Source organism: Ichthyophthirius multifiliis (assembly GCF_000220395.1).
Source record: "Ichthyophthirius multifiliis unplaced genomic scaffold scaff_1120509251364, whole genome shotgun sequence".
Lineage (NCBI taxonomy): Eukaryota > Ciliophora > Oligohymenophorea > Hymenostomatida > Ichthyophthirius > Ichthyophthirius multifiliis.
Window position 1 is genome coordinate 9,953 of NW_004085945.1, and position 61,589 is coordinate 71,541.

Consider the following 61,589-nt stretch of genomic DNA (forward strand, 5'->3'; position numbering starts at 1 on the left):
CTTCTTCTTCTTCTTCTTCTTCGTCTTCTTCGTCTTCTTCTTCGTCTGCCTTTTCTTCTTCGAAAAAATCGTCTTTGGCTTTATTTTTGTGTTCTTCGTCTTCTTCAGTATCATATTCTTTGATTTTATTTTCTAATTCATCATTTTTTTTTGTTTGTTTTTTTTGTTTGTTTTTTTGTTTCTTTTTAAAATCTTAAGGGAACTTCTGCTATAAATAATGTCTTAATGGATCTTCGGGATTTATTTATTGAGATATTTAAGTAAATAAGGTACGTGTTTATTGATTAGATTTCATTTCTTTTAAAATTTGTATTAACTTAGTAAATTATTTAGTATTTTTGTCTATTTTTCCTTAAAAATGATACTATAAGCATATTTATTCTCTCAATTCAATATATTTATTTAATTTTTCGGTTATTAATTATGCTTATTCATCGTCTTAATTTTCTAAGTCACTTAAAATACTACTATTTTCTTCGATTTCTTAAAAATCCTCACTTTTTTAGTCTTCTTCTTGATCACTAACATTATGTTAATTTTCTTTTTTTATTAAATTTATAGATCGTTTTTATTATTACAAAAAATTTTTTTGGTTGTTTTTTTAAGTTTTTTGTTCTTCATTTTCTTTTTCTTCTTTTTCATCAAAATTTGACCAATCTTCATCGTTTTTAGAACTATTTTAGTTTTTTTTTTTTTCTGTAATTTTTACGCTTTTTTCATCTTCGTCTAAACTAGACCATTCGTTTTCTGAGTTTTATTCGTTGTTTTTTTGTGTAATTTATTCGATTTTTTAATCAGGTTTTTCTTTGTTTTCTTAAATTTATTATGATTCGGTTTATTCATCTTTTTCTTGAATTTTTTCTTTGTCTTCTTCATGTGTTTTTTAAATGTTCTTAATTTGCATTTTTTATACTTAATTTTTAAATTCTTTTTTATCTGAATTGATCAAATTTCCCTTTAAAAATCCATCGTCTAATTCTAGGAGTATTATTTTGCCAAAATCTTCTATTTTTTCGAGATTTTATTTACTTAATATATCATATTATACTAAAAAATCATTATAATAATCCTAATTTAGTATTATTTATGAAACAAATTCCTATAGATCTTCAAAAACAGCATTTGAGAGTTTTTTGTTTTTTTTGGAGTTGTTTTTTTCGTAAATTTGACTATTAAAATATTCCAAATTCCATCTTTCAATTTTCATTTTATTTTTTTAGAAATTAATTTTTCTTCCTAAAATATTTAACATAATTCTTTATTTTTCTATTTTTTAAGGAAAAATTAATTTCATAAGTTCAATCATATTTTCAATATTTATTTCTTTTTCGTTTTATGTTTCTTCTAAAAAATACACTAAAAGTGTTTAAGTGTAAATTTCTTAAGTTTCCTTTTATAAAATACAGCCTATGTATATATTCTAAACTAAAAATTTCAATTCTAAAATTGATTTTTTACCAAGAATTACCTTTTTTAATATTTGTTCGATTTTTTCTATATTTATATATTGTTCTTATTATAATAAAAGATTAGGAAAAACATTAAAAAATACGGCTAATAATTCAAAATTATCTTAATCTATAATTTTTTGAATTAAAAATGGTAAAAGATCATATAGTGATTAGTTTTAGAAAGTCTTATTATCCCATAAGTATTTAGGTACATAAAAATATTTAGTAAAGATGTCCCAATTTTAAAATTGATTTAGTTCTTTTTTTATTAAAGAATTATATTTAAAATTTATACTTTTAAATTTATTAGAAAATCCAAAAAACACTTGCTTTTTATCTAGAAAATATATACGAAAATCTTTATGAGAAATTCTATATTATTTTCGGATAAAGAAAGCTCAAAAAAATATAAAAAATCATCTTTTTCATTCAAAAAAAAGGTTAAGTTTTAGTAAATTAATTCATTTAAAAATTTTGTGTTTATTTTTTGTTTTTTTCTAAAAATAATTTTTTAACTATACTTTTTTTCAATAAAATATCTTCATTTATTTCTATTTTGCCTATTTTTTCATCTTCAAGTATATTTTAATAGTTTAAAATTAAATCATTTCCATTTTCCAATTTTTAAAGGACTATTTGGAATAAAATTTTCCATTTATTTTAAACATTTTATTTCATTTCTTCTAATATGAGTATAATATGGTATTATTTTTATATTTCTATATAAGAAATTTCATCTTATTCTCCATTTAAATAAAATAAAGACTCAATTAAAGCTTAAAAAATTTCCTTTTTTTAACCTGAATTTGCATATACTAAAACTATGAGATTTTTGAGAATTTACAGTACATTTTATTCTGATATATTTTCGAAAAAAATGGGTATTTATACAATGATGAGATTTTGGAGATTTTTGTGTATTTTTTCAAAGTTTTTTCCTATTAAAATTAAGTATTAGAGTATATTTTAAGTATAAATTAATATAATAAAGTGCTAATTTTATCCATTTATTCGATTTTTAGTTAACTCTGTAAATATTTGAGTTCTGGTTTAAAATTTGGGCTTGAAAAAATAAATGTTAAAGTCAAAAAATATAATTTTTCGTTTAAAATTTCTATATTTTTTTCATTTTATGGTTTATTTTAGACTATTTAAGTAAATAAAATCAATGTTTTTTCAAAAAAATGATTTTTAATACATAAATTTAAAAAAAACTATTCGAAATGATTTTTATCTTTTTAATCAAAAGAATGGCTTTTCGAAAAAAAAAAACCTATTTTTTCGAAAATAAAAACTAGTTAACATATTGAAAAATCTCCTATATTCTAAAGCAAATTGTAAAAAAAGGAAATTTAGTAATTTATTAATTCTTAGTCGTTTTACTGAAATTTTTTAGTATTTTTTCGATTATTATATGTAGAAATTCATTAAAATAATGCAGTTTTTTATTATATTTAGTCTATAAAAGTTACTCGTTTTTAATCTAATAAGTAAATTCTTATATAACATAGCCTCCGAAAGCTAAAACTTACTCTAGAATTGAAATATTTCCTTTTTCTTTATCAACATAGGCTAAATAATTAAGTAAATTCCAAAAAAAGGATGTTTTTTAGACTTTTTCTGATATATAATTATTTTAAGGAATATAAGAAAAAAGCTGTTTTTTGGAAGAAAATAAAAAGAAGAAATTTGAAGATAAATTTTCTTTTGAAAAACTTATTTTTTTTTCGATATTTAAAATTAGGTTTTCTTCACTAAATTATTCATAGAAAAATTTCAAGTCATTTTTGATTAAAAAAAATTTTTAAAATTCATTCAAAAAACGAAAAAAAACCTCAAAAAGTTCTTTTTTTAATTAAGGAAAATTCCGCATTTTTTTATTTAATTTTTCGCTTAAATTTAATATGTTTTCCCACATTTTTTAGTGCTTAATATTCTCCCAATATACTACTCTTTGATATAAAAAAGAATATTTTTGGTCCGTTTATATTATTTAAGGGTATTTTTTGTATAAAGAAAATATTAGTTAATATTCTTTGGATAATTTTTGTAAAAAAAAAGCCAATTATTTTTCTAAAACTTATATAGCATATGCCGCATTTTCTTTTTTGACAAATTAAATATCGAAATTGATTAATTATAAATGCCAGAAATTACAAAAATTATATTTAATATACAATTTAGTAACTATTTATCTGAAATTTTCATTCTAAGAAAGGACTTTATCAGTACAACAGCTAATGTAGTTTTGAAAATAATTATCTATTTATACACCTGAATATAAAAATCCAGAAATCACATTATCAAATTACAAAACCTTATTTTCATGTTTCCAACTATAATAATTTTCAATTTAATCCACATTAGAAGAATGAAAAGATATATTTAAAAAAAAACACAATACTGATAATATAGATGAGTTATTATTTTAAGGAGGAATACCTTAAATTTATATATTGGGAATATATTCTTAAATTTCTTCATTATTAATTTTTTAAGAATTATTTAGAGAAAAAAAATTATTTTAGTAATTGTATTACGTAGAAGGATTTTATTCTATTAAAATAAATATTTTTTCAACTATTAATTAAGTAATGTTCTATGGCGAATAAAAAAAATTACTAAGAAAATCCTCGTAAATTTCATCAGAAAAATCTTGTATAAAATAGAAATAGGATTTAATAACAAAATAAAAAGTTTCACAATTTACAATTTAATTACTTTGTTAAAACAAAATATATATATATATATATATATATATATATATATATATATAAATATTAATATATTTTATACTTTTTTTTTATATATATATATATTTACTTATAAATTGGCAAATTTTTATGATCTTCAATAAATTCTTTTATTTAAGATGAACATGATTATATCAAAATTGTTACCATATCGTTTTTTAGATATTCATGGAATATTTCATCACTATAAGATATATACATTTCTATTAAATTGGGACTAAAATTCCATACTTTATTTTAGGAATATGATAAAAATATTTTTTTATGAATTAATATTTTTTTCTCTATTAAATTAATTATATCTTATCTTGTTATTTCTTTTTCGTTTTCAATGTAATTTTTTAAAATGAATTTTAATGATTCAATACTGAGAGCACTTATTTCAATTAAATCTTTTATATTTTGTGTTTTTTCTATGATTTTTTCTGTTAATTAATGTTTTTTTCTTTTTTCTCATCAAAAATATTATATATATCTTCTAGTTTATCATAAAGGAACGTCTCCAATTCAAAAAAAAGAGGACTTTCTATATATTTTTTAAGGTTTATCTCATTTATAAATAACTTTGAATAATCCATATTTGCTAAAAATTCAATAATTAAAAAAAGACTTTCTTTATCGTTTTAATATTTACAAATAAAGTCATATATACCTTAGAAAAGCTCTTTTATTCCTTATTTTTTACATTTTAAAAAAAGAAGACTTTTTTATTTATTTTTATATTTTCTTTTTTCATCATCATATTCTTTTTAAAACAATTATTATTAAATAATAAATTTCTTAAATAATTATATATATATATATTATATATATATATATATAAATATATTATTTATATATATATATATTCATATTTATTTATTTATTTATTTTTTTATATCTATATAATTTTTTTACTTTATGTTAATAATGATAAAAGATTAAGTATATAAAAATATGGTGAATTTAAGAAATCTTAATTATATAAAAATTTAATATATTTAACTAAAACAAAAATAATATATTCTTAATTTTCATATTAAGAGAATTCTTTTTTTTATTGAATTCTAAAAGATTATCTTTAATGTATTATTGAATATAAAACATTGAATTTTCTTTCCAAAATATATCATTTTAAATAACTTTTTGATTAAATTCTTATCTTTTTATTTCTCTAATTTATTTTTCTTCTTTTTCCGGAAAACTGGCATGTAAGCATTAATTAAATAAATTTATTAAATCTTCTTTTAAACTAGAAATATTTTAATCAAAAAAGGAAAAAAAACTAAAATCTAATTTCTTTATTAAAATTTATATTCATCTATATGCATTGCTTTATAAATTTGGTATAATATTTCCGGGCTTTCGGCCAAAAGGAATATTTTTATGAATTTTATATGCACTTCATTTAAATAATCTTTCATTCTATCCTCACCCCACCTATATTTTCCTGTTAATAATAACCAGCAATAATTATTTAATAGTTTTGTGATTTTTTCTTCTGTTTTTTAAGAAGGCTTTTCAATAGTTCTCTATTCTTGGAGTTCTTATATCAAATCTTTTAATAATTTTTCAAATAATTCAAATAAAGATAAATATTTTATTCTATTTAAGGGATCGTAATTTAAATCGTGGAATGATTTTTCTTAAGTCTCTTATAAAAAATAGTTAAAAGCATCTTCTGAATTTTTTATTTGTATTATTTTTTGTAGGTTTTCATGATAAGATTATTCACTATTCTTTATTTATTTATATTGTTTATATTTATATTTTTTTTAGCTTTTTTTACTGTTATAAAAATGTTCTTTTTAAAAATAAACTTCTCAAGATATTTGTCTTTAAGTAATTACATATAAGATATGTATTTTTTTTATATTATTAATTTTTTATTTTTTTTTTAATTATAGATGTTATTTTTTTTTTATAAATTTATATCATATACATTACAAAAATAATAAATCTTTAAAAATATAATATATTTTATTAATTTTATATTATACAAAATTTATTTAATATTTATTATTTTTAATTTTTAATATAAAATTATTTTTTTTAAAATTATATGATTTCAATTAATTATATATACATATACATATGTATATGTAAATATAAATATATTTATATATATATATATAAATATATATATTATGTTTGTAATTATATACTTTTTTAATATTTATAAGTTTTTTATAAATATTATATATATTTATTTAAAAAATTACATTAAATAAATTAAATATATCTTATATTTTTTTTCATGTTTTATTAAATTAATACTTAAAGCATATTAATAAATAATATTAATATATAAATTGTATTTCATAATATCTAATTTTAAATATATAATATTATTATTTATTTATTTTAATCTCAATTTATTATACATCAATTAAATATTAATAAAATAAACTATTTTTTATAATAAATTAATAATAATAATAATAGTTTATAAAAAAATAAAAAAGATTTTTTAAATTTATATTAACAACTAAATTTAAAAAATGCATTATCATTATTAAAAATAAATATAAAAAGTAAAAATAGTTTATAATGTTTTAATTAAAATACTTTTAATTTATTTATTATTAATTTATATTTATTTAAAACAAAAAATTATATTAAAAATAAAAATTTATAAAATAATAATAACAACAAGATAATTAATTTTTATGTTTTTTTTTTAAAATTAAATTTTATATAATTAAGATAAAAAATGATTATATTTAATATTTATAAATTAATATATATAACTCATATTACCAAAAAAGTGATATAAATTAAAAAATTACCACATAAAAAATAAAAAAAAATTAAAAAGTTTTTTAAAAATAAAATCTCATAAGAAATACAATAAAATTTATAAAAAAATATAAATGGGTATTAGAATATTAAATTAACTCCCTTGTACATTAATATATTCATGTTCTTCATTTATAATAGGTTCTCTAATAATAATTATAAGTATTCTAATATATTTATAATTCCTTGATAAATATTAATAATATGATTAAACACTCCAAAACTGGATATAAGACCCAATAAACGGTTTTTATTTAATTGAAAATTAATAATCTTGTAAATAAGAATAAGATTAATTATTTTAATATAAGTAAAAAAAAGGGGAAAATAATAATAATTATATATATATTAATAAAAATAAAAATAAATAATTAAAAATATAAATAAATATAAATATATTGTTATATTATTTATATAAAATAATATATATATATAAATATTATATATATATAAATATATATAATACATATATTATATTTAGTTTTTAAGGTATATTAAATGGGTGTAGATGCTATCAAAATAATTAAATAGACGAGAAAGAATGCTGTTCATTAAAAACTATATTAAATGATTGCTGTAATGGCCAATAAATTAATGGTATTTCTCCTTAAAAATTAAAAAAAAGCCCTTTACGATAATAAATATGTCTAAAAAGAATATCTAATGCCAACTTTAGATAAAATCATTAATGTGTTAATAATTAAAAATAATGTTTTTCAGAAGAATAAAATGAGGATTTTTTTTTTTGTGTTCCATAAAATGAAGAATGTCCTTTTAGAGATATTTTATTTTCAAAATAGAATCCTGATGAGACTAATTATAATATGTATATGAAAATTCCAGGTTCTGATTTTTCGATTTATGTATCTTTTTTGAAATAAGGAGTACTTCCATTAAGCGAATTTAGAGTTTCAGGTGGAAAAGGAGTATGTTTTAATAATGTAAAGCCTAATGTAGATTATTAAAAGAAATATTTGCTTGATCCGAGGGAAGAATGTAAAGAAATAGACAGTAGATTTAGAGAAACAGGTTTATTTTTTTCAGAAAAAGATTTTTTTGAGGCTAATGATTTATCTAAATAGTTATTATAGATATTTTAGTTTAGTTTTAATAAAGAAGAAAAATATAAATTATATTAAAGATCATATGTATATATAAAAAAATAATGTAGACATTAAATAGAAGAATTTTTTAAGTAAAAAAATTAAATGGATATATGTAAATTTTATAGTAAGATTTTAATGGGAAATTGTGTTTTTTTGGGAGGAATTTTGATTTTTTTTGAAACTTGGATTGGCTTTATTATAATTAAAAAGAAAAAAAAATATTAGAAAAATATCGAAAAAAAAAATGAAAATATTTGGTGGGGATTTATTATTTTTAAAGAATAGACTAAAAATAAAATTAAAGCTTTTTATATTGTAAAATTTCTCCTTATTTTTACCTCGAATATTATTGTTAGTATTTATGCAAAAAATAATTTCCAAATGTAAAATTTTGTCTAGTTTTAAATAAATAATAATTGTTTGGATTAAATTAGTCTTTTTTAATTCAAAAAATTTCAATAAATCTTAAACTCGAAAATACTCGCTGGGCTTTTGGCATTTGTATGGCTTTATTTACTTACAGAACCGAATTTTTGTTATCTATTTAGTAAAATTATTTGCCCGAAATTTAATAGATTATTAAATATAAAATAAGACTAATAATAAGAAGTTTAAATTCCTATTGTGGCTTTACCTTAACCATAAAATGAAAATAAATCATCAGTTTTTTTAGTTAATATGAATTTATTTAATTCTTTAAGAATAAATTAGTCTAATAATTTAGAAAGAATTTATAATTAAAATATAGATAATAATAAATCGGATGACTTTATTAAAAATGATGGTTCATATAATAATTAAAATTAAGGAATTTAATAAGAAAATTTTAGTGAAAAAAGCTAATTGAAAATCAGTGTTATTCCTTAATCTTTAAAATATGTTTTTTTTGAAAAATAATAAAATTTTACAAAAAAGGCTTAATCATGTCCAATTAAATGATTTTTTTATTTGTATATATAATTATATATTTGATTATTAAATTTTTTCTTTATAATTTAATATATTCTTTTTATAATATATATTATATTATATTATATTATATATTTTTTAATAGAATTTATGATTGTTTATATTTTATCTAAATTAAACAAATAATAATTAAATAATATTTTAATAAAATATATATAATTAATAATAACAATTACAAAAAAAGAAAAAAATTTTTAAGAAATTATTACATTTTTTTATTTGATTAAGTTATTTAAAGATTAAATATAAAAAAAGTTTAGAAAAATAAAAAGTAATAAATACAATGCTATTTTTTTTTATAACCTCTTAATTTATAATAAAAAAAATTCTTATCATTCTAATAACAAAAAATACTAACTTTGAAATGAAAATAATATTAATTAATGTGGAAATAAAATTAATATATAATTAAAATAAAATTATATAAATATCTTAAAATATATATAAATAAATAAATATATATAATAATATATATATATTTATATATATATAATATATAAATATATATATATTTTTTTTTTTTCAAGATTAATTTTATAGTATGCTCTTAATTTTTTATTTATTTATTTTTAAAAAGTTATTTCTTTTTCTTTTTTTTAGAAATTATATTTCATATTCTATTTCTTTTTTCTATATATTCCTTTTTTTTATTATTAATTTATATATAATTTATAATAAACAATACATATGAAATTCAGTTTATTAAACTTTCAATAATTATTAAGGTTATATATTTTCTATAAAATCAATAACTAATTTTAATTTTACGAGACTTAATCCAGCCTAATTAATTTTAGTTTCTTATTTTAGAAATAATTCTAAAAAACTTTTTTTAAAATAAAATTAATATAAACATATAAATAATATTTATATATATATATATATATATATATATATGTTTTACTTTATATTAGAATACATTCTTTAAGGAGATGCTTTTAATAAAACATAAATATATAATATTTTTTGAATATCATTTTAATTATTCTATGTTATTTTTATTAAACTTTCAATCATATTAATATAATCGATTATACAATTTAATTTTTCCAAAGGACTATAAGCATAATCAATTTAGTTTAAAGCTTTACATTGATAAAAAAAAATTATATAATATATATATATAAATATACAATTTTTATTAACTACATTTAGCTGCTAAATCTAAAACTTCATCAACTCTATTAGTTTTATCAATATCTAAATGATCATAATTAATCCATTCTAGAGTTTTTATTCTACAAAAAAAGGCTAAATCTTAATAAGTTTTTTCTTTAGGATATATTCTTTTATTTTTTATATAAAAAAAAAAAAATTTAAGTAAATTAAACTTTTAGTATATTTTTCTAAGTAATATTTTTTCAAAAGTATCTTTTATTTATTTTAAATTATTATTAATATAATTAGTTAATCTTTTTTATTTTAAAGTCTAAATAATAATATCAAAAACTTCATCAAAAAATTTAAAAAACTTCTTATTAATTCCAAAGTTATCTTTTCCATAAAAAATACATTATTTTACTTCTGGTAAATTGCAAAATATTTCCACAAAACCATTTAAATTTTCACAATGGAAATTTTTATCAACACTTTCTTGTTTTTTCTATTAACTTATATCTAATCCTCCTTAAGTTAAGGATAAAAAAAATTCAAGATTTTTCTGATTATGTACACAATCGTTTATAGATACTATTTGGATTTGTTTTTCTTCCTCATTTTCACACATTACTTGATTGTTTTAAAGCTTTTTTCTAGTTCCAGTTCGTGTAGTTGATGAAGTTATACAGTAACTCAATTATAGTGTGTTTATTGTTTCTTATAAAATTTTAATTATGATTTCTTTATTAATTCTTTCGGTTAATTCTTTCAGATCTTTACTTTTTATATTTATTACTTATCTAGCATTTAGTAGTTTCTATTTAAAATTATTACTTAGTGATTTAAATTTGGTAAATCTTAAGGAAAAATCGTCGCTTAGTTCTTATAAAAGAATCTCAAAATTATTTTAAATGTATTTTTCGGGAAGTTTTGACATAGTATTTTATAAATATTCAGCCTTTAAAGATATAGGAATAGAATCAAAATAATTTGTATGTTTTAAATTAAAAGTGTAATTCTCCTTTATATTTATAATATTGTATTTATATGTATATGTATATATATATATATATATATATATATATATATATATATATATATATATATATATATATATATATATATATTACGTTTCTTATTAATTTTAGTATTTCTTATATTTAAAGGTTTTTTTATCCAAGAAAATTTTAAATATCATTTATTTATTCTATATATATTAGTATTTATAATAAAGTATTTTTAGTTTTTAATATTATCTTTTAAATGTTTATATATATTTTTATTTTTTTCAATATGATAAAAAATTTACTTGTTCTTCTTCAGGAATATTTTCTTTAATAGCATATTATTATTAATATTAAGTTTAATAATTAGTCTCATATTCCGGACTTGTTTAAAATTAAAAGAAAGTAGTAAAAAATTAAGAATTTTTGACTTCTTCGTCTTTTTTTTCATCAAATAAATCTTTTCTTCTTTCAAATATTTTCTAGTCTTCATTACATATAAATACATTTTGGGCAAATTTAGTGATATTTTTAATATTTTAATTACAAAATTCTTTATTATTTTGAATTAAATTACATATAACTTAAATATTTTCAAGACTAATAAAAATACAAGAAATAGAAATATCCTAATTTTCGTTTTAGAATATATCCTGGGCAGAAATTCCTTACAAAATTTAATCTAAATAAATATTTAGAATATCTTAATTATCCTTTATTATCTAATTAAACCTTTAATTCTATTCATCTAAGTATATTTTTTCAAGTACTTATTTTATTAAATTTAAATTTTTTTCGTTTATTTCGCTAAGCATATTTTCTTGTTTGAAATTATCGGAAAAATTCAAAGCTGGAATAAATAAAAACTCGAATAAGAATTGACATATAATTTATTAGATTTTTTTTTTTGTTATTTCTTAAAATTTTTCTTTCAAGTTTAATTCGATTATTTTGCATATAATACGGATTTATATAGGAATATTTTTCTCGTTTTTTGTGATATTATCTATAATTAAATTAATTATATTTTTTAGCTTTTCCATATTTTATTAATATATGTTTTCTATTTATTAATCTTCACTTTGAAAAATAAATTTCTTCTCGTTTTGTTATTAGTCTTTTTCGACTTGTAGTTGCTTGCTTTTTGTTATTATTTTATCTAAGTTCCTACTTATTATATTTTCCAGTTTTTTGGGTTCCTTTAAATCAAATTTTCTTAAGTATTCTTCGTATATGAGATATTTTGGGAATATATAGGCGGTTTATTCTTCTATATTTTCTTGTTACAAATATGAAAATAAAGAATTTTCTTTTTTAAAGTTTCTTATTTCTAAAGCATTACTTGTTTTTGATCTTTGGTTTTTGTATTTGATACTTTTTTATTTTTTAAAATATTAATTTATACTTTTTATTTACTCATCTTAATTAATATTTATTTATCGAAATTTGTATATAGCTAATAAAGGATTATTAAATATTTCTTTTATATAATTTTAAAATTCATCTTTTTAAAAAAAAATCTCAAGAACTTTTTTTAATATTTTAGAATCTAAAAACTTTATATCATTAATATTTGAAGCTTGTTCTATATATGACTTTTTTTTATAATAATATATATATATAATGATTTTGAGATTATAATTTTTATTTTTTTTAATATTGTAGAAAAAAGCTTAATAATAAAAAGAATTAAAAGCAATTATTTAAAATTGATATATATATATATATAATAATAAATAAATATATATATATATATATATATATATATATATATACATAATTTAATATAAAAATCTTATACCTTTATAAAAACTGAAATGAATTTTAGAACCTTTTAATTTAATTTATTTTCATCTAAAAACTCATAAAAAAATGTATTTAAAATTGTTTTTAATAAATTTTCTATTTTTTAATCTTAATATGAATCTTTTCCTTCTTTCAATATTAAATTTGCACAAAATTCTTGGTTCTAAGATATATTAAATATTATGTTTCTTACAAAAGACTCACTGTCTTTTAACAATTAACTATTGCTTATATGAAAGTATTTTTTCGAAGATTTAATATTTGTAATTTATTGCTTTTTTTTTATTTTATTTAAAAAAAAAATCTTTATTATAATTTATATAGAATTTATTTTACTAATTAATCTTTTAAATCAATATATGTAATATAATTTTTGTAATAAATTTAATGAAGATTTTGAACTTCTTCTTAAAGTTTTGCTTATTAATTACTTTCTTTAATATAATAAAATGATTTATTTAATGAATTTCTTTTAATATTTTAGTTTTTTTTATTATAAAACCTGAAAATACCAAAGAATATTCTTCTTTTAAATATTATTATTGATCATTCCAATTTTATATTTTGATAGTATTTAATTCTTAAATATCCATTTTTTATATTATTAAGAATTTATTTTTTAATTATATTTTGTTTAAATATATATTATAATATATATATATCACACAAACAAAAAATAGTAATAATAAATATTATTTTTATATAAAATATAAAAATATCTCATTAATCTGAAATTTTAGTTTATAATCTTTTAATTTTATTTTTATCATCAATATTAATCAACTATTTATTAATAAGAGATTATTTTATTATTTATAATTATTCTTTTATCCTTTAGTTATTTGTTAAAATATTTTTCAGCATTTTAAAATAATTGAGAACAGAAGATTGTAAATCATTTGCACTTATAGGATTTTTACAAATACTATTTTTGAATGAAATACCTAATTATTTTTTTGATTACTAAAGCATTTTTCTATTATATATAACTTTCTTTTCTTTACAGACTATTGTGTAATTATTATGAGGAAAATAATTTGTAAATTCTTTTATTTTATCAAAACCTACAATAGAATAAAAGAATTAATAATTTAAATATAAGTCATTTTATTATTCATTATAGAAAATATTATTATAATTAATGTTATTATTTAATATATTATTTTTATCTTAATTTATAGGATATTAAATATTATTTATATTTTCTTCAATTTTCAATTATGTTTATGTTAATAAATTATTTACAAGTTTTTTATTTATTATATAATTATTATTATTTGTAATAGATTATAAATTTATAATTTTTTATTTAAATAAATTATTTGTTAAAATTGTTTTTAAAGGCTATTAAATATGATAACTTTAATAGTTTTGTTCTTAATTTAAAAATTATTTAAATTCTAATAAGTTATTATCTAAGTTTTTATCTATTTAATTTTTAGTATAGTTTAAATTATTAAATATACTTTATTTAGACTTTATATATAAAAAAAAATAAAATAAATAAACTAAATACTATAAAAAAAGTAGATGCAAAAAATAATATATTAAAAAAAAATAATATATTTATATATATATATATAAATATATATATATTTATATATTAATTTACTTTATTTATTTTATTATTTTCAAAAAATTTTTATTTATTATTAATATCTTTAAAAAATTCTATATTTTTTGTCTATATATTTTTTCTTGAAAATGAGGTTATTTTATTAATATTTTTTTTTTTTTAATTTATAATACATCTTGTCCTTCAATTGAAATAATCTATGAAATTCTAAAACTATTCGATTTTTGTCTATAACCTTTATTTTTTTTTAATTAATATTTATGTAAATATTCTAAACAGTTTATTTCGTTTAAATTTTGATTGTTTTTTTCTGATATTTATTTTTTATATTTTAAGTCTTTTAATTCTAACTAGAAATGTTATTTTTTAGCCAGACTGCTTTATATTTTTATACAATCTTCGATTTTTATTTATTAATCACTTTATTTTATACATTATTCTTAAGAATTAGAAGATTATAAAGAACTACTTGAAGAAGATGAAGTTGTTTTGTGTCTATGTTATTACTCATCTTATGATTCTTCATATTCTAGCATGTATTATTGGTCTTCTTCCTCTTCTTCTTAGTATTCTTCTGAAAGTAAGATTTCTTCGTCTTCTTCCTCTTCTATGAGTATTTCCTTTTATGAAGAAATTATTAGTTTGGGAGTTTCTAGGAAGAAATTTTTATCAGTTTTGTAATTTTATTTATTTTTTATTTCGAATTTTTCCTCTATTATATTTATATTGTATTATCCCGAAATATTTTTGCCATTTTATTTCAATTGGATATAAAATTCCCTTATTTTTATTAGTTTTTTCCTTATTTTATCCTTTTATGACAAACAGTTTATTTATTTATTTTTTCTCTAAAATAAAGTCCTTCATTCCTTTCATTGGGAAAAGAACGTATGTTTTTATGAATAACATTTCCTTTGTACATATTTAAATTTATATATGGACAATTTATTATAGAATGTCGGAATTTTTTGCAAACTGCGCATCTAATATTTATTTCTTCTTTATAAAATAATACTTCATGTCGAATTTAACAAAATTTTTCCTGATAATATAATAATAAATATTATATATATATATATATATATATATATATATATATATATATATATATTTTACATAGTCTTTTGGATATTATTTTAATATTTGTAAGAAATATTATTATGTATAATATATTAAATGTGAAACTGTTAAACTTTTAGCGTTAGTATTTCTTGATTAATCAGTAAAAAAATTTTGTTCTCCAAATAATTCTCCTTTCTAATATTTTTTTTTTTTTAAAATAAAAATTATATAAATTTAAATAAAAAAAAAACATTAATAATATCAAATGTATATTTATTATTATTCCCTTCATTTATTTTTATATGTTTTTCTAAAAATAATTCCACTTATCCTTTATTTACATAAAATATTTTATGATCTTTCTCACCTTTACTAAAAATGACTTCTCCTGGTCCATAAAGTGCTTCTTTTACTTAAGAAGCAAGTTCATTAAGGAATTCATTTGAGAAATTAAACTTAAAAATTTTAGAATTAAGAATTATTTTCCCAAAGAAATCCTTATAGACTTCATCATTCAATTTTTTAGAGATTTTTTTCAAAATTCTCTGTCCTTTTTCAGGAAGGAGCCTCAGCTTATTTTTAATTCATATGTTCCAGAAACCTCATAACTTAATTTTATAATTTCGAATTTATTTATCTTTATCTCATATATATAGATATATCGTATTTTTCTTACTTATATCCAGCTTCTTATTAAACAATATCTTAAAAAACAGAGCCTATTGTATTTACAGTATAAGCGAAAATTAGAGAAGAAATTAAACTCATGCCAGTAACATATATTTTCTCGATATTAGAAATAGGCTTTATATCACCAAAGCCTACCGTAACCATAGTTATAAATGAAAAATAAATTGCATTTATATATCTAGTTTACCAATCTGAATTTACAATTTATAAAGATTCCATCCAGTTTTCGGCTATCGAATGTTAAATTTCGGTTATTCCTATTAAATGGAATCCACAGGCTATTATATGGGCTAGAAACATTATCATTAATAATAGATTAGATAAAGTATATTATATAGGGAATCTTTATTGAATTTAAAAATATTAATCAATGTTTTTTCTGTATATTTGGAATCTTAAAATCTTTAAAAAAACTAGTAATAAAAATAAAATGTATTATTAGTTAAGATAATATAATACACAGCCAGATATATTTGTTATGTCAATTAGTAATTAATGTTTTATATATTATTTTAATATTTTTTTTCTATTATTTTATAAATAGCCTTAATCGTAATAAGAAGTGTGTATGTATATTAATGAAAATTTCAATAGTTATTAATATTATAGTGAAAAATATAAATCGTCAAATGAGTTTAATTCATAAAAAGATATTTTCAAAGGAATTATAAATATTAATATTGAAGTAAAAAAGAAAAACAATATCTTTTTTTATATTAATATATATAAATATATTAAATAATTATAAAATTAAAAAATAAACAAAAAATGAAAAATGAAAATTTTCGCAAATAAAAATTATAATTTTTTATATATATTATAAAAAAAATATATTCTTTTAATTATATTTTATTGAAAAAAAAATTGTGAGTTTTTTTAATTGTGTTTTTATAATTATTAAAAAATATGTATTAAAAAAGAATAATATATGTATATGTATATGTATATGTATATGTATATATATATATATATATATATATATATATAATATATATAAATATATATAATTTACACTTAAATATTATATAAAAATTGAATCTGTTTAAATTATAGGAAATGAATAATTAATTTTTCAAAATATTCTAATAATTTTAATATTTAAAGATTTATTTATTTTATATTTTTTTATTTATTTTCTTAATAAAAATTTGCTTTATCGTTTATTAATTATATATGGTCTTCTTTTATATTGTAATAGCTTTAATAAATATTTACTTTTTTTATAGAATCTATAAATTTTATCACTTTTGCTAATTTTTTTATGAAATTCCAGCATATTCCTGGATTATAATTGTATACAGATGAGTTTATTGATAAACTACTATTTATTAGTTATATTTTTTGTGGATAAATTGAATTATTTTTTTATGAATTTCGATTATTTAAGATATTATTAATAGATTTTTGTGAAAAACTTTTAATAATATTATCTGGTGATACTAAGTATTATTTATTTTCAGAATTTTATAATGGAATAGATAGCCTTATGGAACTAAATCTAAATTTTTAATTTTTTGATTGCATTCGATCCTAGAATTTTAAGTTATTATTTAATTTTAATATTTTTTTCGATCTAATTTTTCTATGTTTATTTATTATATTAAATGATTTTTAGGAGAAATTAAATTTCCTACGGGATTTGTATAGTTTTAAATATCTGAAAATTTAAATTCATCTTAGATTTTAAAATTATGGAATTTTAGGGTATTCTAATCTAATGATTTAAAAAAATTTTATTACATTAATTTTTATTAACTTTATTATTAAAAAATATAATTATAAAGTAATGTTAAAAAATTCTAATTATTTTATATTTTATTTATATATATTATATATATATATATATATATATATATATATATATATATTTAGTTTTTACTTAAAAAATAACAATTCTATATTAAAATATATTATATATTACATTTTTGTTAAATTACTGAAAATTTTATTGTATTTAATATTAATAATGATAATAAATAAAGTTAAATAGATTTTTAGAAAAAAAACATTTTATTTATATATATAATATTTAATATATAATGTTTTATTATTTATATATATATATATATATATATATATATATATATATATATATTTTAATAAATTTTAAATGGATATTATTAAATAAATTAAAGATTTTTCAAAATAAAATTTTTTATAAGCTTTTTCTACCCTCAATAGTTAGTTTATTTGAAACTCCTAATTTAGTAAATATTTCAATTAAAAATTTATTCGCTTTTTTATTTTCCCAATTTCTATCGACTTTTATAATCTAGAAAGTAAATAAAAGTAAAATATCATAATAAAAAAATGAAAAATACATATAACAAATTTTAAATAGAATCTTCATAGAGCTAACTTTCATTTTAAACTTAAGCCAAATCGAAAACAAGTGATAAATCTTGTGGATTTAAGTTAACTTTAGATATTAATTCTTCTAATTTTGGGTTTTATTATAACTTATTATTTAATTATAAAATAAGCATATCAATTTCATTTAAAATTTATTTACACTGTATATTTATATACATATTAATATATATTTATATATATTAATATATTTTTTATATTTATATATATATTTTTTTATTTTTATATATATATTTTTACTTCATCATCATTTTAAATTTCCAAACTATATTTACTATTAGCTTCATTTATATAATTTTAGCACTTAACCTTATCTCCTTATTTTACTTAAATTAAAGCTTATAAACAAACTAGTTTTCCTCCATATTTATTTTTTATAAATGAGTTTTTTTCCATAATGTCCTTAATTGAATCTTCAGCACCATTCAAATCATTTTTTTATATTAAATCTTAAAATTCTCTCATTTTCTATAAATATATTTATTCTGTGTTTTATAAACCTGAAACCTTATTTACTATTTCAAAAAATTAATTAAGCTTTTCCGCATCAGGATATCCAACAAACCCATCTACTGAATTTTTATTTGATATTAAATATACAGTTGGAATTGATTTTATTTATAAAGCAGTGGATAACTATGGAAATTTATCAATATTAAGTTTAACTAATCGCCATTTAGCTTAAGAATTATTTGCTCGTTCTTCTAATAAAGGTGCAAGTTTTTTACAAGGCTAACACCAACTATATATATATATATATATATATATATATATATATATATATATATATATATATATATATATATATTTATATTAATATTATATTTTACTCCGCATAACAATCTAATACTATGGGAATAGGAGATTCTAATACTTCTTATTACCATTCTTCCATTTTTTAAATCTCTACTATGTTAGTGTTTTTTGGATTAACTTGTGTTTCATAAAATTATTGTGCTTGTTGTTTTAATTAATCAAATGTTTATTTGGAATATTTTTATGTAAATTATCTTTTACTTATATTTATTAATTATTTTGTAAATTTGTATTGCAATAATCTAATTATTTATTTTTTCATATTTATTTTATTTTATTTTATTTAAATAAAGATATATATAATTTTAAGTATATTAAATAATATATAATATTTATTTTAATTAATAAAATATATATTATATATTTAATAATTATATCTTATTATATACTAGTTAATTTATTTTAATTTATCATTTTAAATAAAATATTAAAATTTAACAATTATATTAAAAAACTTCATTAATGAATAATGGATATATTTCTAATTAAAGCATAATAAGTACATTTAAAAATTGAAAACTATTTATAATTAAATAGAAAAATTATTTATTATTATAAAAATATTCTAAATAAAAAAAAAATAATATAATATTAAGTAATTTTAAAATAAAAAAAAAAAAACAATAAATATCAAAAAAAAAATAAAAAAAATTGTGATAAAAAGAGATGAATATTTAAAAAAAATAAAAAAAATAGTAAAAGTAAAATAAAAAAAAGACTATAATAAAAATGGTAGAAAACTTATTTTTAAAACACTAAAAAAAAAAATGCAACACAATCAACTTATTAATATAAAATAAAAATAAAAATTAATTTATAAAATCTCACTCAAAATCTTTCACCTCTAATTCTTCTTGCCAATTATAAATCTTTAGTCATAATAGTGACTCTTTTAGCATGAATAGCACATAAGTTAGTATCTTCGAAAAGACCAACTAAATAAGCTTCAGAGGCTTCTTATAAAGCGAGGATAGCTGAAGATTAGAATCTTAATTCAGCTTTAAATTCATGGGCAATATCTCTAACTAATCTTTAGAAAGGTAATTTTCTGATTAATAAATCTGTGGATTTTTAATATTTTCTTATTTCTCTTAAAGCTACTGTTCCGGGTCTGAATCTATGGGGTTTTTTGATTCCTCCTGTGGCTGGGGCGGATTTTCTTGCGGCTTTTGAGGCAAGTTATTTTCTGGGAGCTTTAGCACCAGTAGATTTTCTAGCAGTTTATTTAGTTCTAGCCATTTTTTTTTGTTTTGAGTTTTTTTTTTGTTTTTGTTTTTTTTAATTTTTTGTTTTTTATTATTGTATTTTTTTTAAATATAAATGCTTTTTTTAGGTTCTTTTTTTTTTTTTTTTTTTAATTTTTAATTTTTTTTTATATGCGCTTTTTTTAAGATTTTTTAAATATCTTTGAATTAGCTAAATTATCCAATCATATTGATTATCTTTTTAAATGATGGATAACTTTAATTAAATTTTTTAAATATAATACATTTATTTATTTTAATAAAGGAAAAATTATTAAAAATATAATTATTATTAATAAATATATATATAAAATATTGCTAATATATAATTATGTCATTAATAGAAATCATATATATATATATATATAAGTTTATCTCATTAAAAAATAAATATTTTAATAAAAAAAAATTATAAAAAAAAAAAAAAAAACTAAAAAACAAAAAAATGGCTGCCGGAAAAGGAGGAAAAGGAGGAAAAGGAATGGGAAAAGTTGGTGCTAAAAGACACTCTAGAAAATCAAATAAAGCTTCTATTGAAGGAATTACTAAACCTGCTATTAGAAGATTAGCTAGAAGAGGTGGAGTAAAAAGAATTTCATCTTTCATTTATGATGATTCAAGATAAGTATTAAAATCTTTCTTAGAAAGTGTTGTTAGAGATGCTGTTACATACACTGAACATGCCAGAAGAAAAACTGTTACTGCTATGGATGTTGTTTATGCCTTAAAGAGATAAGGAAGAACTTTATACGGATTTGGTGGTTGAATATTTTTTTTTAAAAAAAAAAAAATAAAAAATAAAAATTTAAGGAAAATAATAATAATATAAAATTGTTGTTGTTTTTTTATTGTTTTTTTTGCATTTTTTTTGGTTTTAAAAAAGAGTTATTTCTTTATTTTTTATTTTAATTTTTTCTTCCTTTCTTTTATTTTTTTAATTATTGATTTGAAATATTTTTTTTAATTATTGTTTTTGAAATATTTTACTTTTTTTATATATATATATTTATTTATTTTTAAAAAAAAAACATATTTTATTTTAAACAAAAAAAGCATTTAAAAAAAAAAAAAAAAAATTCTAAAAAATATGTCATTTATAAAAATTTATATAAAATATTATTAATTATAAATATAAAATATTCTTTTTTTGTTTTTTTGTATTTTTTTTTTTTGTTAATATAAACATATGTTTAGCTATGCTAAAAATTTTAACTAAAAATAAAATAATTTTTTTTTTTTTTTTTGTATTTAAAATAAATAATTAAAATATAAAAAAAAACTTTTTTTTTTTTAATTATAAATTAAAATAGAATTTTTATTTATATTTGATATTTAATATTTATTATTAAATTATTTTTTAATATTATTTATTTTATTTATAAAAAAAAAAATAAGTTATATATAAATAGTTTATTTAATTGTTTTTATTTTATAATATTAGTAATTTTTATTTTATAAATTCTAATATCTATATATTTAAACAATAAATTATTATTTTTTTAAAATAAAATACAAGGAATTTTTTTATTTTTAAATATAAAAATACAATATTTTAATTTATGAATTAAAAATAATTATTTATGCATAAAAAATATATTTAAAAAGAAAATTAAATAATTTATTTCTTAAAAATATTCAAAAAAAATAAAAATATTTAATAACAAAAATGCCAAAAATAGTTGATAATTACGTATTAGAGCGTAAAATAGGATCAGGACAATTCGGAGATGTATACAAAGGTTATAATAAACAAAACAACTAAGACATAGCCATAAAAGTAGTAAAGCGTGAACTTTTAAAGGGTAAATTTAATGAATTATTAGAAAATGAGATTCGAGTACTTCGTACATGTAATAACGAAAATATAATAAAGCTATATGATATAAAGAAGACTGCTAATAATTTTTATTTAATGCTAGAATATTGTAATGAAGGAGACTTAATGTAATATTAAAAAGAGAAGAAATATTTAACAGAAGACGAGGCTATAGAGTTTTTAATTTAAATAATAAACGCATTTAAGACTTTGGTAAAGAATAAAATTATGCACAGAGATTTTAAATTGGCAAATATTCTAAAACATAATGGAAATATAAAAATTGCAGATTTTGGATTTGCTAAACTGCTAGGAAATTCCAATTTAACTTCTACTATGTTAGGTTCTCCTTTAAATATGGCACCTGAAGGTAAAATAAAGTTATATATATAAAATAAATATATATATATATTAATATATATATATATATATATATATATATATATATATTTATATATATAGATATATATAATATATATACTTATTTTTATTTTTATAAGTTTTGGATGGATAAGATTATAATAACAAAGCTGATATATGGTCAATAGGAACTGTTTTGTTTGAATTGTTATTTGGAAAACCACCTTTTACAGCTGGGAATATGATAGATTTAATAAAGAGGATAAAAAATAGTCCTTTGGAAATTCCAAAAAAGATAAATAAAATATCTGCCGTGACTGAAGATGTTTTAAGAAAAATGCTTGTCGTTGACCCTAAGAAGAGGATTGAATGGGATGAGGTTTTTGGACATAAAATCAACTATTTTTTAGATGATAAAATTAAAAATGATTTGGAGGCAACAATGAAGGATAACGGATAAATAGCAATGAATTTGTCAAGATTTTATATTAAAAATAATAAAGTAATTAATCATCCTTCTGAAATCGAAAAAAAATAAGAAATTAATAACTATGCAATTAATGTTGCAAAAGGAGGAACAGGTAATTAAGAAAATTATTAAGGAGCAATCATTAAGAGGTAGACAGAAAGAGTAGAAGAGTAGTAATAATAATATTAATAATAATAATAATAGGAAGAAGTAAAAAATGAAGACGAGGAAGTATAAACTAAAGAGTCTTTAAGGGAAATGTAAATTAGAATTAAAAAAAGAAACGCAAACAGGATTCTTCATGAGAGAAATATTTATGTTTTTTTGGCTTCTGTAGCAGAGGATGCAATGAATAATTAAAATATTAAAATTAGCGAAATAGTCGGGTTTTTATTAGTAAAAAAACTATTATAGTAAGTTGAATTTCTAGCAAGTAAAATGAAGAAAAAAGAAAACGTTTTCAAATTGGAGCTTTGGGATTAGTTTATTCTTAGTAAAGATTATAATGATATTTATATGTATATTGAAAAAGAACATGATGTTTTTAGGCTTTACTTTAATTCGATGTTTGAGAGAATCAAAGGAAGCGCTTTATTAGTTGGGAATTAATTAGATTCTTAAATTAAATAGGCTATTAGTAATAATGTTTCGTAAAATATTGATGCAGTTTTAAAATAAATACTATAGGATTATTGTGTTTAGTTAATGTAAAGTATATAGGAATAAGCTAAGAATTTAAAAGAGTTGGAGAATCATAAAACTTTAGTCATTCATGCAGATAGAATCCTTGATTGTTTAACACTTGAAGAAACTTTCGTTTTCGAAGATAAAAATACTTAAGAGTAGTTTAATTTTAAACTTTATTACGATGAAGATGATAAAATGGAAGCTGATTAATTACTTAGTAAAGTTTAATAGAAATTATAAAAGAAATTATGAGGAAATATACATTTATATATAAAATATTAATAATATAATTTTATTTATTATTAATATCATTCTGAATTATTTAATAAAAATAAATATATAATTAAAAAATCATAATTTTTAATTATTATCAACATTATATAAAGATCTAATAACTTAAGATGTAATATCACAAAGTATATTGAATTTTTCATCTAATTTAGATTTTATAGCTTCCCTTTTTGTATTAAGGATTTTACCCGCAAACCCAAAAAACTCCAATTTAAGATTTTCTATATTTTCTTTTTGGAAAATATTCCTTTCCAAAAGCCAATAACTAAATAAATTTTTCTCATTTAAATCTCTTTTCCATTTTTAAACATCTCTGGCTATAGTAATTTCTATTTCGTACACATTTCCAATCTAGTTTATTACATTAATACTGTTTTAATTGATATTTTCAGTATTTAAATTACACATATCGCATAATAAAATCATAGTCGCACATAGTCTTTTTTATCTTACCTTCAAAAAAGAATTGAAGTCGAAAAAATTATGGTTTAAAGCCTTGTCCCAGTATTAATAGGTTTAAATAAGGCTTTCTAAAATCAGGAAAAGTTCCTAATATAAAGCGTTTTTGAGAATTTCGTTTTTTACGAGAGATTCTAAATTGTACTCGAAAATTCTAATACACTCAGATAATAAGGAAAGACCATATTTAATCTCTATGGGTTCGTTTTTTAAAAGAGTAGAAAGGTCAAGTCTTCTACTGCTTTTGGTTTATTTGAAATTTTCTATTAGTTGGATGACTACAATCGATTTTTGGGAATTTAAAGCTAGTAGATTTGCTGCTAGGAGGTCTATAATAATTACTAAAAGCTTTAATTTATACACTAGGGCCCTTGTGGGTAATTTTTATTCATTTTCGATGTTTAATTTGACGATTTCTAGTTAAGAAAATATCTTATTGAGCCATTTATAGCCTTTAGGACCGAATATTTTATTGTGTAAATCTTTAAGTTCTTGCTCTTAGTTATTGTTTTCCTTTTCTATTGATAAATGGAGAGGCTTTTCCTATCTAAAACAGTCAAAAGCTACATGAATGATAATATTTTCCTCTAAACTTTCGCATTCTAATTCTACATAGAAAGTACTTAAAGGTTATTATTACAAATTATTATCTTCGATTCTAACTTAAGAAAACATATCATGAGCCTGTAAATAATTTTTTGCGGTAGCAGTTTAAATTTTTCCTCTCAATTTCATATATCTAATCGCCTCTTCGACTAAATGAGGTGGTACTCCGGCTGCTAACGCTATATTTTTAGCATGTAAGTTCATATGTCCTTTTTAAATACCTTCAATAGATAAAGCCCTTAAAGCCGCGAAATTTTGACCTAATCCAACAGCCGCCATTATTTCTGAAAGTTTTTACGCATTAGGGTATTTTAGAAGTTTCATATTATTTTCATAGAGTCTATTAGAGGCTAAAACACCCCCTTTAGAACCCACGGCTATAGGTATTTCGATAGACCCTTTAAAAATAAGCTCATTTTTCTCATTTTTTATAATTTCATAGTGTGTAAGTGGCTAATAACCGGCTTTTGGATTCACAAATAAGGCCGCAAAGGCATGACATGATGATTCTATTGATCGCCAGTCTTATCCAGTAGCTAATGCAACGGCGTCTATGCCGTTTAGAATGCCTTTATTATGCGTAGAGGCCCTAAAAGGGTCTAGTTGAGCAAATTTATAGGCCTCAAGTATCCCTTGAGCAACTTTTTCGCCTGAAGAGGCTTTCCAATTCATTTTTTTTAAAGGGATTTCGAAAAAAGCGCCGGAACGTCTTTCTATACAAAGATTAGAGAGGATTTTAATTCCCAATTTTCCACCTATTATATTCTATATATAAGGGGCAGTGTGTTCAAGGATTGTATTTACGATATTTGCGCCCATTGAATCACAGACGTTTATATGTAAATTAATTATGAACATTTGTTTCTGGTTGTTATTTATGGAGCTTTAGGGAATTAGGTCTATATTGGTGTTTTTGAGAATTTTATCGGATTCATTTAAAATTTGGATTTTTATGTCTTCTACACCTCCTCCTCGGTTTACAATATTTTGGCAACTTTCGTTTGCAAAGGAAATTATTTCGTTTTTATGATTTTCGATTAAAAATTAAGTTTTTACAACATCCAATTCAGAAAACTAAATCTATCCGATCATTATTGGTTTCGTGGAGTATGTTTTAAACCCGCCGCCTTGCTCGTCGATGAATTTTGCAGCTGAAGAAGCAGCAGCGATCACCGAAGGCTCTTCTACAGCCATTGGAATGGTAAAATAGCTCCCGTTTATGTTAAAATTAAGGCCAAGTCCTAGTGGAAGAGATATTTTTCCAATGCAATTTTCTACCATAAGGTTTGCTCGGTCAAGAGTTAAGCCTCCGTCTTCAAAGCAAGAAGTTTCGAGATTTTAATAGAGCTTTTAAAGCTGGTCAAGACGCTCTTTTTAGGTTTTCTTGTAAAAACCGTTCCATAATTTAGAGTTTTGGTCATCTTTTTTAAGAGATAGGGAAGATTAATGGGTAGATTTTTATGTTATTATTTAAGAATTTAGTTATTTGAGGCGATCTGTGAGTATAGATTTTTATTAATTCAAAGATTAGTCGTTAATTATTTGATGCTATTATAGGTTTTCGCAATTATTAGGGTTTAATTAATAATTTTATTGAGTTTTAAATTAATTTAATATTTAAAGATATATAGGAGTCTAAAGGGTTATATTAAGTAATCTTAAAGGAAAAAAAGAGTTTTAAGATAAAAAAAATAAAATTATATTTGAAGAATTTTCTAGAATTATTATTAATGAGCTTTATGTATTTTATTATAGGATAATCTTTTGAAAGGAATTTTATTCTTGTTAAAAATCTAGAATTGTTTCTAGAGTAGCAAAAGGATAATATTATTGGATATATTCTAAGTTTAATTAATGGTTGGTTATGTGAGTTTATATATATATATATTAATATGTTGTTTTATAGTTTATTTAGGTATCTTAAATAACTTTTTAAATTAAGAATATAAAATAAATATATTAAATATATATATATATATATATATATATATTTAATATATATATAAATATATATTTTTTTTTACTTTTTAATAATTAATCATTTATGTTTGTGATTTTTTTTTTTTTTATTTCTTTTATCTATGTCTATAGTTATTTTTCTTTTAATTTTACATTATTTTATATATATTTTCATATTATTTTGTGTTTATTTATTTGTTGTTTTTTATTTACATTAGTTTCTATTTTTAAAATTGTATGTCTTTATTTCTTAAATGCCAAAATTATTTATACTCATTTAATTATTTTTTTTATATATTATGTATATATTAAATATTTTTATTTTTTATTATAATTCTCTTTAATTATATTTATCAAATTTATATTCTTTTTATATAAAATACATAAATTAACAACTAAAATTATTCTTTCTATATATTAATAACATTTTTCAATATATATTTCATATTAATTTATATTTTTTAAGGTTATCAATAATAATTATAAAAATTTTAATAATCTTTATAATTTAAATTAAATTTATAATCTTAATAAAAAAATAACAAATATTTATTTAATAATTAAAAAATAAAATCAATATTAAAAATATTTTTGTAGAAATGAAATTTTTTATTCTTAAAATTTTTTTTCGCCCTATTAATCAATCCAAACACATTTATTATTTACTTCCTTCATATCAGGAGTACATTAACAGTGACTTTTTCCATCTTCACTCATATTATGGAACCCTTAATCCCTACAATATCTAGTTTAACGATTACAAGCAAGCTATGAATGGCATTGAGGAGCTTAACATTTTTTACCAACTTATTAATATCCATAAGCAATGCAAGCTAAAGTGCATTTATCCAATGTATCGCAATTTTAAGGAGGTAAACATGAAAAACTACCATCTAAATTAGTAAAATTAATGAATCCACCATCAATACAATTTTAAGGACATTTATCTGTTTATTTATAGCATAAATCCCAGGATACGGCATTTTACCAGCAATAGTAATTATATTCATAATTAGGACTCACGCATAAGCACTATCCGTTTATATCTTAAAAGCCAGAATCTATACAAAAGCCGTTTTTATTTATATTTAAATCACTACATCCTTCACTTGAACTGTAGCATCTGTTTTATTCATTTAAATTACATATATTTCCTTCTTAAGCAATCCATCCATAGTCTACACAGGCCATTTTACCATCTTATCCATCAAAACATACAGGTTAATTATAACATGTGAAATAGTTTGGTGGTAAACATCCTGAATTTTCGTTAGGTACATAACCTCTGCTTATACAATCGGAAGGGCAGACGTCGTTTTTACTGTATTTGATACAATAATCCCATCCTAGAGATATACATTAAATGCCTACAATATATTTCTAAGGACATTAACATGTCTTAGATACTGTTTAGAAACCTTAATCTATACATAAAGGACAGCAAACATCTGTAGAAGATTAACATGTAGTGGGAACTGCACAATCAGTATCTGTTCCAGTACCACTATATACATAACCGTAATCTCTACAAGCTAAAGAACATTATTATTTTACTGGAAGATTCAAACATTAATCTGCAGTGATTGGTAAAAATGTTTTACCATCAGCACTTATTTTATAACCTCTTAGAATACAAAATTAAGTAAGTTTGGAAACTGGTTAATTAGCACAAATTTTGTATTCTTAAGTACCATTATCGCATAATAAAACGGAAATTTATAATGTAATTATTAATAAAATTAAATAATACATTCTTATTATTTATTTTTTATGTTTTTTTTGGATTATTATATTTTTAATATATTTTTATATTGTTGTTATATTATTATAAAAAAAATTCTTTTATAAAGTTTCTTTAATATATTACTTATTTTAAAAATATCTATAATATATAAAAAAAAAAATGAATTTAAAAAAAAACTTAATTTTATATTATATATTTTAAAATTAATAAATATTATATTTACAAATATATATATAAAAGAAATAAATAAAAACAAAAAAAATGCAAAAAATTTTATTTATATTTATATTTATATAGATGAAAAAAAATAGTAATGTGCATATTTAAATATAAAATATATAAAAATATATATATAAATATAATATATATCTTATTTTTTTATTTTAATATTTTTATTTAATTTATATAATATAATATAATAATTTATAATATATAATTAAAAATTACTTTGATACCTTAAAATACATATTTAAATTTCTTTTATTTATCTAAAAAAAAATATAAATATTTTTTTGTTAATTTATTTTTATATAGTTTTCTTTATTTTATTTCTTATTAGTAATTCAAGTAATATATTTAAGATATTTTTTTTTCTTTTATATTTTAATTTTATTTTAAAATATAAAATATGAAATGTATTTATTTTAATTTTTTATTTAATTTCTTAACATTATTTTGGTTAAATTTCTTTGTTTATGTTAATCACTTTAAATATCTATTTATATTTAATTTTATTTTAAGCTTTTTGTATAATATTTTTAATTTTTTTATAATTAAATAAATTTATTTATCAAATTTAATCATCTTTTTTATGTTATATAAATTCATAAACTTATATCGTTATTAATAAATATTAAAGTATTATAATATTTAATTTTTTTTCTATATTGAATTTTCTTTGTCATCTTTTTATGACAATTATAATATATATATATATATATATTATATATATAAATATATATATATTTATATTTATGTATATTTTTTTTTTCTAATTAAGAAAATTTCTATTTAAATCTTTAAAATATATATTAATTAGAAATACCTAATATAATTTTTATATGTTTTTTTACTCATATTTGATTATAATAATTTCAAAGAATTTTAGATTTTTTTATTTTTTTTTACTATTATTTTATGAGAAAATTTATTTATTTATTAATTCTTAAAATAGAATAAAAAAAATATAAATATAATAATATAATATATTAAAATACATAAATCATAAATTCAATATAATTATTATATTAAGATTAATTATTATATAATTTTAATATATTTACAAGAAATAAATAAAAATAAATTAACTTTCAAATTTTTATTAATTAATAAATATAAAAAGTTAATCATTAAACATATTAAAATCATATTATAAATGAACATAGTTTTTTAAAATGTTTCTTAATACTAAATTAATTATATAAACACTTTTTATATAAGCTTTTCTAATATTTTTTACTAAAAAAGATATAAAATCCAAGGTTTTATCCATTTTTTTTATTATATTGAAACTATATTTATTATTTTTATTTTAAAAAAGTCATTTTAATTTTCCTTTAATTATAAAAATAAAATAAACAGACTTCACCCTTTTTATATATATCATCTTATCCGATTCATTTTATTTTTAATTTAATAGCCAATCAATCATTAAAATTTAGATATAAAAATATATTTTATATATATATTTTTCAATAAATATCAATTAAAAATTCATCTTCGTTATAAATTTTAAATATAAAAATGATTTTTACAGAAGATTAGTTTTTTTCTAATTGTCAAAGTGGTATAAATACTGTTTATGTTTAGTAACTTTTTAGACTAATTCTTTATTTAAAAATCTACATTGTATATGTTTATTTAATCATTTTAATAACAAAAAAGATTTATTTTAATATAAATTCATGATTGTATTCCTTGAAAAATATATAAATGTATATATTAATATTTATAATTTAAATTATATTATTAAATTATTTTATTAAAAAAACAAGAGAATAATAGACAGGTAAAAAATGTTATTTTTATTGAAACATTATTAATTATAAGTGTATCTACATATCATATTTTATTATTATTTTATCAAATAGTTAAATAAAAAAATAATTTTTATATTTATATTAGTTTTTTTAAAAAAATTAAATTATTAAAAAATAAAAAATTATTCAGTTATATAAAGTATTTTTCCTTATAAAGGATGTTTATTTAATAAAAATTAATAAAGTATTTATATTTTAATATATTTATATAAATATATATAAATAAATGTTTATTGTATTTTATTAATTTATTTTACAAATAAAATAATATGCTTAACTAAATTTATATAATAATATGGCTAATTATATAAAATGCTTATAGTATTTTATTGAATATATCATTTTTTATTTTTTTAATTTTTTTACAAAATTTTAATAATAAATATATTTAGATATATATTAATATATAAATATTTTATTTTAGACTTTATTTATAAATTAAAATTAAATATATTTATTTTTATTGTTCATATTGTTATATTAAAATAAAAATCACTTATATTTTGTATTGTTTTATTAATGTTTATATTAAATGATTATAATTACAATGCTTTTTTATAACTAAATTATATATTAAATTATTATTGACAAATACTAAAATAAAATATATTTTATTTAAATTTTAAAAATGTAATAATTATAAAATAATTAAAAACTTTTATTTATAATATTTAATATTTTAAATAATTATAAAATATTCATATATCTTTATTATTATAAAAATATAAATATGATATATTATAAAAATTAATCTTATAGAAAAATAGAAAATTAATCAAAATAAATTTATAATAAAAAAATAATATTTTTTTGAAAAAATGGACTTTTCATCTTTATTATAAAAAATAGTTGAAAATAATGAAAATCCAACAGAATAAGAGTTCACAAACTATTTATAAAATGAAATAAAAGCATAAATAGAGTAAGAAAAATTCACAAATTATATAAAATATATACCTTAGCTTCCCTTAAAATACTTGGAATAAAACCCTGATCATTTTTTAGAATTTACATTGAAAATATTATCTGATTAAAACATATATTAAGATTTTAAAATTTTAAATAATTTTTCTAAAATAGAAAATCCTTAAACAAAAAATGAATTATCATTATATATAATGAAAAATCTAATCTAAATATAAGACAAAGTATAATTAAAAAATATATAAAAATAAGATATATATATATATATATAAATATATATATATATATATATATATATATATAATTTTTTAATTAATATATTTATATATTTATTTACTTATATTTATTAATTTATAATTTTTTTTTCTAATAATATAGAAATACATTCTATTTTTTTTAAAAAATATAATTGAATCTACCAAATAAATTGAGAAGAAATTCGTTTTATTAGAATTAATATAGGAATTATTATTAAATATTTAACCTAAACATAATTTTTTCGGCACTTATTTTCCTATTGTTTTAAGGACAATTCTTTTATGTATTAAAAAAGTCTAAAATAGGTTTTAAAAAGAGTCAAAAACTTAATTTACAATGCATTTTCAATCATATTTAATTGATTTTTTATAAAGATTCTTGACTAATCTTTCCTTAATTCCTGAGATTTAATTTAAAGACCTTCTAAAGCCTTAAGATATTTATTTTTTGGATGAAAAAAGTTGTCAATATTTAAAAAAAGAATAGAATTGTGACAAAATATCTTTACAATATGTTATATTTTTCTGTTTAGATATAATTTAAGGTATTTTTGAGGTTCTTCATGAACCTGGAGTATTCGAAGAGAAAAAAGTCGAATCTTTTTTGGGAAGTATTACATAAATTATTGAAAAATTAGTATCTAATTATCAAGATTTAATTGATAATTTAATCTATTAAATGAGATTTAATTAATTTATAGGAAAAGATTCTTTTAAATAAGAATAAGAAGAAGAATATAAGGCAGATTCAGTTTATAATTTATTTGGAGTCGCCTATTTTTTGAAAAAAATGTTTTAAAAAAAAGAATTTAAAGTATTTTATTAAGATGTTTATTAATTAAGAATACTTTTGCCTTTTATTAGTATTTTTTTATAAAAAGAACAATAAAAAGCTGATTTTATAAAAGATTTAATTAAAGAATGTATATATATTTTTCAAAAAAATAATGAAAAAAATAGTTATTTTTATGAAAATAGAATAAATAATATTAATTATTTTAATGTTTAGGCTAATTTGTTTATTGTTAATATAATGGAAATTATTGGATAAAATTATGAAAAAGAACTATAGGTTTAGTTTTTGGATGGACTTGGGTGCTTTTTAGAATTTTTTGAGAAAAATTGTGCTTTTGAAATTCTTTAAAAATCTATTTTGAAAAATAATAATAATAAAATGGCAGGGTTATTATTAAATATTTTCAGGAAATAAATAAATGAGAATCTTTAGAATAATTTATAGAATTTATTTACTTAATATTAGAGCTTGAGAGTGTTTTTGGAAAATATTTTTGAAGAAATTCTATAAGAATAGTTTGATTTGGGAGAAAAATGTCATTTTATTATCAGTTTTTTAAATTTTTTGGAATTTATATTAATGAAAATGGATAAGAATAAAGGCGTTTTTAAAGAAAATCATATTTTGAATGAAGAAAATGTTAAAAAAATAAAAGAATTCTTGAGAAAATAAATTAATCTTTTTTATAGTAAATTTTAAAAAGAAAATGACTAAGAATAATCTTAAAAATAAAATTAAGTAAATAAATAAATAAAGAAAAATATATTATAAAAAAAAATAAAAAAAAAATAAGGAAAAATAAAAATAAGAAAATTCATTTGATTAAATGAAATTCCATTTTGATAATATTAGTGAATTATTAAAATGAATTTTATATAAATATATTATATATAAATATCTATTTCTATAAAAAATTATTTATTAAATATTTATAATTTTAAATATTCATAATAAATTATAAAATATATATTTTTATTATATTTATTAATTCTTTATATAGATATATATATATATTATAATATATTTCTTAATATATATTTTTTTTAAAATAAACTAATTTTAATATTAGTTATTATTTTTATTTTATTTTAAAATAATACATTATATTTTCATTATTTAAATTATTTAATAAAAACATTTATATAAGTTTATTTTATTATATAATTTTTATATTATATATATATATTAAATTTTATTATTTTTTTAGTTATCTAAATATATAAATTATTTTATTTTATTATTTTATATTTTTAATATTATTATTTTTTTTTTATAATAATATTAAAAAAACAAAATACATTAAAATTTATAAAAATAAAATATAAATATTTAAATATGGATAATCCTCAAATAAGCAATATTGTAAAAAAATAAAAAAATAAAAAAATATTAATAAAAGTATGAATAAAAACAAGATTTTTTTCATGAAACAATAGTTATTTAGTAACCAGATCAAACGACAAATACGCTTTAAAATTTAACTAATACATTTAATAATTTTTAATAATAAATTATAAATGATGAAATGTATAATTAAATATAAAAAGAAAATATATTTACAAATAAAGCCATTACTTTTGGAATAAATAGAGAAGAAGTTAAAGAATTCAATTAAATTTAAATATTATAATAAATAGAATAATAAGAAATACAAATAAAAAATGATTTAATATAAATTGATTAATTAAATGAAGATATATAGAATTCAATTAAAAGTTAAATAAAATCACATTTTTAAATTAAATTAATATATAATTTTTATAAAAAGAATAAGAAAGTAATGATGACTAAAATTATAAAAAAATTTAATAAAATATAGAAGAGCTAAATAAAGAAATATAAAAGAAAAAAGAAAATTAAAGAAAATCATTGTTTGCGGAATTAATAAATATTAAAAAAGAAGACTATAATGATGATTAATTTTAAGAAAATATAACTAAATGTGATAAATTGATTTTAAATGAAGAAATTTAATAAAAAAAGATATTTAAGGTAATTATGAGAATTCTAATTAAAATAATAATATAGTTAGTTTTTAAGAATAAAATAATAAAAATTAAGAAAAGAAAAATATTAATAATAATGTTTAAACTGAAATAATTTAATTAAATAAAAAATTTATTTAAAAAAAACTTCTTAAAAAAATCTACGTTTGCAAATAATAGTGACGATAATGAAAAAAATTTATAAAAAAAAGTTAATAATAATAATTAGGAAGAAAAATAAAATATAATATGTAAGGAAAAAAATATTTAAAACTAAGAAAGTAAAGAAAACAATGAAGAAAATTATAAATAAAATGTTAATATTAATATTAATAATAATAATAATAATAATAATAATAATAATAATATTATTTTATATCTCTAAAATACAACAGAAGATATAAGTAAATAAAATTTAAATAATATAAAATCTAAATTTAATAATAAAAATGAAGAAGATAATATATAAAAGAATAACGAAGAAGATTAATATAATGAAGTATCTGAATATAAAGAAAAATATTAATATGAAGAAATAAACAAAGAAGAATATTAATTATAATTACAAAGGTAAAAAAGAAGAAAAATATAATGGATTATAAAGAAGAAGAATAGAAAAAAATAAAGATGAAAAAATTGAAGGACCCTGTATGATTTTTATTAAAGAACCAAATTAAAAATACAGAAAAGTTATTCATAAAAAATAAGAAGAATAAAATTAAAAAAACGAAGAACAAAACCATAGTTTATTAAGATAAAAGAAGAAAAAAAATATAATGGAAAAACAAGATGAAAAAAAAGAAAAAATATAAATCAATAAAAATAAGAATATATTTAAAGATAAAAATAAAATATATTTCCATTAAATAATAAAAGAAAAACCTGTAAATGAAAAAAATAAAAAAGACGAAGAAATTAATAATAAAATTTAAGAAATAAATATTTAAAATAAAAAAGTAAATAATATAAAAATATATGAAAAAAAAAAATATATATATATATATATATTTATATATATATATATATATATATATATATATATATATATATATCAAAACAAAAGGAATTACCATGTTTAAGAAAATTAGAAAGCTTACTATAAAATAAAATAATTAAATAAAATGAAATAACTTAAAATATTTGTCATAATAAATAAATAGTATATTAACTAAATAAAGCTATAAAAATTTAAGAAATAAATAAAAAGAAGAAAATATTAGAAAATTAATTATATAATATTAATAAATTGATTTAAAATATTAATATAAATAATAATTACGAGGCTAAAACTATAAATAATGATACATAATATTAATTATAAGAAAAAATAAAAATTCTAATAAAAAATAATATAGTAATAATATTTATTTACCACCAATATAAAATAAAGGAAATATTTATAATTTATAGAAAAATTAAAATGAAGATAATAATTATATATATAAATAGTAAATATTTTTTAATAAATATAATAAAAATAATATTTATATAATTATATATATATTTATAATAAATTAGAATTTATTAAAGAATTATCCAAAATGATAATATTTATATTAAAAAGTAATATTTTAAAGATTTAAAAAATATTATTAAAAATGAAAATAAGAGGTATAATACTTAATTTTAAGAAAAAGAGTTTTTATAAAAATAAAATGAAAAAAAGTTCACTTTTTAAAGTTCTGATTAAAATAATTTTGAAAATTAACATTTTAATTTTCAAAAATTAATTGAAGAATAAATAATTAACAAATAAATATATAAATAAATGAATGAAGAATAAAATAACTAATAATTGTATTTAAAAAAATTAATATATAAGTTAAATTTTATATTAATATTTTTATTATTAAATAGATAAAAAATTTTAAATAATAATAGCTTTCATTCAAATAAATATATATAAAAAGTTTGTTTTTAATTAAGTAGTATAAACAATAATCTTTTATAACGTTAAATTAATTAAAATTCATAAAATATTAAACTTTCTAAATTAAAGAACATAAACGAGAAAATAGATAGTTTTTAATAAAATGAAAATATACATTAAAAAGAAGATAATCGATAAATAAAAAGTTATAAAATAAAATAATAATAATTAAAAATTTGAAAAAAATATTAAATTTATATATATTAACTAAATAAAATATAATTGCTATTTTGTTTTGTTTTAAGAATTAAAATATTATAATGATAAACGAAAAATCAATTTAAATATTTTATAATTGTTAAAAAAAATTAAGAGAAAATATATATATATATATATATATATATATATATATATATATATATCTATAAAATATATATATATTTATATATTCATATATATTGTTAATATTTAAAAAATAAATATATATATAATTTCATATATTTTTTTAATTATAAGAAAAAATACATATATATATTTTGATATATATAATATAATATATATGTATATATAAATATTTATTTATATATATTTCAAAAATATCCTGGTTTTTATCCTTATAATTACATTTAAGTACTTCTAACTTAAAAAGGACCTTCTATAATTGTTTTGTTTTCATATCTCTCTGCTTAAATTTTTCCTAAATTAAATTTGTGATTTACAACTAGAAGTGGATTATTTTCATTTTTAAGTACCTAGAAAATATTATATATATATATATATATATATATATATAATATATATATATATATATATATATATATATATATATATTTTTATATATAATATTTTATATATAAAATACATCATCATTTAGCGAAATTCCATCTAAATATTATTTAAGTAAAGATTTGAGTAATTTATTATCTTTTTATAGATTTTCTTTTTATTTATCTATAGCTAATTTATCCAATAAGACTTTATTATATCTTTTATAGAAATTATTTAAATAAGAATACTCATCTTTTTCTTCAGGTTTCAAATATTCTAATTCATCCTTCAATTATTAAGGTATTTCATCGTCATCTACTGTCTCTTCATAAAAAGGTATTACTTTTTCCTTTTCAGTTTCTAATCTTCTACATAATTCTGCTGTTTTAAGTATTTTTTCGCCTAATAATGCATATTCTTTTAACTTAAGTACTGTATTTCTGGAATTATTAGTCAATTCTTTAAGTCTATTAGACTCTTCTTCTCTGAATTTCTACATTTTATGCTTTAAATCATGATAACTATTAGATATGTTTTCCTTTTCTTTTTTAAGAGCCTAATTCCTGGCATTAAATTCTTTACAATGTTAATTGATTTTGACTTTTTCGAGTTCTATATTAGCTTTTTTAGACGCAATCATTCTTAAGTACCTATCTATTTCTTTTTTCCTATTTTTATTATGCTAATGCAGAAATTAATGATCTTTAACTTTATTTGAAGTATCACTTTGAAATTTCGAATTCATCTATTCCAATTCAGTGTAATATTTTGTCTATTTAGTCTCCAAAATAATCTTCATTACATTAGTTTCTTCTAAATTTTTGTTCTTAGTCTCCTCTTTGAACTATGAAAACTCATTCTAGGCTTCTTCCATTTTCTTTTTATCCTCTTCTTTTACCGTCTCTATCATATCCTCAAGTTCTTTTAAGTGTGTTTTGTGTGTTTTTACCATATCTTCTCTTTCTAAGTCAAATTCATTCTCTAAAATCTAAATATCGCGGTTAAATTCTTCCTATAGACCCCTCATTCGTGCTTCTTAGAGTTAATTCAAGTTATCAGTATGCATTAGATGGTTCCTTAGGGCAATTTGGAATTAATCCTCGGCTTCATCTAGGTTTTTGTCAAGCATTTATATGAAAGCTTCTTTAGAATCTAATTCTCGTTAGTTGTTTTAAGAGTATATGTCGATTTCATTTTTTATTTGTTCAGTTTTTGCTATTCTCATTATTTTACGCCAATAGGTCAAAAGCTTCTTTTTGTTAAATAAAACTATCTTTTATTCATCTTTTATACGGTTTTTTAAACCTTCGCGTTTTAGTTTGGCTAGTTGTTTTAGTTAGTCGAATTCTTCCTGGTTTTTTGCTAATTGACGATATTTTATATTTCGCTTTTAAGGAAGACCACCTGGACGGGTACTTCGACCTTTTAATGTTTTACCTAATAGAGCCATTTGTATATATATATATTTTTTTTGGTTTTTATTTCTTTTTTGTATTAATTATAATTTTTTGTTTATTCTTTTTTTAAATGTATTTAAGTTTCCTTTTTTTATATATATATTATATATAATATATATGCATTTTATAATTATAAAAATATTTTTATTTTAAATTTGTAATATTTTCTGATTATTATTTGTTTTTTATAATATTTATAATTATATGATTATTATTTGTTTTTTAATTTTTTTTTTAATGAATTAAATATAATATATATTAAAATTATTTTTAATTTATTTATATTCATAAATCATAATAATATAAACTTATTTTATTATTATAGAATAAATATATATATATATATATATATATATATATATTTATATATATATATATATACATAATTAAACTTAGAAAAAAATATTGTGTATAAAATTATAATAAATCAAAAAAATAAAAAAATGTTTTCTAAATTATTTTAAAAATTACCTGTTAAAAAAAATTTTTTTTTTTTTCAATTTTCACAAAATAATTTTGAATAAGATCTATTATTTTTATAGTCAAAAAAATAAAATGCTTACAAATATTTTAAATAATCAATAATGAAGGAAATCTAATAATTAAATACACTTTAAACATCTCAATTATACTCTTATTTATTGAATTATCCAACTTTATTATCAAAGTAAAATTTACTAGAAATACTAAAAGTATATACTAAATAACAAGATTTAACAACAGAATAAATAATATAATAAAATGAAATATTTAGATAAATGAAAATGCCCAAAAATCTTCCCTAGTTAAAATAAATGATAGATTTTATTTATGAAAATAATTTAAAAATCTAAATAGAAGATATTGTTATTTAAATTTATTATTGTTTGTAAGAACCGAAAAATGAAAAAGTATTTTCTCTATAAGATATACTCGAAATATTGGAAAAAATAAAAATAATTAATTCTAAATAGGACGTTAATTCTATAATAAACATAAAAACACATTAAGATCTATATGACTTTTCATATTAAGATGTTAAGAAAATACTATAAATGTATTGTGTTAGAGGAAAAGTGAAATTCGAATTAATATAATAATTAGATAATTTTTTATTTAAAAAAAAAGAGTTATTATTTGAAAATAATAATTACTTTTTAGGAAAATATTTGAATTTATGTTCTCAAGTAAGTTTTATTCCTAAAAATATCGATGAATTAGAAAATATATTGGAATAAATGAATAAAAATAATTAATAAAAGGAAGGTTTTTTTTACTTATTTAATTTATTCTATTTAGAATAGAACAAAGTAAGGTAAATTTTAGGTTTATAAGAGAACAATAAAATTGATTTTTATTTCAAAAAAGAAGAAGAATAAAATGAAGACGAAGAATAAGAATTTTTAAGAAATTTGAAACTATGTAAAAAATAAAATTTAATAGAAGAAATAATTAGAAATAATAACAATGAAAAATAAATTAGATAATATTTAGAAAAAAATCAGTTAAATTAAATATTTGAGTTTTATTATTTGGCTCAGTTTATCTATTTTTAGTAGTAATTACATTTAAAAGATGAATCTGAACTATCTATTGATTAAATTTATATTCTTAAAGAATTTATTACCTAATATTAATAATTCTTTAATAATAATACAAAATAATATTTACTTTATACAAAAGAGTAGTTTTTATAAGCTTTATCAGTTCATTTTTGGACTGAAAACGAAAGTCTTTAAAATCAATATATAGATTTTTATAAAAAAACTCTTTTTATGAAATTTAATAATGTTTACTATTTACCAATGATTATTTTTTATGGGAAAAAATGCAGTTTTTTATTAAATGAAATACTAAAAGAATATGGTGAATTCATAAAAAACTAATATATTTAAAGAAATTAAATGAGTTTAAATGAATGTTAGAAGTTTATGAATACTTTAGAGGAAATAAAGGAGATTTATTTAGATTGTAATGTAAAATTTATATTTAAAGAGTTAGTTTTTGGTACTAAAAATGTATTTAGGATTATATAAGATTGTTTGGAGAAATAAATATGGTAAAACTATGGAGAAATAAAGGAAAATAAATAAGATTTTTAAAATTTTTTATGGAAAAAAAGACAAGAAATGGTAAAGTTAAAAAAAGGAAATTATAATAAAAAAAAATTTAAATGAGGATGATTTGAAAATAATTTATAATATATTTTATAAAATTAACTAATTAAACATTGGAAGTAAAGAACTATATGATTCGATAGAATAATTAACTTTATAGAATTTCAATAAAATGTCATTTAATTAAAAAAGCTTAAGCGTTTATTTCTTAAGTTCTATAGGATCATAGGTAGAATAAAAAGTAGATGACTAAATACTAAATTTTATTTTAGATTATAAATAAAATATTAGTTTAGAAGAAAGTATAAGGTAAATTATATTTATATATATATATATATATATATTATATATATATATATATTTATTTTTATTTATTTCTATATTAATTTATCTTTACATATCTTTACATATCTTTATATATATTTATATATCTTTATATATCTTTATATATCTTTATATATATTTTTATATCTTTTTATATCTTTATATATTTTTAAATATCATTATATATTTTTTTTTTATCTTTATATATATTTATATATCTTTATATGTCTTTTTATATATTTAATAAGATTTCTTTTTTATGGAGTCTATAGATTATTTATTCATGAAAGTTATTTCGAGAAAATTATAAAAGTAATAATTGAAAATGAATAGGAAATCATGAATTTAAATAATGATATGAAATAATTATTATATATTTGTAAATATTGTTTATAAATAGAATAAGGACATATTAGTTTTCCTTTGAATATTTAAATATAATAAAATATATAGGAAACATTCAATAAAGAAGAAGAAAAATTATTATTTAAAGATACAAAATTAAATTAAGCTTTTGATTATTTTTTAAATAGAATGGGTTATTTCCATGAAAGAAATGTTAAATATTCAATTTTTCGATTTAATTTTTCAAATAAATAAACCAATACAGTATTTATTGTATTGGAAAAATGGAATTTTGTATCAGATACTAAAAAATAAAGAGGTTTTATTTAAATTATGATAAGAATTTTATAAAAGGAGAATATTAAATATAGAATATTGGATATTTTCGAATGGGCCGGGAAAGCAAAAAGACATGAGAAAATTGATTATTTTAAAAAATAACTAAAAGGCTTACCATTTGATGAAGAGAAATAAAAAAAAAAGAAATTTTATAATTTTTGATATTAATTATTTTTATATAATTTTATTCAATTAATTAAAAAAAAAAAAAAAAAGATGAAATTATTTAATATATATATATATTTATTATATTTTTATTTTATTTTTCAGATATGATTTTTTCTTACAATTATAGGCTTTTTTTTATTTTTTCTTGCTTATTTTTTTTCTCGTTTATAATCTTATTTTGTTTTTTTAATTTTCTTTGATTTTTTATATGTATTTTCATCTATCATATGATTATCATCTGAATTTTCATCTTACCAATCATTATCATTCATTTCTTAATCTTTTTCTTATATACCAAATTATTCAAACTATAAGAATATAAATTTATAAATATATATATATATATATATATATATATATATATATATATATATATTTTATTCTACAAGTTATTCTGCTTATAATTAATTTTATTATTGTTATCTATTTTTTTATTTTTGTATTTTTTTTCTTTCTTCTTCTTATTCTTTATCCTTTAATATTTTTATTCTTTTTAGTTTATTTTGTTTATTATTTTTTCTCGACTATATTTTTTTTTTATAAAATTAATAACTTTTATTTTTAAATTTAATATTTAAATTTGTTACCATTTTTTTTTTTATTAATAAATATTATTAAAATAATATATATAAAATAATAAACATAAATTTTATTTTTTCAATTAAAATATTTTTAATCACCAAAAGTTAAAAATAATCCCGGATTTCTTCTTAAAAATCCAATTAAATCATTTCTATCAATTCTAAAATATTCACATTCATATCCTGTAGCCTATAAAGATGTAGTATGTTCAGTTTCATTAACCATAGCCTAAATTTCTCCTATAAACCATCCTTTTTTAATTTATATATTTTAATCTGCTTCTATACAGTCTATAAATTTAAATTCTCCATATTTAACAATTATACCAAATTTAGAAATTTCTCCTTCTCTCCATATAAATGATCCTTCTTTTGCCTCTTATTATATAAGAATCATTTCCAATTAAGTTTTTTAATTTTCATTTAAATCTTTTAAATACGAATTACTAATAAAAAAAAAATATAATAATTAAACAAAAAATATATATTATTTTATTTTTTACTGTTCAATTATTTATATTGATTTATTTATTCTTGAATATAAAAGTCTTTATTATTTTTATAATATTTTTAATCCATTACTTTCTTTTCCTTCTCCAAAAGCGAACCAAAAGTCCTATTTTTCAAGAGTAAGTAAATGTAAATCAGTAAGTGCTTATACACTAAAAATATAAATAAATATATATAAATATATATAAATATATATATATATGTTTAAATAAATATATTTATATATTATATTATTTATATATAAATTTTTAATTTCATATATATTTAACCTAGCCATTCTTCTTTATGAAAAACCAGATTTATTTTCTAAAGAAAGTGCTGATTCTCCAAAATATTCACCAACAGAAAAAATACGATCTTCAAACATCTTTTTTTCACTGAAAACTTTTACAGATCCTTTCAAAATTATATACCATTTAATCCCTTATGTAGCTTATTTTATAACCTATATATTTACATATATATATATAAATATATATATATATATATATGTATATATATATATATATATATATATATATATATATATCTTTAAATATCTATATATTATTTTTTATTATTTTTTTATTTGTATATTACATATTAATCTTTAATAAAAAATTCTTCATTAGAAATATCTATTAAATCTCTTAAATTTTTTAACGAAATTCCTTCAAATACATCTACTTATGAAAGAATATCAAGTTTTGTCATATAATCGACTGATTTTATTTTTTTTACAATTAAATCATTTTCTTGATAATTCGTATATTAGATTCCTATCTTTTTTTTTTATTTAAATATATAAAATATTAAAATAGAATATTTATTTAAATTTACTTAAACTTTTTTTAATTATTAAGAATAATTATTTTATTAATTATCATTATTATATATAAGGTAAATATTTTAGACTATTTAGGGCGGTAAACTTGCTATTATATTTAAAGGAGTACTTAAAAAAGGATTACAGCCATCAAAAAGAATTATATTATGTATAAATTTGGTATTAGCAAGAAGTTCTAATCTTTTTTACGTAATAATTTATTTTTAATTAATTTAAGATAATATTTTAGGATCATAAAAACAATATCCTGAAAAATAAATAGAATTATTTTAATTATTTATTTCAAAACCAATACATGGAATAACATGAAAGTTATAATGAAATCTTATTATACATCCATTTAAATTAATAGGAGCTCCTATTACTACTGGTTTAAATTTAAATAATCTTCTTAATAATTAACTATTAATTTATACCATTTTAGAATATTTATTTATAAATGAATTAATAATTGTCGAAGTTGTAATTATCTATGAATTAATAGTTGTCTATATATATATATATATATATATATATATATATATATATATATTTATATATTTACATATATTTATATATTATATCATATTTTATATTATTATTTACTTCCATTCTTGATGATTCTACAAATCTTTAAAGTACTCCCATATCACATTCAGAATGACAGTTAGTAAGAATTACCCAATCTATTAAATTTTAAGGTATTTAGGCATTATCTAAATAATTTGTTGTAAATATAGGAGGATCTATTAAACCAACTCTTCCGTTTATCCATAAAATAAATCCTTACTTATATTTTTTATTATTTAATTTATTTATGATAATAAATAAATTAGTTTACTGATTTATTGGGTTCAAAAGGAGATTATAATGCTGTATAATTAAAATAAGGAATTTTAGAACCGAAAGCTGGTTTTATTTCTTCGAAAATACCCATTTTTAAAAGATCTTGTATAATCAAATTTTCAGTTTATTCAATTTCAATTGTTTATAAAATTCTTTCTTCATCTTTTATTATCAATCTTTTTCCATTATTTTCAATTTCAAGTCCTTAATTAAGGTTTAAATACCCTTCATTATCATAAACCATAAACTTAACTAAATGATCAACATTTTAATTTTCTTTTGAATTTAAAATAGATTTATATATAAATTAGCTTTCCTTAGAAAAATCAGGAATACTATCTTCACTAAAAGATGAATGAAATTCTAATTTTAATTCCTAAATAATTATATAAATATATATATATATATATATATATATATATATATATATATATATATTTATATATATATTTATATTTTACATCTTTTTTTAATTAATTTGGACCGAAGAAACTTTCTTATAAATATGATTTTATATCATCTATCTGTCTTTATTCGCATATTATTGTAGTTATTTTTTATTATTTTAAATAATTATATCTTATTGGTTATTCAATATCTACTAGCTATATAATTTTATATTTTTTTTCTAAGTATTTTATATATTTTTTTTTAAAAAAAACTAACTAATATTCCACTTTTCTTATCTAATTATTTTTAAGGAATAATGTAATAAGTAGGTATTTAACCATTATTATGCTTTAAATTTAATTAAACTGTCATTGGAGGTATTGCGTATTAAATAACTCCTATTTTTGTATCTATTTTATGTATAATATTTCTATAATCCATTTTTATTTTATTTTCAATATATTTTATTTATTTTTTTATTAAATATTTATAATATAAAATGATATATTTAAAATAATAATTAAATCTTTAAAATTCAATAATGAAATTTGATGTTTTATAATTTTTTTACATATTTATTTTTATATTTTAGTTATTTATTAATTATACTTATATTTATTTTAAAGAAATATTTTTATTTTCCTGAAATTATTATTGTTTAATTTATAAAAAAATTGTTTGTATTAGTAATAATATATTTTTGCAATAAATATTTATTTTTTATATAAAAATTGTTTTTGTTTATTAATTATACATATTATTTATACTTATTATTTAATATATAAAAATCTTTTTATTTTTAAAAATAAAAATTTATTTTTTATTTTTTTTTAAATTAAAAAACAAAATTTTTGTTTTTTAAATTTAAAAAAATTATAAAAAAAATAATATATATATCCATTTTATTTATATAAAATAATATACTTTAAATTTAATAAATATGTATAAAATATTAATAGAAAATTTTTAAGAAATAATAAGTAATCAACTATATTATAAATATATTAAAAAAAATATATATATATTTCCAAAATATTTATATTATTAAATAAAAAATATTTAAATTATAATAAAAATTATATATTTAAATTTATATTTAAAAAAAAACTAATATATTATATATTATATATTTATATTTATAATATATATATATATGTAGATATAGATTACGATGGATATTATCTATATTAACAGAATAAATTTTATATTAAAATAATAATAATAATAATTATATAATTTAAATAAAAAATAAGAAAGAAATTATATATATAATAAAAAAAATATATTTATAAATATATGAAAAGACCGAGTTTTAAAAAATAACATTATTTATCAGACATATCGAAAAATAATTAATTTGATTAAAAGATTCTATTATAAGGAATAAATGGCAAAAATCCTTATAAATATTAAAAAGAGAATTAATTAAACTATAAATAAAATATTACTTGTTAAAATAATAATAATAATACAAGTATAAACACTCATTAAAACATTTCTTTTTTTTAAAATAATCATAACTATAATTCTTTTAATTAAAATGCAGAAATATAATATGAATAATCATATATGAATTTAATTTTGCCTTAAATAATACAACCAAAACCATAAAGTATGAAAAACAAAAAAAAAAATAGAGATAGAATTTATTTATATTTATTTTTAAATATAAAAAAGATAAATTAATTTCAATTAGTCATTAAATGAATAAAAATTAAAATAATAATTCATCAAGTAATACTAATAATAGTAATATTCTAAATAGTTTAAATAAAAGTAATAGTCAACATAGTTTTTCTATAAATAAAAAAGAAAAGTTTCTTTATAATAACAAGTTTAAACACCTATTAAATAAAGAGAATAATATCCTCCATTACCATAATAATAAAAAAGAATATTTAAAACATAAAAAAATTAATAATAGTAAATTAACTAATAAATACTTTAATTAAATATACAGTAATTATAATAAATATAATAATAGTAATAAATTTAATAATAGATATAAATATAATAATAATAATAATAAATATAAATACAATAATAATAATAAAATATATAAAAAAATATAAGAAATTAAAAAAATAATGGTAGCAGTAATAGTTTTTGTAGTTTTGTAAAAATACAGATAATAAAAAAAATAAAAAAAAAGAATTATAAAAATTAAGTCCTTTATAAAAAATATATTAGAATAAATAAAAATAATAATCATAATAATAATAATAATAATAATAGTAATAATAATAATAATAATAATAATATATAGGACTTTTAAAAAAAAAGCAATCTAAAAATTTAATTATATTAGAACAAAATAATTCTTTAACATCAAAAAATTTACAAAAACAATCATAAAATAATTCAAAAGAAATCGATGATTTTCTTTAAATAAACAATTAAATATAATTCCGTATATCAAAAACCCATATATAATTTGAAAACCGCGAAAATCCTTTAACTGAGAATCTAATAATCTAAAAAAATTAATAAAAAAAAGCAAACACGCCTCTAAACACACTTTTACCCACAACAGCGACTACAACAGATACTTTAAATAAATAAACTTTCCGTATCCGCTCTTATTTTTTGAATTCGACATCCAACTCATCCTAATAAAAAAGAAAAAGCACCTAATCATTCATAAATATACCTAAGAAAGCTTAATAAGACCAACAGGATGATAAAAGTAAGACTCTATAGCCTAGTTTAGCCAATACACTACAATACATATTAACTGAAGAGCATTTATTGGATATAAAACTAGGCGAATTACTCGGCTAAGGTGCATATGGGAAAGTTTACAAAGGACTTTTAAAAAACGGTAAGTTTATAGCTATAAAAAAGGTGAAAATTCCATACAAAGAGGATAATTAAATCTAAGAAAAAGTCGATTTATATTTCAAGGAAATAAATATGCTAAAAAACTTAAATCACCCAAATATTGTAAAATACTACGGCTATAAACAAGACTAAGAATTCCTTTATATATACATGGAATAAATGAGCGGCGGTAGTATTTCATCTATGTTGAAATAATACGGATCTTTTGATGAAGAAGTCATAAAAATATTTGTCAAATAAATAGTCTAAGGGCTTTCTTATCTTCATTCCCTAGGTGTTGTACATAGAGATATTAAAGGGGCCAATATATTATCGAATGGGAATGGAATAGTCAAATTAGCGGATTTCGGGGCGGCTAGAATTAAGCAAAACCTGAAGGTTAATAGACTATAGGAGTCTGAATTTTGCGAAAGTGCGAAAGGAAGTCTTTTTTGGATGGCTCCAGAGGTGATTAAATAAGAAACTCATGGGAGAAAAAGTGATATTTGGAGCCTAGGGTGTACTATTATTGAAATGGCAAGTGGGAAACACCCTTGGGATGGTGTTAAGAGTATATAATAATTAGCTTATTATATTGGATAGGAAAAAGATGTTGAAATTCCGGGACATTTAAGTGAAGTTTGTTAGAATTTTATTAGGAAATGCTGTGTTTATAATAAAAAAGAAAGACCGAGTATTTAAAAGTTGATGTAACATTAATTTATTTTAGATTGAAAAAAAATAATTTTTTGTTTTTTTGTTATTTTTTTGTTTGGAAAAATTTATAATATAATTATATATATATATTATTTTAAATATATTTATATATATTTATTATATATATATTTTTTTTTATTTTATTTTTTAGAATAAAAAAAAATTAATTTATAAATATTTTTATGAAAAAAAAAAAAAAAAAAAAATTAATTTATATATATATTTTTTTTTTTTTTGCTTAATTTAATTTTATAAAAAAAAAAAAAAATTATATCTACTTTTAACAAAAATGTCAAAATAATTAATAAACTAAAAAATAGCACAAAAATTCTAAATAATCCAAAAAATAGGAAACGGGGCTTTTGGTGAAATATATTTAATTTTAAACACTGAAGACTAGAAAGAATATGCAATAAAACTCGAATAATAAATCTAAGAATTTCCATAAATACCTTACGAAAGTCGAATATACTCATATTTGAATAATAATAATGCAAACTCAGTTACATAAATACCGAAATATATTCCCTAAATACACTAACTGGGTTAAGATTTAGGTTATAATTATATAATAATGGATTTATTAGGTTATTCTATTGAAGATTTATTATAGAAATAATAAAATAAATTTTCTTTAAAAACAGTTTTGATGTTAGGCTTATAAATGTTAAGTAGAATAGAATATATACATAGTAAAAATATAATACATAGAGATATAAAACCTGACAATTTTGTAATGGGAAGAGAAAATAGGAAAAATATTTGTTTTCTAATTGATTTTGGGTTAGGAAAAAAATATATAGATAAGTTTGGAAAACATATATCTTTTAAATAAAATAAATAATTAATAGGGACTGCTAGATATACTTCTATAAATACACATATAGGCATAGAATAAAGCCGAAGAGATGATTTAGAAAGCCTGGGTTATGTTTTTGTTTATTTATTAAATGGTGGAAGTTTACCTTGGATGAATTTAAAAAGATTTAATATGGTTGATAAATATGAGGCTATTTTTTTAAAAAAGGTCAATACTCCTATTAATATATTATGTTAGGGATTACCGAAAGAATTTAAAACTTTTCTTATATATTGTAGAAATTTAAAATTTGATTAAAAACCTGAGTATAATTATTTATATGGACTTTTAGAGGAAGTTATTAAAAATAAAGGCTTTAAAATAGATTTTAAGTTTGATTGGAATTAAAAAAGAAATAATACAATAAGCACATTTAATTATAGTCAATAAAAAAAAAACTAAGAAATAAATAATTTATAATAAAAATAATAATAATAATAATAATAATAATAATAATAATAATAATAATAATAATATAAATCTACATAAAATTACAAAGATTAATTAACTATTATTAAAAACAAATATTTAAATAAATAAAAAAATAAATTGATTTTATAAGATAATAATAAAGAAAATATATGCTTAAATACTAAAAAGAAATTAAATATATCTAAAATTAATAATATTAATCACTTTTATTAAAGTAGATATTATTAAAATTATTTTTAGAATTCAAAATGAATATATTAACTTCTTTTTTTTAGTTATTAAAACTATTATATTAATTTTATAAAATAAAAAAACATGAAAAAAACATTTAACTAGCTTTTAAAAATTAAAATAATTTTTTTTTTATAAATAAAAAAAATATTAACTAATATTAAAATTAAAATAAATTAAACAATTATGAAAATTTTATTTATAAAATAAAAAAGTAAAATAAGAATATAAATATTTATAAATTTTAAATGTATAAATAAAATAAAATAATTAATATATATATATATATATAAATATATATATATATATATTTATACTTATTTATATATATATAAATATATATTATAAATCTATTTATTAAATAATTAAAAAGAAATATAAATAATAATAAAAAAGTAATTCAATTAATAACTTCGCCTTAAATATAATTTTAAGTTTCTTTTTTTATTTTTAAAACTATATTTTTATTATTTTTAAAATCTTTATTTTTATTTTCTTATTCAAGATTTATTCCCATATAAACATTATTATTAGGTATATTAATTTATGCTTAATTTTAAATATTTTATTCTTAATTTAATTATACTTCCTATATAGGAATTTAAAATTAATATGTTTAACTATTAGTTTAATTTCTTCTTATGTTTCTAATAAGTTGATTTTCGCTTGTAAATTGATTTTAAGGTTATATATTATCCATTTAAAGTTATTATATTTACGCTCTTTTTTTTTTACAACAACAAATCCATTTTAAAAATTAAAATAAAATCTATTTACATAAACAAAAGTATATGAAACTTAAAACTACTATAACTATAAACGATATATAGACTATTGTAGTATATTAATCATTTTAATCATCAAATTATTAATTTTAAATTTGACTTTATTATTCGTATTAAGGATATTATGTATTTATTATTTTTATGAAAAGGCATAGTATAAAAATAATAATAAAGTATTAAAGGTTCATAAAAAATTGGATATTTTTGTTTTTATTAAAATGAATTTAAATATATATATATATATATATATAAATATATATATATATATATAAATATATATATATATATATATATATAAATTTATTTTTTTTCTTTAAAAATATTTTTTATTAATTAAAAAAAATTAAGTAAAAATATTAAACTTTAAAATAAAAAAAAATTAAATAAAATATAAAAAAATAACGTTTTTAATAAAAATAAATGATAAAATAATCTAAAACTAAACTATAATTATTCGTTCCAGTAAATAAAGGAGAAGTATTATTTACATTAAAAGACACTTAACCCATATAAATATAAATAAGTCCAAATAAAGCATCTACAATTATAAAAAGTCAAAAATAAAAAATATAATCATAAAAATTAATGCGTCCTATAAAAGAAGATTTATTAAAAAAATCTTCTTAAATTCCTTTTATAAATTTAGAAAGACATAATTATATATAAGATATAGCACGCCGAAAGATTTAATTTTAAGATTTACATAGTGAGATAAAAACACAAAAATATATTTAAAATGTATAGGGAATAGCAAAAGGGGTCCCTAATAAAAAATAAAAAAGACATAAGACAAAATTTAAAATTGTAAAAAATAACAAAAATATAAACCAGTTATCAGAGTTTATATGCGAATATATTAATGAAAATAAAAAAAATGGGTCTTCGGATATAATTTAGATGCCAAAACATGAAAAGAATGCACTTTTTCCACCGAATATACTAGATTTTGCAGACGAATTAATAGAAGAAAAATAACATTTTAAAGAAAAATATGGATATTCCGAATAAACTTTAAGAAAAAACAAATGTGTATTAGAATAGGTAGTTTTAAATAGGATAGATGGAAAAATGAAAAATAGAGAAAAAAATAAAATGATTATATAAAAATAAAAGGGGTAAGAACTTTTAAAATAATAATAAGATGGAATTCATTTTAAGAAATAATTAGATAAAATTTAAGAAATAGAAGATTTTTGAATATAAAATATAAATAAATAATATAAACTTTTATATGTATAAAATGTATTATTTTAAAAGGAAAAATATTAAATTTATATAAAAAATAAAAAATAGTAATATATTTATATATAAATATAAAATATATTATATATATGTATTTTTATTTTAATATAATTTATATATATATTTTTTATATTAATTTAATCAATATTTTTTTTATAATACTTATTTTTAATATAATTATTTAATTTAATTTTTATTATATATTGTTTTATCATAAACTAAATAAACATATATACTTTTTATTATAAAAATAATATTATAATATTTATTTGTCAATAAAGTATATATATATATAAAATATAATTAAATATATATATGTATATTAATTTATATAATATTATAAAATAATATAAATTCATAATTATTATTAAAAATAATAAATTTTTAAATTATAAATAATATATAAAACTTTACAATTAATTTTAAAAAAATGTCTTAATTAGATAATTCTTAAAATACGAATAACAATAATTAAAATTTTGCATAAATTTTCGAAAATTTTATATTTTAAGTTCCTAATTTAAGCTCTTCTTCTATTTAAAACATTTTTACTGAAATTATGTAAGATTAACCAAATATTCTTCCTGTTTATTAAAATACTCGCTAAAACTCAAAAAAAAAAGAATTTTAGGAGCCTAAAAAAAGGAAAAAAAAAAGTGATCCTCTTTAAAATACAGGAAATTATTGGAAATAAAAAGCAAATGATGCTTTTAATAATAATAATTTAGAAACTGCTATCGAATATTACACATAAGCTATAGAAATCGATAGTTCTTAATCAATATATTATTCAAATAGGGGAAAATGTTATAAAAAATTGGATAAAATTAAATAAGTATATATATATATAAATATATATATTTATTAAATTTTTTTTATATATATTTAATATTTTAATTTTTTTTTTTTTTTTTATTAAAACTCAATCAAAAAAAAAGAATTTTTTATTATATTTCCTTTTTTATGTTTGATTTAGTTTTTTTTTTTAAGATAATAAATTAAAAAATATAATTTAAAGTAATAATTTATATAAGTTTATAGATTAAATATTTTTTTATATTAAAAAGGCATTTGATGATGCAGTTCATGCTATTGAACTAGATGAAAATAATATAAAAGCATAACTTTTATGCGGTTAAACTTTATGTGAAATAGGAAAAAACGAAAAAAGTAACTAAAAAATTTTAAATGGGATAAAAAGATTAACAAGAGGTAATATTTAATAAAAAAAATAAATTTATATAAGTGAAATATTTAGAAAAATATAAAAAAAAATTATTAAAATTATAATAATTATAAATAACATTTATATTAATATTACATATATATATATATATACTATATACATTTTTACATATATATTAAATTAATTAATAAGCTTTTACTTTATGCTCTGGAAATAAAAAATAATAATATGAAAAAGATATAAGTATATATATTTATAGAGCTAAAAAACTTTTATGGTATAAGTAATATGAGGACTTAAAATAAAAGAAAATGGAATTATTAGAATCATATAAAAAATAAATTGAAAGTTAAAATCTTTCTTAAGAAAATACTTAAGACGAAATAAATAAAGTATAATTTTTTAAAATAATATAATTATATTAGTTATATTTAGTTTATATAATTTATTGGTGATCCTTATTAATAATAAGAATTATCTATTCCTGATTATTTAGTTTGTAAGATTAGTTTAGATTTAATGGAGGATCCGGTAATAACCGAATGTGGATAAACTTATGAAAAAGTTGTTTTAGATGAACATTTTAAAAAAAATGGTTATATCGATCCTATTACTAGAAAATAAATTAGTCAAAAAGTATATACAAATTTATCAGTTAAACAGGGTATACAAGAATTTCTTAATATGTAATTTATTATAATTTTTATATTTATTACTTTTTATTAAATTAAGAAATCCATGGGCTTTTGAATTTTCTTAGTACGAGAATTATAAAACAATAGAGTTTTGATATAAATAAATATAATTATTTAAAATATTTTAAATAAAATATTAAATATATATAAATATATTAGACTTTTAAAATTAATAATATGTTTTATAATTTCTCGAAAACCAACTATAAATATATTTTATATAAATATAAAATATAATCTTTATTGAAAATAAAATATATTTAATTTTTATAAAAAAATAGCATTTTAATTAACTTTTTTATAAAAAAAAAATTATAAAATTAAAAGTATATATTATATTTCTTTCAAATATAATTATCATCATTTCTATGGTTATCTTTTTTTGAATGTTTTTTGCTATCTTTATCTTTTTTAGATTGTTTGTTTTATTTTTATTCTTTTAATTTTAACTTGAGACTAAAAATTAAATAAAAAAAACATATATAAGATTATAAAAAAATATATATAAATAGATAAATATATATATATAGATATATATATATATATATATATATATATATATATATATTTATATATATATATATATATATATTTATCAATATAATATTAATATATATAATATTTACATTTTGTCACGTGGACAATCATCTGAATGTATTGAAAGAGATGCTGATCTTCTATACATTGGGGAATCTCTTCTTTGTTTCCATGAATTTGATCTTCTTCTATATATATATTTTTTTAAAATTATGATTATTTATATTTTATTATTTTTATAAAATGAACCTATTTCTTGAATTGCTTCTTTTTCTATATATTTTGTTTTATTTTTTTAAATTAATAATTATTATTTTTTACGATTTATTAACTGAATGATTTTCATCGAATCTTCCAGATTTTTTTGACCATTCGACATTTAATTTTAAACCTTTTTTAATTTAATTTATTAAAATAATTTAGATTTTTCATTGTTTATAAATTTTAAACATTAAACCCCCAAATTCTTTATTATTTAAATCGTTTTTTGCTGCTTCACCATCTTTATCTTTTGCATATTAAACAAATGCATATCTATGCTAATATTTGATATTATATTTATTTATAAATATTGCTTATTTTTTAAATTAAAATAACTCTAAATTCTATTTTACAAGGACCATAGGAATTAAAAACATTTTCAATTGTTTTTTAATCAACATTTCTGCTTATATTTCCTATAAATAAACTCATTATTTTTATATTCTTTTTTTTTATTTATAATAAATTTATATATAATAATATTTAAAAATAAACTAAAAAAATAAATATTTGTCTAAATAAATATTTTTATTTTATTTTTTTAATATTAAAATAATAAAAAGATTTATAATAATTTAAAAATTATTCTAAGAATTTTGTTATTATTAATAAAAAAAAAAATATAATAATACAATATTTATTATATATTTATTAACTAAATAAATAAAAATTAAATTATATATATTTATTTAAATTTTTATCTAATTTTAAAAAAAAATAATGATTATTATAAATAAATATATCATACATATGAAATATATATGTAAAAAATTAAATTTTATTTATATAGTTATATTAAATTTCATTTTATTAATGTTACAAATTAATAATATATATAATTAAAATATATATATATATATTTTTATAAAATATTTTATTTAGTTATTATTATTATTATTTATATATTTATTTATTTATATATTTTCTTTTAAGAAATATAAATTATTAATTAAATATTATTAATAAAATTTTTAATTAAAATTACAATTAAAATTAATTTTATATATATATATTTTTTAATCCTATATAAAAGTAATATAAAATACTTTTCAGAATATAATCTATATATTTATTTTAAAAGTATTTATACTTTAATATTAGTATATTTTTTAATTTTATTTCTGTATTAATCATAAACAAATGTATTTATCTCAGAATATTCTATTTTACATTATATTATACATTTACATATATTTTTGAATCTTATTATTAATAATAAAAATATAATTCCGATTATATATGTGTCAGTTTTTGCTATTTATCTTGTAAAATAGTTTTTTAAATATCCAATTAAAAATATTAGTACTAATATTTTTAGTACTGCATTTATATAATTATTATATATTTTTTGTTTATTCAAATATATTTTATTTATTTGACTTTAATAATAATAAAATAAATATTATATATTTTTTTAACTATTGTTAAAATATATATTATATATTTTTAAAAATCATAATTAAGATATAAAAAAATAAATATATATATAATATTAATATATAAATAAATATAAATATAAAAATATATAAATAATTGTATATAAATATATATTTTAATATATAAATATATATTTATTTGTATTTACTTTTTATTTTATTTTTAATTTCTTTTATTTTTTTACTAATTTAATTATTTATTTATTATTATTTAATACTTTTTTCTCTTTAACTTTTTTTATCTAATTTTATAATCTCATTATTTAATTTTTTATAAATAACATAAGTATATTAAATATAATATTTTAATCATATTTTTATTATTATATTTCAAAGTTTTCTGTTTATTAAAAAATTTTTTTTACATATATATTGATTCGAATAACTAAATTTACTTAAATTTAAATTATTATTTAATTATATATTATCCTTTATATTAATTATATTTTATAATATTTGTTTTGTTTTTATAGTGGTTTTTTTTATTGTGTTTATTCAACCAAAAAACAATGTAAAAATAGCTTTTTTTTAGTTTATTACTCTTGAAAAAAATAAAAAAATATATAAACTATTTTTAAAAAGATTAAAATTTATATTTGTATTTGTATTTTTATATTATAATATTTTTATTTTTATTTTTTTAATTATTCTATATTTATTTTTATATATATAAATAATAAATATATAATTTATATAATTTTGCAATTTTTAATTAATTCAATAATTATTTATCCAATAATATTTTATAATTATAAAAAATTAATATTTTATTATTATAATCATATTTTAATATTTATATATTTTTTTGTTTTATTTGATTTTAATATCATATATATATTTTCTACATACAAAAAATAAACATTATCTTTAATTTTTTTATAAATACTTTTTTTTTAAAAGAAAGAAAAAAAAAAAAATCAAAAATGTATTTTTATATTTAAGTCTTAATATAATTTAAAATTATTTGTATTTTTAGATATTATTAAATATATAAAATAGACATAATTTTTTTATTTTAAATAATTACGAAAAATAATAACAAAGATAGATATTATTAAAATTATAATAAAAATAAATATATATGTATATATTTTTGTTAAAATAAAAAATTAACTTATTAGAAAATTTCTATATTAAATTAATAAATACAAATTTCATTAACAATCACTTATTTATTTATTTTAAATTTCTTAGTTATAATCGATATCTTCATTATAATCTTTTTATTCGTTTTGATAATTTTCTTACTTACTATCAAATTCTTATTTATTATCATTTTCTTCTATAATAATTTCTTCTTCAATTTTTTGAATTTATTTATCCTAAATAAGAACTTGTTAATTAGACTTGAAATCAAATTTTTATGAAGAGATTAAATTTTGTGATTAAATATTAAAATTAGAATCATACTAATTTTTATCATCAAATTTTAAAATATCATATTTTTTAATATTATTATTATCAACTTACTAAATAATCGAACAATCTGATTTAATAATTTATTCATTTATAATTTAAAATTATTTATTTTAAAATTCTTTTAATTTTTCCAATGTAAATTCACATCTACAAAAAGGGCAAGATTCTGATTTTTAGAGCCATTAAATTAAACATTAGTCGTGAAACAAATGTAAGCATATAGTCATTCTAAGATTATTCTACTTAAAAAAAAATTTTTCTAAACAAATAGAACATTATTCACTTTTTGATATTTATTATAAATTCTATTAATAAGTATTTAAAGGCATATAATAATTTATTAATTATAGAGTTAATATTCTTGTTTCATTTTTAAATTAATTCTGTATAATTGATTAAGGCATAGTTTATATATCTATGTAAAATTATATATATATAAATAAATATATATTTATATAAATATATATTTAATTATTACTTTACCTTTATTAGTACTTTTTTTTCATTATAAAATATGTAATAATTGATGATATTAAAAGTACGCTAACTATTGATATAATTATAACTATATTTATATGATCTACTTTTTCTTCTTCTTCTTCTTTCTTTGTATATAATTTTTTTTTATATTATATATAATTTTTAAATCAATATCAGTTTATTTTTAATTCAAGAATGCGAAAATTATTTTTTATATATATCGTTATTAATCAACTTCAAAATTTTCTTTTAAGATTTAATATTTATAAACATACTACCCTGAATTTTATTTTTCATTAATATATTCTTTTTAGGAAATAATTGAAGGTAAACTTAATTCATTTTCGCCTTCTTTTTAAATGAAAAATTCAAATTGTTAATTTGTTTCAAAAACTATATACCCTTATTAAATTTCATCTATTTATTTATAATATAAAAAAAAATATTCTATTTCTTAAGATTTTATAGTTTTATTTATTAATTAATTTCTAATTTTATCTTTTATTTTGAAAAATTATTAAAATATTTATATATTAAGATATATATATATATATTATAACTATTATTTATTTTAATTCCTTTTTCTTAACAATCAGAATCTAAATACTAATTACAATTACATAATCCAGTTTTATATATACATTTAGTTTAATAAATTTCTTAATTGCAATTATTTAAACATTATTTAATTTTTGATATTTCATATTTATATTCAAAATTTTCTGTTGTTTCTTTTTAGTTATTTATTTATTCGAAGCTGATATATATATTTTTTTATTTAAATTAGCTTAAGTCTATTTAAAGATACATACTTTTTTTTTTATTAACAAACCCATTTTTATCAATTGTTATATCCTTATATTATGACAAATTTATAATTTCTTACACGTCATACTATGAAATAAACTTTTTATTTGTTTTAAAGTTATAGTTAGAGTTTGTGTAAAGGCTTAACAAATAATAATTTCTTTGTAAGTACTGTTCATTAGATTAGTAATTTATATTGATTTGAAAATAAAGAAAAGAGTTATGCTCATTTTTATTATCGAAATAGAAAAATTATTGGAAGTTTTCTAATTATAAAGAGGTGACTTTTCGTTAATATTATTGTTTTTCATTTAAATTTATTATATTTTAGGTTGTTAATAATTATAAAATTGTGAATATTATTAATTTTATTAATGACATTACTTCTTTTTCTTTATTATAAATAAATAACTATTTTTTTTATATATATATTTTATTATGTTTATTTTATTTTAAAATATTTCTATTGTTTTTGAATTTTATAATATATCATAATGTCTAATTTTAAATTAAATTCTTTTATAGTATATTAATTAATAAATAATTAATTAGAAAAATTTTATAATATTATATCTTTTATATATAATAGAAATTATAATTTATATTTTTTACTTTATATTTATATATACTTTTTAAATATTTTGCTTATTTTTATTTTTTTATTTTTTAAAAAATAATTTTATAAAAAAAATTATTTAACAAATTTTATATTATTATTATTAAAATATAAAAGATTTTATATAAATGAAAAATGATATATATAATATGTTAAATATTATATAAATATAAATATAAATATACATATACATATATATATTTATACATTTTTTTTATTACATAAATATTTTATAATATATTTTTTAAAAAATAAATTTTTTATCTTTTTTAATCAAAGTTAAATAAAATACATTTATTTTATTTAATAAATATTATAATATTTTTTTTTATTATTAATAATACTTTTATAATGAAATTTACAGAAAACTATTTAATAATAAAGGGATTTTTTTTTTTATATATATTTTTATTTTCTAATATATTAAATAGATTTAATAAATGTTTTTTCATATCTATTATATCATTTTTTTTAAAATGATTATAAATATTATTTTATGTTTAATTATATTGAAAATATAAATATTTGGTAATAAAATATTTATTATATTTTCTGTATATTTAATTTAATTCAATTTAATTATTTCTCTGTATATAAAATTAATCTAATTGTTATAAAATAAGAATCTTTAAAAATATTTCATTAAAAAATAAATAAAAAAATAATAATCATATCTTTTTAATTTTAAATTTAAAAATATTTATTTAATATAACATTTTATTTTATATTATTTTTAATTTTATAGCTAGTAATTATCAAATAATGCAATAAAATTATTTAATTTCATTATGAGCTTTTATTTATTATTAATCAATATGCTTTTATATATTTTAAATTAAATATAAATTATTTTTTAATTTAAAAAATGTTTCGTAATATTTTTTGTTATATTTAAAATTATTGTCTTAAAATATATGAATAGAATCATTAAAAAATTATTAAAAAGAAAAATATAAATATAAAAATATAATAAAAAACAAAAAATATTTATTAAATATTTTAATAATTTGTTAATAAACAAAATAATTATTTTTATTATTATAAACAAATTATATTTGATACTTTTTTTTCGAAGCTAATATATTATTATATATTACAAAATTTTTATATCTTATTATAATTAACTTATATTCTCATTTAATATCATTGTTATTATTTTAATTAATTATATAAATTAAGATAATATATTTATTTAATAACGTAATAGAATGGAAAAAAAATAATATTTTTTTATATAAAATAAATAATTTCAATTTAATAAAAAATTGCGGATATTAAGAAAACAATATATATAAAAAAAATATAATAAATATATATAATTTATTATTATTTTTTTCTTAATTATATAAATAATAATATACTTATTTAAAAATAATATTTTTATTTCATATTATAAATAAAAGTAATATATATATTATAATTTAATATATAAGTTTAAACTATAATAAATAT

At 16.1% G+C, this 61,589-nt stretch overlaps 12 protein-coding genes across 12 annotated transcripts in view, besides 149 other annotated features; 4 read left to right on the forward strand and 8 right to left on the reverse strand. All coding sequences in view use genetic code 6, as the record gives it.

Moving 5' to 3' along the window:
• Nucleotides 1–61: part of a microsatellite that runs on past the window's edge.
• IMG5_189580 (ubiquitin- hect domain protein, putative) overlaps nt 1–295 on the reverse strand; it is a gene marked incomplete at its 5' end in the record, with an annotated part of 3,490 nt that extends 3,195 nt beyond the window's left edge. The window contains one exon of the mRNA XM_004025160.1: nt 1–295. This exon is cut by the window's left edge and continues 236 nt beyond it. Within this exon, the coding sequence (XP_004025209.1) occupies nt 1–295 (295 nt within the window).
• Nucleotides 145–187: a microsatellite.
• Nucleotides 146–187: a microsatellite.
• Nucleotides 296–4,186: 3,891 nt separating the features above from the next.
• Nucleotides 4,187–4,240: a microsatellite.
• Nucleotides 4,241–4,993: 753 nt separating this feature from the next.
• Nucleotides 4,994–5,051: a microsatellite.
• Nucleotides 4,994–5,052: a microsatellite.
• Nucleotides 4,994–5,066: a microsatellite.
• Nucleotides 5,067–6,260: 1,194 nt separating this feature from the next.
• Nucleotides 6,261–6,329: a microsatellite.
• Nucleotides 6,330–6,780: 451 nt separating this feature from the next.
• Nucleotides 6,781–6,820: a microsatellite.
• Nucleotides 6,792–6,829: a microsatellite.
• Nucleotides 6,830–7,327: 498 nt separating this feature from the next.
• Nucleotides 7,328–7,380: a microsatellite.
• Nucleotides 7,335–7,372: a microsatellite.
• A 4-nt stretch (nt 7,381–7,384) lies between the features above and the next one.
• Nucleotides 7,385–7,459: a microsatellite.
• Nucleotides 7,386–7,459: a microsatellite.
• A 1,646-nt stretch (nt 7,460–9,105) lies between these two features.
• Nucleotides 9,106–9,130: a microsatellite.
• A 364-nt stretch (nt 9,131–9,494) lies between these two features.
• Nucleotides 9,495–9,569: a microsatellite.
• Nucleotides 9,570–9,911: 342 nt separating this feature from the next.
• Nucleotides 9,912–9,954: a microsatellite.
• A 1,245-nt stretch (nt 9,955–11,199) lies between these two features.
• Nucleotides 11,200–11,282: a microsatellite.
• Nucleotides 11,283–12,090: 808 nt separating this feature from the next.
• On the reverse strand, nt 12,091–13,025 carry IMG5_189590 (hypothetical protein; the record flags this gene model as incomplete). Its single annotated transcript, XM_004025161.1, has 2 exons — nt 12,091–12,754; nt 12,961–13,025. The coding sequence occupies 2 exons, from the start codon at nt 13,023–13,025 to the stop codon at nt 12,091–12,093; spliced, it is 729 nt and encodes a 242-aa protein (XP_004025210.1).
• Nucleotides 12,872–12,934: a microsatellite.
• A 513-nt stretch (nt 13,026–13,538) lies between the features above and the next one.
• Nucleotides 13,539–13,592: a microsatellite.
• A 933-nt stretch (nt 13,593–14,525) lies between these two features.
• Nucleotides 14,526–14,569: a microsatellite.
• Nucleotides 14,570–14,577: 8 nt separating this feature from the next.
• Nucleotides 14,578–14,636: a microsatellite.
• Nucleotides 14,637–15,589: 953 nt separating this feature from the next.
• Nucleotides 15,590–15,652: a microsatellite.
• Nucleotides 15,653–16,791: 1,139 nt separating this feature from the next.
• Nucleotides 16,792–16,832: a microsatellite.
• A 385-nt stretch (nt 16,833–17,217) lies between these two features.
• Nucleotides 17,218–17,299: a microsatellite.
• An 814-nt stretch (nt 17,300–18,113) lies between these two features.
• Nucleotides 18,114–18,161: a microsatellite.
• Nucleotides 18,162–18,308: 147 nt separating this feature from the next.
• Nucleotides 18,309–18,388: a microsatellite.
• Nucleotides 18,389–18,433: 45 nt separating this feature from the next.
• IMG5_189600 (thioredoxin, putative) lies at nt 18,434–19,558 on the reverse strand (the record flags this gene model as incomplete). The annotated part of the gene is made up of 3 exons (XM_004025162.1): nt 18,434–18,647; nt 18,806–19,405; nt 19,494–19,558. The coding sequence occupies 3 exons, from the start codon at nt 19,556–19,558 to the stop codon at nt 18,434–18,436; spliced, it is 879 nt and encodes a 292-aa protein (XP_004025211.1).
• Nucleotides 18,810–18,901: a microsatellite.
• Nucleotides 18,818–18,873: a microsatellite.
• Nucleotides 18,849–18,902: a microsatellite.
• Nucleotides 19,407–19,488: a microsatellite.
• Nucleotides 19,559–19,765: 207 nt separating the features above from the next.
• Nucleotides 19,766–19,853: a microsatellite.
• Nucleotides 19,782–19,846: a microsatellite.
• Nucleotides 19,797–19,867: a microsatellite.
• Nucleotides 19,808–19,866: a microsatellite.
• A 291-nt stretch (nt 19,868–20,158) lies between the features above and the next one.
• Nucleotides 20,159–20,210: a microsatellite.
• Nucleotides 20,203–20,792, reverse strand: IMG5_189610 (hypothetical protein). Its single transcript, XM_004025163.1, has one exon. It carries the CDS (start codon nt 20,716–20,718, stop codon nt 20,308–20,310), a length of 411 nt encoding a protein of 136 aa, XP_004025212.1. The 5' UTR covers nt 20,719–20,792; the 3' UTR covers nt 20,203–20,307.
• Nucleotides 20,718–20,759: a microsatellite.
• Nucleotides 20,738–20,790: a microsatellite.
• A 311-nt stretch (nt 20,793–21,103) lies between the features above and the next one.
• Nucleotides 21,104–21,148: a microsatellite.
• Nucleotides 21,124–21,169: a microsatellite.
• Nucleotides 21,124–21,630, forward strand: IMG5_189620 (hypothetical protein). Its single transcript, XM_004025164.1, has one exon. It carries the CDS (start codon nt 21,169–21,171, stop codon nt 21,487–21,489), a length of 321 nt encoding a protein of 106 aa, XP_004025213.1. The 5' UTR covers nt 21,124–21,168; the 3' UTR covers nt 21,490–21,630.
• Nucleotides 21,178–21,204: a microsatellite.
• Nucleotides 21,631–21,650: 20 nt separating the features above from the next.
• Nucleotides 21,651–21,708: a microsatellite.
• Nucleotides 21,653–21,708: a microsatellite.
• Nucleotides 21,709–21,865: 157 nt separating this feature from the next.
• Nucleotides 21,866–21,898: a microsatellite.
• Nucleotides 21,868–21,897: a microsatellite.
• A 371-nt stretch (nt 21,899–22,269) lies between the features above and the next one.
• Nucleotides 22,270–22,324: a microsatellite.
• A 65-nt stretch (nt 22,325–22,389) lies between these two features.
• IMG5_189630 (protein kinase domain protein) lies at nt 22,390–24,308 on the forward strand (the record flags this gene model as incomplete). Its single annotated transcript, XM_004025165.1, has 2 exons — nt 22,390–22,909; nt 23,040–24,308. The coding sequence occupies 2 exons, from the start codon at nt 22,390–22,392 to the stop codon at nt 24,305–24,307; spliced, it is 1,788 nt and encodes a 595-aa protein (XP_004025214.1). The 3' UTR covers nt 24,308.
• Nucleotides 22,911–22,988: a microsatellite.
• Nucleotides 22,922–23,019: a microsatellite.
• A 98-nt stretch (nt 24,309–24,406) lies between the features above and the next one.
• On the reverse strand, nt 24,407–29,122 carry IMG5_189640 (hypothetical protein; the record flags this gene model as incomplete). The annotated part of the gene is made up of 3 exons (XM_004025166.1): nt 24,407–24,697; nt 24,800–26,832; nt 28,132–29,122. The coding sequence occupies 3 exons, from the start codon at nt 29,120–29,122 to the stop codon at nt 24,407–24,409; spliced, it is 3,315 nt and encodes a 1,104-aa protein (XP_004025215.1).
• Nucleotides 27,366–27,425: a microsatellite.
• Nucleotides 27,858–27,905: a microsatellite.
• Nucleotides 29,123–29,433: 311 nt separating the features above from the next.
• Nucleotides 29,434–29,483: a microsatellite.
• Nucleotides 29,448–29,482: a microsatellite.
• A 28-nt stretch (nt 29,484–29,511) lies between the features above and the next one.
• Nucleotides 29,512–29,559: a microsatellite.
• A 64-nt stretch (nt 29,560–29,623) lies between these two features.
• Nucleotides 29,624–29,674: a microsatellite.
• Nucleotides 29,675–30,033: 359 nt separating this feature from the next.
• Nucleotides 30,034–30,096: a microsatellite.
• Nucleotides 30,097–31,043: 947 nt separating this feature from the next.
• Nucleotides 31,044–31,100: a microsatellite.
• A 1,229-nt stretch (nt 31,101–32,329) lies between these two features.
• Nucleotides 32,330–32,380: a microsatellite.
• A 1,529-nt stretch (nt 32,381–33,909) lies between these two features.
• Nucleotides 33,910–33,943: a microsatellite.
• Nucleotides 33,944–34,051: 108 nt separating this feature from the next.
• Nucleotides 34,052–34,082: a microsatellite.
• A 186-nt stretch (nt 34,083–34,268) lies between these two features.
• Nucleotides 34,269–34,309: a microsatellite.
• Nucleotides 34,310–34,364: 55 nt separating this feature from the next.
• Nucleotides 34,365–34,414: a microsatellite.
• Nucleotides 34,415–34,493: 79 nt separating this feature from the next.
• Nucleotides 34,494–34,519: a microsatellite.
• A 441-nt stretch (nt 34,520–34,960) lies between these two features.
• Nucleotides 34,961–34,996: a microsatellite.
• Nucleotides 34,997–35,228: 232 nt separating this feature from the next.
• Nucleotides 35,229–35,262: a microsatellite.
• A 171-nt stretch (nt 35,263–35,433) lies between these two features.
• Nucleotides 35,434–35,483: a microsatellite.
• Nucleotides 35,484–35,526: 43 nt separating this feature from the next.
• Nucleotides 35,527–35,566: a microsatellite.
• A 246-nt stretch (nt 35,567–35,812) lies between these two features.
• Nucleotides 35,813–35,854: a microsatellite.
• Nucleotides 35,855–36,103: 249 nt separating this feature from the next.
• Nucleotides 36,104–36,167: a microsatellite.
• Nucleotides 36,168–36,213: 46 nt separating this feature from the next.
• Nucleotides 36,214–36,251: a microsatellite.
• Nucleotides 36,252–36,325: 74 nt separating this feature from the next.
• Nucleotides 36,326–36,380: a microsatellite.
• Nucleotides 36,381–36,428: 48 nt separating this feature from the next.
• Nucleotides 36,429–36,465: a microsatellite.
• A 76-nt stretch (nt 36,466–36,541) lies between these two features.
• Nucleotides 36,542–36,612: a microsatellite.
• A 751-nt stretch (nt 36,613–37,363) lies between these two features.
• Nucleotides 37,364–37,444: a microsatellite.
• Nucleotides 37,374–37,532: a microsatellite.
• Nucleotides 37,511–37,574: a microsatellite.
• Nucleotides 37,511–37,576: a microsatellite.
• Nucleotides 37,528–37,574: a microsatellite.
• On the reverse strand, nt 37,576–39,207 carry IMG5_189650 (hypothetical protein; the record flags this gene model as incomplete). Its single annotated transcript, XM_004025167.1, has 2 exons — nt 37,848–39,207; nt 37,576–37,737 (listed from the first exon to the last, which is right to left on the reverse strand). The coding sequence occupies exons 1-2, from the start codon at nt 39,201–39,203 to the stop codon at nt 37,576–37,578; spliced, it is 1,518 nt and encodes a 505-aa protein (XP_004025216.1). The 5' UTR covers nt 39,204–39,207.
• Nucleotides 37,745–37,841: a microsatellite.
• Nucleotides 39,208–39,540: 333 nt separating the features above from the next.
• Nucleotides 39,541–39,591: a microsatellite.
• Nucleotides 39,592–41,620: 2,029 nt separating this feature from the next.
• Nucleotides 41,621–41,702: a microsatellite.
• Nucleotides 41,622–41,667: a microsatellite.
• Nucleotides 41,622–41,873: a microsatellite.
• Nucleotides 41,695–41,873: a microsatellite.
• A 925-nt stretch (nt 41,874–42,798) lies between these two features.
• Nucleotides 42,799–42,858: a microsatellite.
• Nucleotides 42,808–42,858: a microsatellite.
• Nucleotides 42,859–43,012: 154 nt separating this feature from the next.
• Nucleotides 43,013–43,055: a microsatellite.
• An 84-nt stretch (nt 43,056–43,139) lies between these two features.
• On the reverse strand, nt 43,140–45,315 carry IMG5_189660 (hypothetical protein; the record flags this gene model as incomplete). The annotated part of the gene is made up of 6 exons (XM_004025168.1): nt 43,140–43,315; nt 43,646–43,725; nt 43,843–44,018; nt 44,153–44,869; nt 44,985–45,167; nt 45,220–45,315. 6 exons carry the CDS (start codon nt 45,313–45,315, stop codon nt 43,140–43,142), a joined length of 1,428 nt encoding a protein of 475 aa, XP_004025217.1.
• Nucleotides 43,730–43,790: a microsatellite.
• Nucleotides 43,732–43,804: a microsatellite.
• Nucleotides 43,732–43,816: a microsatellite.
• Nucleotides 43,732–43,819: a microsatellite.
• Nucleotides 44,020–44,102: a microsatellite.
• Nucleotides 44,889–44,967: a microsatellite.
• Nucleotides 44,889–44,977: a microsatellite.
• A 294-nt stretch (nt 45,316–45,609) lies between the features above and the next one.
• Nucleotides 45,610–45,680: a microsatellite.
• Nucleotides 45,681–46,108: 428 nt separating this feature from the next.
• Nucleotides 46,109–46,162: a microsatellite.
• Nucleotides 46,163–46,356: 194 nt separating this feature from the next.
• Nucleotides 46,357–46,391: a microsatellite.
• Nucleotides 46,382–46,440: a microsatellite.
• Nucleotides 46,441–46,608: 168 nt separating this feature from the next.
• Nucleotides 46,609–46,704: a microsatellite.
• Nucleotides 46,644–46,690: a microsatellite.
• Nucleotides 46,646–46,705: a microsatellite.
• Nucleotides 46,706–46,724: 19 nt separating this feature from the next.
• Nucleotides 46,725–46,769: a microsatellite.
• A 92-nt stretch (nt 46,770–46,861) lies between these two features.
• Nucleotides 46,862–46,906: a microsatellite.
• Nucleotides 46,907–47,356: 450 nt separating this feature from the next.
• Nucleotides 47,357–47,409: a microsatellite.
• A 154-nt stretch (nt 47,410–47,563) lies between these two features.
• Nucleotides 47,564–47,676: a microsatellite.
• Nucleotides 47,564–47,703: a microsatellite.
• Nucleotides 47,575–47,676: a microsatellite.
• Nucleotides 47,617–47,677: a microsatellite.
• Nucleotides 47,704–47,808: 105 nt separating the features above from the next.
• Nucleotides 47,809–47,875: a microsatellite.
• Nucleotides 47,876–48,527: 652 nt separating this feature from the next.
• IMG5_189670 (hypothetical protein) lies at nt 48,528–49,143 on the forward strand (the record flags this gene model as incomplete). Its single annotated transcript, XM_004025169.1, has 2 exons — nt 48,528–49,005; nt 49,124–49,143. 2 exons carry the CDS (start codon nt 48,528–48,530, stop codon nt 49,141–49,143), a joined length of 498 nt encoding a protein of 165 aa, XP_004025218.1.
• A 72-nt stretch (nt 49,144–49,215) lies between these two features.
• Nucleotides 49,216–49,272: a microsatellite.
• A 1,154-nt stretch (nt 49,273–50,426) lies between these two features.
• Nucleotides 50,427–50,486: a microsatellite.
• A 460-nt stretch (nt 50,487–50,946) lies between these two features.
• Nucleotides 50,947–51,020: a microsatellite.
• Nucleotides 51,021–51,112: 92 nt separating this feature from the next.
• Nucleotides 51,113–51,166: a microsatellite.
• Nucleotides 51,167–51,686: 520 nt separating this feature from the next.
• Nucleotides 51,687–51,755: a microsatellite.
• A 972-nt stretch (nt 51,756–52,727) lies between these two features.
• Nucleotides 52,728–52,791: a microsatellite.
• Nucleotides 52,757–52,824: a microsatellite.
• Nucleotides 52,782–52,842: a microsatellite.
• Nucleotides 52,801–52,852: a microsatellite.
• A 171-nt stretch (nt 52,853–53,023) lies between these two features.
• Nucleotides 53,024–53,103: a microsatellite.
• Nucleotides 53,032–53,103: a microsatellite.
• A 156-nt stretch (nt 53,104–53,259) lies between these two features.
• On the forward strand, nt 53,260–54,676 carry IMG5_189680 (u-box domain protein; the record flags this gene model as incomplete). The annotated part of the gene is made up of 5 exons (XM_004025170.1): nt 53,260–53,535; nt 53,768–53,912; nt 54,079–54,278; nt 54,322–54,572; nt 54,619–54,676. 5 exons carry the CDS (start codon nt 53,260–53,262, stop codon nt 54,674–54,676), a joined length of 930 nt encoding a protein of 309 aa, XP_004025219.1.
• Nucleotides 53,557–53,595: a microsatellite.
• Nucleotides 54,003–54,069: a microsatellite.
• A 249-nt stretch (nt 54,677–54,925) lies between the features above and the next one.
• Nucleotides 54,926–55,811, reverse strand: IMG5_189690 (hypothetical protein; the record flags this gene model as incomplete). Its single annotated transcript, XM_004025171.1, has 5 exons — nt 54,926–55,037; nt 55,208–55,306; nt 55,440–55,509; nt 55,576–55,657; nt 55,716–55,811. 5 exons carry the CDS (start codon nt 55,809–55,811, stop codon nt 54,926–54,928), a joined length of 459 nt encoding a protein of 152 aa, XP_004025220.1.
• Nucleotides 54,954–55,022: a microsatellite.
• Nucleotides 55,052–55,110: a microsatellite.
• Nucleotides 55,080–55,203: a microsatellite.
• Nucleotides 55,812–55,830: 19 nt separating the features above from the next.
• Nucleotides 55,831–55,865: a microsatellite.
• A 335-nt stretch (nt 55,866–56,200) lies between these two features.
• Nucleotides 56,201–56,232: a microsatellite.
• Nucleotides 56,233–56,249: 17 nt separating this feature from the next.
• Nucleotides 56,250–56,304: a microsatellite.
• Nucleotides 56,254–56,303: a microsatellite.
• Nucleotides 56,305–56,313: 9 nt separating the features above from the next.
• Nucleotides 56,314–56,363: a microsatellite.
• Nucleotides 56,314–56,375: a microsatellite.
• Nucleotides 56,319–56,375: a microsatellite.
• Nucleotides 56,376–56,843: 468 nt separating this feature from the next.
• Nucleotides 56,844–56,949: a microsatellite.
• Nucleotides 56,854–56,911: a microsatellite.
• Nucleotides 56,860–56,950: a microsatellite.
• Nucleotides 56,950–56,995: a microsatellite.
• Nucleotides 56,966–57,006: a microsatellite.
• Nucleotides 57,007–57,404: 398 nt separating this feature from the next.
• Nucleotides 57,405–57,482: a microsatellite.
• Nucleotides 57,415–57,486: a microsatellite.
• Nucleotides 57,487–58,053: 567 nt separating this feature from the next.
• Nucleotides 58,054–58,097: a microsatellite.
• Nucleotides 58,098–58,320: 223 nt separating this feature from the next.
• Nucleotides 58,321–58,362: a microsatellite.
• A 292-nt stretch (nt 58,363–58,654) lies between these two features.
• Nucleotides 58,655–58,696: a microsatellite.
• Nucleotides 58,662–58,705: a microsatellite.
• Nucleotides 58,667–58,709: a microsatellite.
• A 520-nt stretch (nt 58,710–59,229) lies between these two features.
• Nucleotides 59,230–59,264: a microsatellite.
• Nucleotides 59,265–60,182: 918 nt separating this feature from the next.
• Nucleotides 60,183–60,225: a microsatellite.
• Nucleotides 60,226–60,298: 73 nt separating this feature from the next.
• Nucleotides 60,299–60,338: a microsatellite.
• Nucleotides 60,324–60,384: a microsatellite.
• A 139-nt stretch (nt 60,385–60,523) lies between these two features.
• Nucleotides 60,524–60,562: a microsatellite.
• Nucleotides 60,563–61,478: 916 nt separating this feature from the next.
• Nucleotides 61,479–61,515: a microsatellite.
• Nucleotides 61,516–61,589: the final 74 nt, after the last annotated feature.